The 60,948-nt window shown below is 44.2% G+C and overlaps 2 protein-coding genes across 3 annotated transcripts in view; both read right to left on the bottom strand.

Annotated features, from left to right (window-relative positions):
• Window positions 1–19,148, bottom strand: part of NANS (N-acetylneuraminate synthase) — a 29,219-nt gene extending 10,071 nt beyond the window's left edge. The window contains exons 1-2 of the mRNA XM_060154774.1: window positions 18,925–19,148; window positions 7,528–7,743 (exon numbers count right to left, since the gene is read on the bottom strand). Of these exons, the coding sequence (XP_060010757.1) occupies window positions 7,528–7,743; window positions 18,925–19,056 (348 nt within the window). The 5' untranslated portion in view covers window positions 19,057–19,148. The remainder of the gene's footprint in view (window positions 1–7,527; window positions 7,744–18,924) is intronic.
• A 12,460-nt stretch (window positions 19,149–31,608) lies between these two features.
• Window positions 31,609–58,640, bottom strand: ANP32B (acidic nuclear phosphoprotein 32 family member B). Of its 2 annotated transcripts, XM_060154775.1 has the most exons (7): window positions 58,347–58,640; window positions 46,488–46,637; window positions 43,174–43,296; window positions 37,602–37,791; window positions 34,370–34,494; window positions 33,271–33,346; window positions 31,609–32,060 (listed from the first exon to the last, which is right to left on the bottom strand). In XM_060154775.1, the coding sequence occupies exons 1-7, from the start codon at window positions 58,398–58,400 to the stop codon at window positions 31,993–31,995; spliced, it is 786 nt and encodes a 261-aa protein (XP_060010758.1). In that variant the 5' UTR covers window positions 58,401–58,640; the 3' UTR covers window positions 31,609–31,992. The 2 variants fall into 2 exon arrangements, 1 of the variants encoding a protein (XP_060010758.1); XR_009541541.1 differs by lacking the exons at window positions 31,609–32,060; window positions 33,271–33,346; window positions 34,370–34,494; ... (1 more) ...; window positions 43,174–43,296; window positions 58,347–58,640 and adding an exon at window positions 56,837–57,756 and having other exon boundaries at window positions 46,497–46,637.
• Window positions 58,641–60,948: the final 2,308 nt, after the last annotated feature.

Below are 60,948 nucleotides of genomic sequence, written 5' to 3' on the forward strand. Positions count from 1 at the left end.
TGTCCGCAGAGCACGCGTTTATACACCAAAGAGAAGTGCTTCCTGGGAAACCAAGAGGGTACCTGCGGAGAGTCAGCCCCAGCTACCAACACCCAGCCAGGTTCCTCTCCTTCTCCCACCTGCTCCTGATTCCCACCTCGAAGCCACCGGGGAGTGAAAGACCTAAAGAAGTGACTTCCTGAGCAGATGCAAGGAGATGCACCCCCTTCAGAGTCCACAACCGGGAGCTCCGGTGCCTGGAAACGTGTACTGGACAGGAAAGTTCTCATCCCAAATCCAAGTCACCTTAGTGACACTATCTCTGATTCTATGCTGGCTCAGGACAACAGAGCAGGGAGAGCCTTTGGATAGCAGCTTGTTCACACACAAAAGGAAATGGAGGCCCACAGCAGGGAAGGGACTCTTCCAAGCTCACACTCAGAGCAGAGCAGGGCAAGGACCCGGATGTCCCGATCCTCAGTCCAGGCTGTTTCCTGAACCATAACTAACATCGCTAAGCGCTGGCTGTGTGCTGCGCTTTACATGGGTGATCACATTTAATCCTCATAACAACCCTACGAGATGGGTTCAGCTGAAGAAACAGAAGCACAAAGAAGGTAAATAACCTCCACCTGGACTCAGCAGGCATGACGGGCAAAACCATATTCAAACTCAAAATGTGACCCCAGAGTCTGTACACTTAACCACGGGCCCATCCAGCCAGAGTCTGCGCTAGAGAGCACTCTTAGTACTGAGGACTCTACTGAGTTTCTGTTTATGCAGGTTCTACCTATTCATATTTACTGAATTAAAATATGTTAAGGGACTTTCCTGGTGGCACAGTGGTTAAGAACCCGCCTGCCAATGCAGGGGACACAGGTTCGAGCCCTGGTCCGGGAAGATCCCACATGCTGCGAAGCAACTGAGCCCGTGCGCCACAACTACTGAGCCTGCGCTCTAGACCCGCGAGCCACAACTACTGAAGCCTGTGCACCTAAAGCCCGTGCTCTGCAACAAGAGAAGCCATGCAATGAGAAGCCCACGTGCAGCAACAAAGACCCAATGCAACAAAAAAAAAAAAAAATTTTTTTAAACCAAGGATTGTTTTTTTAGATTTTAAACTTTTTATTTTGAGATAATTAATAGCTTCACATGTAGCTGTAAGAAATAATACAGAAAGAACCTATGTACACTTTACAGTTCCCCCCAGTGGTAACATCTTGCAAAACTACAGTGTAATATCACAACTGGGAGGGTAAGGTTGATAGAGGCCACCGATCTCATTCAGATTTCACCATTTTCAAATGTACCCATCTGAGTGTGCTCGTATCTAATTCTCTGCAATTTTACCACGTGTCCAGACTCACGCGGACCACCACCACAGCCCTATACGGAGTTATGCCACCACTACAAGGCTCCCGTCATGTTACCCCTCTATAGCCACATCAACCTCCAAGCCCTCCCCTCCCTAACTCCTGACGACCACTAATCTGCTCTCCAGCTCTATAATTCTGTTATTCCGAGAATGTTAAATAAGCAGAGCCGTACGGTATGCAACCTTCTGAGAGAAGCTTTTTCACTCAGCACAATATCCCTGAGATCCATCCAAGCTGTGGCAGCCATCAGTTTTCACTCCTTTTTATTGCTGAGTAGTATTCCGTGGTGTGGATACGCTACAGTTTATTTAATGATTCATCCCCTAAAGAAAGTTTGGGTTCTAGTTTGGGGCTACTACAAATAAAGTTGCTATGGACACTCATATACAGATTTTTGGGTGAACATAGGTTTTCATTTCTTTGGGGATAAATTACCAAATGACAACTGGTGGGTCACATGATGAGCACATGTCTAGTTTTATAAGAAACTACCAGTATACGTCAAGTGGGTGAATCGTACAGTATATGAATTATATCTTGATAAAGTTGTTTTTAAAAAAGGAAAGAATTTTCTAGAATGTACCATTCTACATTCCCACCAGCAATGCACGAGAGGTCCATTATCTCTGCATCCTTGCCACAATTTGGTGTTATCATCACTTTTTTTTTTAAGATTTAATTTTATTTATTTTTGGCTACGTTGGGTCTTCGTTGCTGCGCGTGGGCTTTCTCTAGTTGTGGCGAGCGGGGGCTACTCTTGGTTGTGGTGCTCTGGCTTTTCCTTGCTGTGGCTTCTCTTGCTGTAGAGCACTGGCTCTAGGCGCACGTGGGCTTCAGTAGTTGTGGCGTGCGGGCCTAGTTGTTCCACGGCATGTGGGATCTTCCCGGACCAGAGATCGAACCCGCGTCCCCTGCATTAGCAGGCAGACTCCTGTCTATTGCGCCACCAGGGAAGTCCCATCACTTTTTATTTTAGCCTTTAGCCATACTGATAGTTGTGCAGTGATATCACATTGTGGTTTAAAACTGAGAAATGTTTAAATTACAAGAATAGACAAGCATAAAAGAGAAAACTAAAAAATTGGACATCATCAAAATTAAAGATGTTCGTGCTTCAAAGGACACCATCAAGAAGTGAAAAGATACCCCACAGAATGGGAAAATTTTTTGCAAATCATGTTTCTGATTAGGGACTTGTATCAGGAATATGTAAAGATAAATAACCCAATTTTAAAACTGGCAAAGGATCTGAATAGATATTCCTCCAAAGAAGACACACAAATGGCCAATATGCATACGAAAAGATGCTCAACATCATTAGCCATCAGATAAATGCAAGTCAAAACCACAATAAGATATCACTTCACACTCACTAGGATGTCTAGAATCAGAAAGACATGTAATAACAAATGTTGGTGAGGATGTAGAGAAATTGGAACCCTCATACATTGCTGGTGGGAATGTAAAATGGTGCAGCCACTTTGAAAAACAGTCTGACAGTTTCTCGAAAAAAATTAAACATGAGCTACCGTATATACACCCAAGAGAAATGAAAATACGTTCATATAAAACATGTACATGGATGTTTGTGACAGCATTGCTCATACTATTCATACTAGCCAAAAAGTGGAAACAATCCAAATGTCCATCAACTGAGATGTGGATAAATAAAAAGTAGTCTAGCCATAAAATTGAATGGTATTCAGCAACAAAAAGGAATGAAATACTGACACATGCTATCACATAGATGAACCTTGAAAAAATGTTGCCATGTGAAAGAAGCCAGACACAAAGGACCACATATTATCTGATTCTATTTACATGCAATGTCCAAAAGAGGCAAAACTATAGAGATAGACAGGAGATTAGAGGTTGCCTAGGGTTGGGAGAATTGAGGGAATTGAGCAATGACTGCTAATGGGTATAGTTCTTCCTCTTGGGGTGATAAAAATGTTCTAAATTGATTGTGGTGATGGTCGCACAACTCTGAATATACTAAAAACCACTGAACTGTGCAATTTAATTGATTGAACTGTATAGTATGTCAATAAAGCTGTTAATTAAACACTGGGAAACCAAAAAATTCATTTGACTTGCTCTATTGATATATTCACTTTATTGCGGTGGTCTGGAATTGAACTCACAATATCTTCGAGGTATGCCTGAATGCTTATTCCAAAGACAGTACTAGGGATCCAAAATACATCTGTACACTTCCTTGGAAATTCTCTCCAGAGCCTGTTTATGGGCCCTGCAAAAACTAATCTGCCTCAAAATGAACCTCCAGGGACTTCCCTGGTAGTCCAGTGGTTAAGACTCTGTGCTTCCACTTCAGGGGGCACGGGTTTGATCCCTGGTTGGGGAACTAAGATCCCGCATGCCGAGAGGTGTGGCCAAAAATTAAAAACAAAAAAACGAATCTGCCTCATTACTGACTTGTTACCAAGTTGGTCAGATCAAAAGTTTCACCCAGGAATTTTAAGTCTATTCACATTTGACCCAAGAACAATCAGTTTCTTGAACCCAAACCAGCCCTCTCCAAGGACTAAGATTTAGCTGTCCCTGAGTGAATGAGCCCTACAGGCAGTTACCAAAGAGCAATCCCCAAAGGTTCTGAACCCACAGTACGTGAAACAAGCACGGAATGAAAACTGTCATTTCTTGGGCATGACCTTCCTATCAAGCTATTTCCTAAGCATGGACTATGGGTCAACACTGTGCCAGGACCTGGGTTCATGAGGGTGTCCATGCTCCTCAGGTCAAGCCTACCTCGTGGGTATTTTTACTTTTATTTATTTATTTTAAAAATAAATTTATTTATTTATTTTTGGCTGCATTGGGTCTTCGTTGGTGCACGCGGGCTTTCTCTAGTTGTGGTGAACTGGGGCTACGCTTCGTTGCGGTGCGTGGGCTTCTCAGTGTGGTGGCTTCTCTTGTTGCGGAGCACGGGCTCTAGGCACGTGGGCTTCAGTAGTTGTGGCATGCAGGCTCGGTAGTTGTGGCTCACAAGCTCTAGAGCACAGGCTCAGTAGTTGTGGCGCATGGGCTTAGTTGCTCCGCGGCATGTGGGATCTTCCCGGACCAAGGCTCAAACCCGTGTCCCCTGCATGGGCAGGCGGATTCTTAACCGCTGCGCCCAGGGAAGTCGACTTCTGGGTATTTTTAATCCACCCCCTTGCCCTTACCTATGAGGAAACAGGCCCAAGAGATGCAAGAAGAGTATGGTCAGGAGGGCAGGCTCTGGAGTCGCCTAGGTTGGAATCAGCCTCTGCTGATCAACAGCTACTGACAGCTAACCCGCTCCGTGCTCTAGCATCCTCATCTGTAAAGTGGGAATAATAACTGTCCTATCTCAAGGGGTTGTTAAGAGGAGTAAATGAGCTGATACATTTAAAATACCTAGCACAGAACCGGGCAGATCATAAACACTCAAGAAACGTTGACGATTCTTACTTTTAATCACTCAGCTAGTTAATAGCAAGACCAGAAAAAACACCCAAGTCTTTCAGATCCCAAAGCCCACAATCTTTTTTGTCTAACATTTTTGATTTACAGATCCTTTAAGGATCTGACAAAAACCATCAACCCTCTCTTTTGTTTGGCTCACTTATTTACTTATTCACTCAACAAACATCTCCCGAGCACCTACTACGTACCAGGCACTGGGGATGCTTTGGTGTTAACAGCCTGGTGGAAAGGAGCAATAGTTAGCGGTAATTACAGAAGTAAAGAAAATCGGGAGACAGGACTTCCCTGGTGGTGCAGTGGTTCGGAGTCTGCCAGTCAATGCAGGGGACATAGGTTCGAGCCCTGGTCCGGGAAGATCCCACATGCCGCGGAGCAACTAAGCCCGTGCGCCCCAACTACTGAGCCTGTACTCTGGAGTCTGCGAGCCACAACTACTGAAGCCCGTGCACCTAGAGCCCGTGCTCTGCAACAAGAGAAGCCACCACAATGAGAACGAAGAGTAGCCCCTGCTCACCGCAACTAGAGAAAGCCCGCACGCAGCAACGAAGACCCAATGCAGCCAAAAATAAATAAATAAATCAATTAATTAATTAAAAAAAAAAGAAAACCAAGAGAACACAACAGAAGGACGGGCCTGAACCAAGCAGGGGCACAGGAAGAATTTCCTGAGGAGGTACTATTTAAGATGGGATCAGAAAAATGCCCAGTAACCACTTTAGATAGGTTTTCCTAAAAATATGTCCCCTTTTCCCCAGGGCATCTCTTGGGCCCAAAGACTCTCCAGCCACCAACATCAAGAGTGGTGAAGAGCAGGGGGGAAGCCCAAAGGCTCTCCTGAGCTTTGGGAAGCCACACACACCCGGACGGACGACCAGGTGGCAGCTGAGGGACTGCAGAAAGCACACTGCACTAGGCGTCAGATCTGCCCTCAAGACCCATTTCCCAGCTGTGTGACACTGTACAAACTTCCTGGCCCCTCTGAGTCTCCATTTCTTCATCTGCAAAATGGGGCATAGTAGGGATAAGATATATTACTGTAAGCGGGCTACGAACTGAAGCCTGGACTTGTCAAGTTTCACAGACACCTAGGTTCTCTGCTTCCCCCCCTTTTTTAAACTACCAATGGTTTAGGCTAGAGTTATGTTTCTTTTGACTCAATTTACAGACATATCTTAGGGTTGGAATAGTGACACAAAGGTCAGAGGCCTAGAGAAGGAACTGGGCTCCCTTCAAATATTCTAGTTGACTAAAAGAATCCTAAGTGTTTCAAGAGCATTTAAAATGTTGTTTCATCTAATGATCCATTACTGCAAAGCTATCCTAAGGAAACAATTCAAACCACAGAAAAGAAGATGGTCATCTCAGCATTATTTATAAGCACAGAAAACTGAAAGTAAAAACATAACCTCATGTTCAAACATAAAGAAATGGTTACATACATTATAAATCCTCAAAAGAAATACTACACCATCATTAATAACTTTCAGCACAAGATATGGAGAGCTACATGTCAATTATATCTCAATAAAGCTGAGAAAAAAAAAAACAAGATATGGGTAAAAGCTGTAGATAATGTTAACTGGGAAAAGCATGCACGGAACTCAACATTCACAAATATAACAACTAGGAAATAAAATATGCACATAAAACAACTTCAGGAGGAAATATATAAAGAGAGCTGCCAGGGACTTCCCTGGTGGCACAGTGGTTAAGAAACTGCCTGCCAATGCAGGGGACACGGGTTCCAGCCCTGGTCCGGGAAGATCCCACATGCCACGGAGCAACTAAGCCCAACTAAGTGCGCCACAACTACTGAGCCTGCGCTCTAGAGCCCGCGAGCCACAACTACTGAGCCTGTGTGCCACAACTACTGAAGCCTGCGTGCCTAGAGCCAGTGCTCCGCAAGAAGAGAAGTCACCGCAATGTGAAGCCTGCGCGCCGCAACAAGAGTAGCCCCCGCTTGCCGCAACTAGAGAAAGCCCGCCTGCAGCAACAAAGACCCAACGCAGCCAAAAATAAATAAATTAATTAACTGATTAAAAAAAAAAAAAGAGCTGCCATATAGAGATTATGGGTCAGTTTTTCTCCCTTTTTCCTGTTTTCTAAACTTTCTGTGACATTGTATAACATTGTATAATTTTTATAATTATAAAAATTTTTTATATTTGAAAAAAGAGCACATAAAGGAGTCTTGAGGCAGGTTACAGAGCAGATGGGACCCAAGACCTGGCACCAGCTGGACTCGTCCAGTATGTCAGCATGGCCATCCTGTGTGCTGCTGCCTTCTGAACCATGCAATGCCACCTCACCCAGATAAGCCACGGCCACTCAGCAAGGGGAGGACTCCTGTCAGAACTGAGGTTTCCTGAGTCCAGGCCACTTTCCACTGGGAGAAAACTGGCCCAGTGTGGCATCTTCTACAGGCTTGAGGGACTCTGGGGTTCCCGGGTGGCTGGCCCCTACTCCCAGAAACAGCCTGCTCTGAAAACTATGGTTCCCTGCATCACTGGGCCTCTGATCCCCCTGGCCTCCTGTTTAGTTGGGCATTTATCTTGTTAATGCTATGGGGAACTCTAGGTCCAGAAAGCACAAAAAAGTCTAAAGTGAGCAAGGGCTGGAGCTGGCTCTAAGCCAAAGCCACAGGGCTACCTGATGTCCCCTAGGTCTGCTAAAATGACAAATAGCAGCGTGGCAGAGGGCTCACCTCATCCATGCCGGAGGCAGTGAAGAAGATGCCAACCTCCTCGGCATATTTCTGCAGCTCCTTGTACTGGGCGTGGCTGAATTCCAGGTGGCGTTTGTGCTCCCCGTACGTCTTCCCCCAGGAATGCTTCGAAGTATACGGCCTCTCCAAGGCTTTCCGATTAAACTTATACTCCAGCTCACTCTTCTGGAACTTGGCACAGTCAGCGCCACACTCCTGCAAACACACATTAGGGCTCCTTTAATGACCCTGCACAGATTCTGAGAGACAAGAGAAGTGTTGGGGCAACTGCTATGAAATTATTATCTTTAAAAATAACATCGGGGGGCTTCCCTGGTGGCGCAGTGGTTGAGAGTCCGCCTGCTGATGCAGAGGACACGGGTTCGTGCCCCAGTCCGGGAGGATCCCACATGCCGCGGAGCGGCTGGGCCCATGAGCCATGGCCGCTGAGCCTGCGCGTCCGGAGCCTGTGCTCCGCAACGGGAGAGGCCACAACAGTGAGAGGCCCGCGTACCGCAAAAAAAAAAAAAAAAAAAAAAAAAACATGAATTGACAGACGCATTAAGAACTCCCAAAGAAGAGAAACAGGAAAAGCAAGTAAGTCTCACAGGAATAAAAGGGTGGGGATGGGGGTTCTGCTGTATTTTTCCCTCTTAAAATGTAAAAAAAAAGGGGGGGCTGCTTTGTTTTGTATTATAATATTAAAAATAATTAATCAAACAGTCAAAGAAGATTTTAAGTTGTGTAACTCGGCAGAGGATATGAAAACTGGGCCAGAATTTAGGGGAAAAAGTCAGAATCTGACTTAACTCTGACTCTCTTGGATAAGTCACTTCCTATCTCTGGACTCAGTTTCTCCATCTATACAAATGGCCATTTGGACTAGCTCTAGGACCTGTAACTTGCTGAGGAGCCCCTGATGGGGGTGGGAAACAAAGGAACAACTGTGTTTTTAGCTGTTCTGCACATCTGCTTTTCTGCATGGCATCTCGTTTGAACAAGAGGTTCTGGGGCAAAAGCAAGCAAACTTAGAAATGCCCCAGCTTTAATTAACAGAAGCTATAATATAAAAGCTGGATTGTCTGACTATAAAAGCTGTAATTTTATTACCAGTCAGCCTCCAATCTTTCAAAATTGTTTTTTAAAACCACTCAACAGATAGATTAAGCAAAGCTCTCTAAAGTCTCAGCTCGCTGACATTTCTGTAGACACAGAGGTCTTCATGCTGCTGGAAACCTCAGCTCCAGAAATGCCTGTGCTGAGAGTGCTGCTTCCACTCCTGGAAAAATCAAAAGATGGCACAGTCAGGACTTGATGCTGGATAGAAGTTCAGAGAACATTAGACCTGGAAGTGACCTTGGGCAACAGAGTCCTCATTGTCTAGATGAAGATCCCAAGGCCTAGAGTGACCTGACCAAAGCTGCACAGTGAGTCTCTGGCAGAGCTGGCCAGAGGGCTTTCCTGAACGCTGCAGAACATGATCTTCACAGGGCACTGCTTCCTTCCCTTTGCTTCTCACCTCCGTCTGAAGAAGCAGACTCACCCTCAAGAAGTTAAAAAGCTTGTCTCCACCTAGGCAAGTAGTAAAGTGAAGTAAAACAGCAGAAAGTACTAATGATAAGAGATAAGATAAAGTTCTACCACATTCCACCTGACAGCAGTTGTATGGGGAGGACAGCAGGTTCCTCCCCTTCTTTTCTCAGCTTCTTTCCTAAATATGACAAATTTCTCTATCTGTTTAATGCTATGGTCAACTCTTGGTTCAGAAAACACAACCACTGTCACTATTTTACCATAATGCTGATGGTTTCTTTGCTCAAGCTTTTATTGCTTCTCTACTGGCAAAAAGCAAGCTACAGAATGAGCCAAGGTGTGATGTGCCCTTTGCATCAAAATTTGAGAGTTAAAAGTATATTCAATCAGCAAATTTCTAATTGTAACAGTTATATTTTTATACATATTATATAATTATAATAACATTTTGTTGTAATAAAATAAAAATAATGGGTGAACAAAGAAAAGAACAAAGGGTGTCACTCATCATCCAATTATACAAAAGCTTAAGTTGCAACCCACTGTAGTCACCCACAGAGAGTGAGTCCTAAGAGGAACTCAGGATAGAAAAAACAGGATGAGGGATTCTGTGCTTTGGATAAAAAGCCCCCAGAGGAGCTTCTGGGTTGGCTAACACGTGGAGGTGATGGGAGAGTGGTGCGCCTGGAGAAGTCATGGGAAGTCTGCTCCCATTCCCCGTGCCTTGCCCTATGCATCCCTTTCATCTGGCTGTCCCTGAGTTATATCATTTTATGATCCACTACGGATCTACCGTGTGGCTGACAGGGTCTTGGTGCTCCAGCCGGGTGTCAGGTCTGAGCCTCTGAGGTGGGAGAGCCAAGTTCAGGACATTGGTCCACCAGAGACCTCCTGGCCCCATGTAATATCAAACGGTGAAAGCTCTCTCAGAGATCTCCATCTCAATGCTAAGACTCAGCTCCACTCAACAACCAGCAAGCTCCAGTGCTGGATGCCCCATGCCAAACAACTAGCAAGACAGTAACACAACCCCATCCATTAGCAGAGAGGCTGCCTAAAGTCATACTAAGTTCACAGATACCCCAAAACACACCACCAGATGCGGTCCTGCCCACCAGAAAGACAAGATCCAGCCTCATCCACCAGAACACAGGCACCAGTCCCCTCCACCAGGAAGCCTACACAACCTACTGAACCAACCTTACCCACTGGCGGCAAACATCAAAAACAACAGGAACTACGAACCTGCAGCCTGTGAAAAGGAGACCCCAAACACAGTAAGTTAAGCAAAACACAGTAAGTTAAGCAAAACACAGTAAGTTAAGACAGAGAATTACACAGCAGATGAAGGAGCAAGGTAAAAACCCACTAGACCAAATAAATGAAGAGGAAATAGGCAGTCTACCTGAAAAAGAATTCAGAATAATGAGAGTAAAGATCAAAAATCTTGGAAATAGAATGGAGAAAATACAAGAAACGTTTAACAAGGACCTAGAAGAACTAAAGAGCAAACAATGATGAACAACACAATAAATGAAATTAAAAATTCTCCAGAAGGAATCAATAGCAGAATAACTGAGGCAGAAGAACAGATAAGTGACCTGGAAGATAAAATAGTGGAAATAACTACCACAGAGCTGAATAAAGAAAAAAGAATGAAAAGAATTGAGGACAGTTTCAGAGACCTCTGGGAGAATATTAAACACACCAACATTCGAATTATAGGGGTCCCAGAAGAAGAAGAGAATAAAAAAAGGGACTGAGAAAATATTTGAAGAGATTATAGTTGAAAACTTCCCTAATATGGGAGAGGAAATAGTCAATCAAGTCCAGGAAGCACAGAGAGTCCCATACAGGATAAATCCAAGGAGAAACACACCAAGGCACATATTAATCAAACTATCAAAAATTAAATACAGGGCTTCCCTGGTGGCGCAGTGGTTGAGAGTCCGCCTGCCGATGCAGGGGACAGGGTTTGTGCCCCGGTCCGGGAGGATCCCACGTGCCGTGGAGCGGCTGGGCCCGTGAGCCATGGCCACTGAGCCTGCGCGTCCGGAGCCTGTGCTCTGCAACAGGAGAGGCCACAACGGTGAGAGGCCCGCGTGCCACCAAAAAAAAAAAAAAAAAATTAAATACAAAGGAAAAATATTAAAAGCAGCAAGGGAAAAGCAACAAATAACATACAAGGGAATCTCCATAAGGTTAACAGCTGATCTTTCAGCAGAAACTCTGCAAACCAGCAGGGAGTGGCAGGACATATTTAAAGTGACAAAAGAGAAAAACATACAACCAAGATTACTCAACCCAGCAAGAATCTCATTCAGATTCAACAGAGAAATTAAAACCTTTACAGACAAGCAAAAGCTAAGAGAATTCAGCACCACCAAACCAGCTTTACAACAAATCCTAAAGGAAGTTTTCTAGGCAGGAAACACAAGAGAAGAAAAGGACCTACAATAATAAACCCAAAACAGTTAAGAAAATGGTAATAGGAACACACATATTGATAACTACCTTGAATGTAAATGGATTAAATGCTCTAACCAAAAGACATAGACTGGCTGAATGGATACAAAAACAACACCTGTATATTTGCTGTCTACAAGGGACCCACTTCAGACCTAGGGACACATACAGACTGAAAGTGAGGGGATGGCAAAAGATATTCCATGCAAATGGAAACCAAAAGAAAGCAGGAGTAGCAATTCTCAGATCAGACAAAATGGACTTTAAAATAAAGACTATTACAAGAGACAAAGAAGGACACTACATAATCATCAAGGGATCAATCCAAGAAGAAGATATAACAATTGTAAATATTTATGCACCCAACATAGGAGCACCTCAATACATAAGGCAAATGCTAACAGCCATAAAAGGGGAAATCGACAGTAACACAATCATACTAGGGGACTTTAACACCCCACTTTCACCAATGGACAGATCATCCAAAATGAAAATAAATAAGGAAACACAAGCCTTAAATGATACATTAAACAAGATGGACTTAATTGATATTTATAGGACATTCCATCCGAACACAACAGAATACACTTTCTTCTCAAGTGCTCATGGAACATTCTCCAGGATAGATCATATCTTGGGTCACAAATCAAGCCTTGGTAAATTTAAGAAAATTGAAATCATATCAAGTATCTTTTCCAACCACAACACTATGAGGCTAGATATCAATTACAGGAAAAAATCTGTAAAAAATACAAACACATGGAGGCTAAACAATACACTACTTAATAACGAAGTGATCACTGAAGAAATCAAAGAGGAAATCAAAAAATACCTAGAAACAAATGACAATTAAAACACGATGACCTAAAAGCTATGGGATGCAGCAAAAGCAATTCTAAGGGGGACGTTTATAGCAATACAATCCTACCTCAAGAAACAAGAAACATCTCAAATAAACAACCTAACCTTATATCTAAAGCAATTAGAGAAAGAAGAACAAAAAAAAACCCGAAGTTAGCAGAAGGAAAGAAATCATAAAGATCAGATCAGAAATAAATGAAAAAGAAATGAAGGAAATAATAGCTAAGATCAATAAAACTAAAAGCTGGTTCTTTGAGAAGATAAACAAAATTGATAAACCACTAGCCAGACTCATCAAGAAAAAAAGGGAGAAGACTCAAATCAATAGAACTAGAAATGAAAAAGGAGACGTAACAACTGACACTACAGAAATACAAAGGATCAGGAGAGATTACTACAAGCAACTCTATGCCAATAAAATGGACAAACTGGAAGAAATGAACACATTCTTAGAAAAGCACAACCTCCTGAGACTGAACCAGGAAGAAATAGAAAATATAAACAGACCAGTCACAAGCACAGAAATTGAGACTGTGATTAAAAATCTTCCAGGGCTTCCCTGGTGGCGCAGTGGTTGAGAGTCCGCCTGCCGATGCAGGGGACATGGGTTCGTGCCCCGGTTCGGGAAGACCCCACATACTGCGGAGCGGCTGCGCCCGTGAGCCATGGCCGCTGAGCCTGCGCGTCTGGAGCCTGTGCTCCGGAACGGGAGAGGCCACAACAGTGAGAGGCCCGCGTACCGAAAAAAAAAAAAAATCTTCCAAAAAAAAGGCCAGGACCAGATGGCTTCACAGGCAAATTCTATCAAACATTTAGAGAAGAGCTAACACCTATCCTCTCAAACTCTTCCAAAATATAGCAGAGGGAGGAACACTCCCAAACTCATTCTACGAGGCCACCATCACCCTGATACCAAACCAGACAAAGATGTCACAAAGAAAGAAAATAACAGGCCAATATCACTGATGAACATAGATGCAAAAATCCTCAACAAAGTACTAGCAAACAGAATCCAACAGCACATCAAAAGGATCATACACCATGATTAAGTGGGGTTTACCCCAGGGATGCAAGGATTCTTCAATATATACAAATCAATCAATGTGATAAACCATATTAACAAATTGAAGGAGAAAAACCGTATGATCTTCTCAATAGATGCAGAAAAAGCTTTTGACAAAATTCAACACCCATTTATGATAAAAACTCTCCCGAAAGTAGGCATAGAGGGAACTTATCTCAACATAATAAAGGCCGTATATGACAACCCCACAGCCAACATCATTCTCAATGGTGAAACATTGAAACCATTTCCACTAAGATCAGGTACAAGACAAGGTTGCCCACTCTCACCACTCTTATTCAACATAGTTTTGGAAGTTTCAGCCACAGAACTCAGAGAAGAAAAAGAAATAAAAGGAATCAATATTGGAAAAGAAGAAGTAAAACTGTCACTGTTTGCAGATGACATGATACTATACATAGAGGATCCCAAAGATGCTACCAGAAAACTACTAGAGCTAATCAATGAATTTGGTAAGGTAGCAGGATACAAATTAATGCACAGAAATCTCTTGCATTCCTATACACTAATGACGAAAAATCTGAAAGAGAAATTAAGGAAACACTTCAATTTACCACTGCAACAAAAAGAATTAAATACCTAGGTATAAACCTACCTAAGGAGACAAAAGACCTGTATGCAGTAAAGTATAAGACACTGATGAAAGAAATTAAAGATGATACAAACAGATGGAGAGATACACCATGTTCTTGGATTGGAAGAGTCAACATTGTGAAAATGACTATACTACCCAAAGCAATCTACAGATTCAATGCAATCCCTATCAAATTACCAATGGCATTTTTCACAGAACTAGAACAAAAAATTTCACAATTTGTATGGAAACACAAAAGACCCCGAATAGCCAAAGCAATCTTGAGAAAGAAAAACAGAGCTGGAGGAATCAGGCTCCCTGACTTCAGACTATACTACAAAGCTACAGTAATCAAGACAATATGGTACTGGCACAAAAACAGAAATATAGATCAATGGAACAGGATAGAAAGCCCAGAGATAAACCCACACACATATGGTCACCTTATCTTTGATAAAGCAGGCAAGAATATACAATGAAGAAAAGACAGCCTCTTCAATAAGTGGTGCTGGGAAAACTGGACAGCTACATGTAAAAGAATGAAATTAGAACACTCCCTAATTCCATACACAAAAATAAATTCAAAATGGATTAAAGACCTAAATGTAAGGCCAGACACTATAAAACTCTTAGAGGAAAACATAGGCAGAACACTCTATTACATACATCACAGCAAGATCCTTTTTGACCCACCTCCTAGAGAAATGAAAATAAAAACAAAAATAAACAAATGGGACCTAATGAAACTTAAAAGCTTTTGCACAGCAAAGGAAACCATAAACAAGATGAAAAGACAACCCTCAGAATGGGAGAAAATAGCTGCAAACGAAGCAACTGACAAAGGATTAATCTCCAAAATTTACAAGCAGCTCATGCAGCTCAATATCAAAAAAACAAACAACCCAGTCCAAAAATGGGCAGAAGACCTAAATAGACATTTCTCCAAAGAAGATATACAGATTGCCAACAAACACATGAAAGGATGCTCAACATCACTAATCATTAGAGAAATGCAAATCGAAACTACAATGAGGCATCACCTCACACCAGTCAGAATGGCCATCATCAAAATATCTACAAACAACAAATGCTGGAAAGGGTGTGGAGAAAAGGGAACCCTCTTGCACTGTTGGTGGGAATGTAAATTAATACAGCCACTATGGAGAACAGTATGGAGGTTCCTTAGAAAACTAAAAATAGAACTACCATACGACCCAGCAATCCCACTACTGGGCATATACCCTGAGAAAAGCATAATTCAAAAAGCATCATGTACCACAGTGTTCATTGCAGCTCTATTTACAATAGCCAGGACATTGGAGCAACCTATGTGTCCATCAACAGATGAATGCATAAAGAAGATGTGGCACATATATACAATGGAATATTACTCAGCCATAAAAAGAAACGAAATTGAGTTATTTGTAGTAAGGTGGATGGACCTAGAGACTGTCAAACAGAGTGAAGTAAATCAGAAAGAGAAAAACAAATACCATATGCTAACACATATATACGGAATATAAAAAAAAATTGGTTCTAAAGAACCTAAGGGCAGGACGGGAATAAAGACACAGATGTAGAGAATGGACTTGAGGACATGGGGAGGGGGAAGGGTAAGCTGGGATGAAGTGAGAGCGTGCTGTGGACCTATATACACTACCAAATGTAAATAGATAGCTAGTGGGAAGCAGCCACATAGCACAGGGAGATCAGCTCGGTGCTTTGTGTCCACCTAGAGGGGTGGGATAGGGAAGGTGGGAGGGAGACGCAAGAAGGAGGAGATATGGGGATATATGTTTGTTTATAGCTGATTCACTTTGTTATACAGCAGAAACTAACACACGACTGTAAAGCAATTATACTCCAATAAAGATGTTAAAAAAAAAAAAAGCCCCCAGATAGCTAACATGCATGTCTCAGGAAAAATTTTAATGATCCCAGATTCTTGCATTTGCCCATACATAGAAAAGCACTAAAATCATTAACTTGAGATATTTGTTCTTTGTGATTAGCAGTACTTTTTTTTACCAAGATTCATGCTTGATTACATGTGTTTCCTAGCCAAAAAATCCATATATATACTGGCTTCTCCCCTACCTCTTTGGAGCAGTTTCTCAGATCTACTGAGAGACTGTATCCTGGGCTATAGTCCTCACTATAAAACTTAGCTCACAACTCTTCTGTTGCACATTTTTATTTTGGTCAACAATTGAATGAACTGCCAATTAAAGAAGGTCACTTGCCACCTGGTTCTACAAGAATTAACTCACTACCCACTGCAGCTGCTGACCTTCAACATATCCTGAAAGTAATTAAGGGTAGAGATCAGGAATGAGGCTCTCTGTGCTCCAGGAAAACTGGCAGAACAGGCCTTTAGACAGTTAAGTATTTGTAGGAGAAATTTTTTATGAACCTGGATTCTTGAATCTTCCCATACTTAGAAAAGCACTAAAACCATTAACTAAGATATCTGTTCCTCATGACTAGCAGCAACCTTCCACAGAGATGTGTGGTTGATTACAGGTTCCCTTCATCAAAATCACATATATACTTACCTCCCTCCTCACTGCTTCAGAACAGTTTCTCAGAGGCTGTCTCCCTGGTTATGACACTGAATAAACTCAACTCACAGCTCTTATACTGTGTGATTTTTTCCAAGCTGACAGAACTCAACTTTTAATATTGTAAACAGATTTGGTACATGAACAAGCCAGCTTGTACATAATATACTCTGGATAACTAAACTTGGAAATGTGACTCCATCTGGCAAAAAAAAAAATCCTAAAATGTAAGGATTTCAAAAGATTCCATTGCTTTAAGTTTAAAAATAAAGATACATACATATTATAAAACAAGTGAAACTGAAGCTTAGAGAGGAAAAGTCCAAGATTATCCAGCTGCCCAAGATTATTCAGCTAGTAAATGGTATCATGACTCCAGTCCAGCGCTCTTTCCACTATAACACAACCTCAAACTCTTCATTCTCCTCCCCCGGGGAAAACTATCCTTCACAATTAAAACAGGAAGAAGAAAAAAAACCACTATAACTTTGTTTCTATGGCTTCACTATTTCTAGGTATTTTTACAACTTCAGCATTCAGAGTTGACACCTCCAAAATAAGGTTGTTTCCTAAATTAAGAGCCGAAGTCTCCCCCTAGAAAACAATGTTACAGTGCAAAGGCTGGAGCCCTGTGTCTAAGAGCAAAGCTCTGAAATACATGAATTACTAGCTGTGGGCCCTCAGACAAGCCACTGATCTTCTCTGAGCCTTTAAAATGAAACCAACTGCATCTATTCCACTGTGTTGTTGTAGGAATTAAATGAGATGGTGCATTTAAAGCACTTGGCCCAGAAAGCATTCAAAAATGTTAGCAATTGTTACTCTTTAAAGGTATTTTAATTTTTAGATTTCATAAGTGATAACATAGAGTATTTGTTTTTCTCTGACTTATTTCACTAAGCATAATATCCTCCAGGTCCACCCACATTGTTGTAAATGGCAGAATTTCATTCTTTTTTATGCTTGAATAATATTCCATTGTGTATATCAACCACATCTTCTTTATCCATTCGTCTGTTGACGGACACTTAGGTTGCAAATAGACTCACAGATCTAGAGAACAAACTAATGGTTACCAGTGGGGAGAAGTAAGGGGGAGAGGTAAGATAGGAGTGGGGGATTAAGAAGCACCATCTACTATGTATAAAATAAATAAGCAACAAGGATGTATTGCACAGCACAGGGAAATATAGCCATTATTTTGCAGTAACTTTAAATGGAGTATAATCTATAAAAATATTGAATCATTATGTTGTACACCTGAAACCAATGTTATTGCAAATCAATTATACTTCAATGAAAAAGTAAATAAAATTTAAATATAAAAGTATTTTTATGATTCAGTAGGCTTCCATAAAAGCTAGTCCTGAAGGAGTAATAACAGTTAGTCCTGAAGGAGTAACAGAAAACCTAATCATGAATGACTGAGTGAACAGCACTGACTGAAGGGAAGTGAAAGGAAAAAAGATGGAGTGAGCTATCGCTAAACCAGGGAATCACAGCGCAGAATTATTGTGGGGCCCGGGGTCACAATGAAGAACGTGACAGGCCTCCCCTTCAGAGGGCTCACAGTCTAACAGAGAGAGAAGTTTAAACCGACAGTGACAATACAATTCGATGGGAACAATTACAGGAGCCCAGCTTTGCAGGTAGGGATTGGAGAAAGTATCCAAAGAGGGATCATAAATGTTCATTAACATCATATCACTAATAACCAACATGTATTGAGTCCTATTTGCCAAGTACTCTACTAAGAGCTTTACACGAGTTATCTCATTTGATCCTCACAACTCTATGAGGTAGGTAAGTACAAGGAATGGCAGGTGAGAGAGACAACAGCAAATTTCAGGAACTTCCTGGAAGTAATTCACTGTCGCTGGAAGATGTCAGAGATAAAAAAAAAAAAAAGGCAAGAAGGGGCCAGGTCATTAAGGTCTTGAAGGCTTTATTAAAGGGTTTCGACTCTACCTGCTGGCAGTGGGAAGCCACTGAAGGTGCCAGGCGGCTGATCAAATCTGTGTTTCAGAAAGATCATTCTGCCACCAGAAGGGAGCGAGAGAGCTGGGAGTAAGGCGGGGGGGGGGGGGGCGCAGATGCAGTAATGCAAACAAATCAGGATGGTGGCGGAGGGCCGAAGAGGATTCGAAACGTGTGGAAATGGATCCGGCGAGCTGGACGGCAGGCCGGACGTAGGGCACCGAGAGGCAGAGGAATGATGGCCCCAGCTCTGCGCAGCCCTGCCCCACCCTTGCCCAGGCCGGTCTTCCCCAGGCCCCGCCCCCCGCTCGGCGCCCGAGTACTCTAGACAGTCCCCTCACCTTGGCCACGCGGATCATGCGCTTGGCCACGTCCAGGTCGCCCTGGTGGTTCTGGCCGATCTCGGCAATGATGAAGCATGGGTGCTGCCCGCCCACCCAGCGCCCGGGACACAGCTCCAGCTCCAGCGGCATGGCAGCGGCTCGCGCTTCCGCGCCACACCACCCGTCACGGTGCGCCGCCGTCGCCTTGGTCGTTTCGGTCAGCAGCCCAGCAGAGCCCACACACCGGCCCCGCCACGTCAGCCCGCGACCACCGCGCAGCCAATCCTCGAGCGCCGCCTCGCTCCAGACAGCCAATCAGGTCAGGGGGCGGAGCCACCCTCTAGGGGAGAGGTACGGCGGGAAGAGGAAGCCGCGCGCACTTCTCGGGAGCTGAGCTTGTGGCTCACAGAGTCTGGTGGTCGTGGGGTCCCTGCGTTTACACGTGAGCAGACATTCCCCGAAGGAGGCTGACGGCTGGGTGCCTTCGGCGTGGAGAGAGTGCGCGCCCTACAGTGTAATGGAAAAAACAGATTCTGGAGTTAGAATTACAGAGCTGGTTCGAGCCCAGCCCATGCCACTAACCAGCTCTTGATCCTGAATACCTTAGTCTTTCTGAGTTTTATTTTCCTTTTTCTCTGAAATGGGAAAATTATAAAGACCCCACCTCTTAAGGTTCGTGTGATGATGTATAGAACACCCTAATCACAGTACTTGGCCTGTAGTAAGCTTTCAATAAGTGGTTGCCAGGCTTCCCTGGTGGCGCAGTGGTTGGGAGTTGGATGCGAGTTCGTGCCCCGGTCCGGGAGGATCCCACGTGCCGCGGATCGGCTGGGCCCGTGAGCCATGGCCGTTGGGCCTGCGCGTTCGGAGCCCGTGCTCCGCAGCAGGAGAGGCCGCAGCAGTGAGAGGCCCACATACTGAAAAAAAAAAAAAAAAAAAGTGGTTGCCAGTCCTATTACACGAGAGGCAACAAGTTCAAAAAGATCACTGAGGGCTTCCCTGGAATGGCTAGGCCCATGAGCCATGGACGCTGAGCCTGCGTGTCTGGAGAGAGGCCCGCGTACTGCAAAAATAAAAGTTCACTGACTTGTCCAAAGCCGTCCAGAAAGCTGTGGTGGAGCTGGGATTAGGACCCTGGACTGCCTCCTAGCCTAGGGCTCTTGCAATACACTATACTGGGTTACAGACAAAGCTGAGAAATAACCAGTTTGAAGGAAGAAATAACACTTGATTCCCAGCTTGACTTTCAGAACTAATGAGCAAAGTAACAATAACAGAAAGGAGAGGAGGAGGCACTTCTGGGTGGAAGGGAGAAGGGTAGGTTTGGGACACGTTGGTGTAAATATGCAGGTAAAACTGCCCACCAGGCAGGAGGAGAGGCAGGTCTGAAGCTCTGAGTGGAGGTCTGGGCTGGAGAGAGAGATATGGGAGCCATTTTGAGGAAAGCTGATGATGGGTTTGACTCCTGAAGGAGAGAGTGTGCAGAGGGATGAGCAGTGGAGAGGTGAGCCTTGTGCAGCCGTCCTGGAAGGACAGAGAACCAGGGTGTGTGTCCTGAGGAGGAGAGACCCACAGATTCAAAGGCCCAGAGCAGTGCAGGAGAATGAGGAGCCAGAACTTGGTGGGAACATGGGGGCAGGGGGACCACTGGAGACAGCAAATTTGGTGGTAAAATGGATTTGGTGGCCAAAGGAAGATGAAGAAACACCGGAGGCAAAAATAGACTTTTCCTTGGAAAAGTTCAGTTGTTAAAAACAGACGGAAAATGGACCATGGGCTAGAGGGGGGTCCCAAAGTTGAGCGGTTCTGAAGAAGTGCAAGTTTGGAGGCCAGGAGGAAGCAACCAAAGGGCAAGGAGATTGCAGCAGTGTTCATTCGTCTGCGATATGTCTAGACTAGATGCCATGTGCTTTATGTCTCTCAAGTTTAAATGGCCTTTCACACCTGGGTAAGGCTGAGCAACAGGACCTGATTACAGAGAAAATTAAACCCAGCACTAAAGTAACTCAGTCACTTGGGGCTAAAGAAAACCATCATGGTTTTGCATAGTTCATAAATAAGTGGAAATTAAGTTTAAAGGAAAAAAAAGAAATCACATTTAAAAATATGATCATCCCACAAAAGCAAATTAGGCTGTTGTTATCTGTGGTTAAATAAGGACTTTCAATAAATTAAAGTAGGTACTTATTTAGTACCTACCACGAATAAGGAGGAAAGTATACAATTTTTCTTCTACTCTTGTTCTTGTTTTTTTTTTTTTGCGGTACGTGGGCCTCTCACTGCTGTGTTCTCTTCCGTTGCGGAGTACAGGCTCTGGACACGCAGGCTCAGCGGCCATGGCTCACGGGCCCAGCCGCTCCGCGACATGTGGGATCTTCCTGGACTGGGGCACGAACCTGTGTCCCCTGCATCAGCAGGCGGACTCTCAACCACTGCGCCACCAGGGAAGCCCTCGTTCTTGTTTTTAAAGCCAGTTTCCAGTGCTTTCTGTTGCTTTTTCTGCTTGGATAATGAATCAGTGTTCAATCTGTCGAAATGGACGAGAACATATGGGAAGGTCTTTAAAAACAAATTAAAACCAATGAGGGATCTTTTCTTTTCTTTTTTTTGGCAGGAGAGGGCAAGGAAGAACTTAATTTTGGGGAAACTAGGGTACCCAGAGTGCTGGGTCATGAGGGTCAAGGTCAAGGATTGGACCCAGTTCCTAGAGCTCAGACCCTGGGGCCTGGGACCCCAGTGGCTAGTTTGACTGTGCTCATCAGCCCCTCCTGCAGCTGATTCCCGCAAAGCCTCCTCCAGCCTAGGACTCCTGCCTAATTTTTTTGCCACTCTGTGCTCTAGTTACACTGAACTATTTTTGAGTTCCCCTAAAGGATCATGTTCTCTCTCCTCCAGGCCTTGGCACAGGCAGTTTCCTAAGCCTGCACACTCCCTCCTCCCCTACATCCACCACGCTGAGCCCTGCCTTCTACAGGTCCTCCTGCAAGTCCTTCAGGGTAGAAGTCACCTCCTCTCAGGACCTTCTCTGATCTCCCCACCGACCTTCTCTGGGCTCCCATAGGACCCTCTTTTGGCCCACTTACTACCCTTCATGGTGACTCCCTCTTTTCTTGTCTGTTATTCTCTCTAGACTGTGAGCTCCTCTGGGTTGGAACCATCTGGAGCACCTACTCAGCACTAAACCCAGGGCAAAGCCCTAGGGACACCATGGTGAACAAACAAGAAGTCCAGGCCTCTGCCCTTATGTGGCTTAGAGCCTTATATTATAACTGTGTCCTCCAGGACAAAGACCTCCTTGAGAGCAGGGCCTGAACTGTTTCCTACTATATCCGTAGCACCAAGCACAGAATTTAACACTTCGTAGGTGCCAATAAACATTTTCTGAATGGCCAAGTGCAGAAAAGGAAAGATGACAGCAAGGACTGAGGCATAACTGACTTCATATATTTACTCCTCAGGCCACATTCAGCCTCTTAGGTGAACATGACTGTTCCCTGAAGTCGGCTTTCTGGAAAGTTCCTCTGAGGAAGAAGTGAAGTATTAATGCACCCAAGTTCCCCGACCCCAGCCGCCGAGGACCTGCCCTGGTGTCAAGTGCCCCAGGTTCTCAGTTGTTCCATTTATAGGCACGCGTGATGGTCACACCCTGACCTACACCCACGTCCTGCTTCCTCAAACTTGGTCCTCATTCCTGGAATATAAGCATCATTTTTATACTGTCCCTGAGCGAACAAGCCCACCATCACACCTGGGGCAGTCTGGGAGGTGAAAGTCACCTCATACTGTCTCTGTGGAAGGATTTTTGACCTGGGATACACAACTTACCTGCCTCCATTTTCCAAATGCTACCTCACTCACCCATCCAGCAAATAATTCCTGCATGCTAGGCACCCCGCCAAGCACGAGGAATAGAAAGGGGAATGAAGCCCTCTTTCTGTAAACTGTATTTTACAGTAAATGTAGTTTACGACAAAAGTAAACTATGTTCACGCACTGCTGTAAAATCATGGACTATAATAACGAGGGCAACGAAGGAAACAAATTGAGTGCTGTGTGTGACTAACAAGGGGACCTTCTTTACACGGGTGGTCAGGAAGTGTCTTTCTGAAGAGTCGACACTGAAGCTGAGACCCCTATCCCAAATTCCTTCCAAATGATAGTAATCTATTCCCACACTGGGCCCCCACAGGAGGTTGAAACAGTATAGTGTTCTGAAAAAATCACAGGGTTTGGAATAAGTCAGGCCTGGGTTCCACTCCCAGCTGTGTTCCTTCCTGCTAAGGAACTTCTCAACTTCCAGCCAATGGAAACAACCACCGCCAGAGGCCGTAGTGAGGACCATAGGAGATGAGAGGTGTGAGACCTCTAACAGCCTGGACCTGCGGCCCACGGTTCTTACCCCAGATACTTAGGGAGAAAGAAGTCTCATCCTGAGCTCTGGCCCCCTGGCCTGCTTCCACTGCCTGTGGCTTGGAGGACCTTCCCTATCCTCATACCTCATCTTGACAGTCTCTGCCTGTCACCAGCCTCATCTCCTCTTCATCCCCCACTACAACCCCCTGTCTGGCAGGTCCTGCCCATCCCCACTCCCCAGTTAAGACAGTGGGTCTAGGGAATTCCCTGGCGGTCCAGTGGTTAGGACTTGGTGCTCTCACTGTGGTGGCCTGGGTTCAATCCCTGGTCGGGGAACTAAGATCCCTCAAGCTGTGCGGTGTGGCCAAAATAAAGACAGTGAGTCTACGTTGTCTCACCTCCTCATATCACTCTTTTTTTAAATTTATTTTTATTTTTTATTTTTTTTCCTCCTATCACTCTTAACTTCCAAGAGTCTCCAAAGCTTTAACAACTTTCACTCTTCTCCCTTACGCTGTCCTTGGGAATATTGTCCATTCACAGAGCTTCAAGATGTATGTTTTCATGGGTGACTCCCAGATATTCATCACCAACCCCAGTCTGACTGCTCTCCTGGTTGCCTGCTCAGCTCACAACCATCTCTAGAAACAGCCCCAGTACACCAGAACGCCCCATAGCAACCTGGTCTCAAACATGTAATACTGCCAACCCGAGGCCAACCAGATTGATGCAGACGTGTATTAAAAGATAATATTCCAACCGATAAGCACATGAAAAGATGCTCAACATCATTAACCATCAGGAAAATGCAAATCAAAGCTACAATGAGATTCCACCTCACACTCAGTAGGATATCTAGAATTAGAAAGACAGATAATAACAAGGATGTGGAGAGACTGGAAACCTCATACACTGCTGATGGGATATAAAATGGTGCAGCCGCTTTGGGAAACGATCTGGCAGCTCTTCAAAAGGTTAAACACGGCATTACCATATGACTCAGCAATTCCACTCCTAGATATATCCCCAAGAGAAATAAAAACACATGTCCACAAAAACTTGTACACAAATGTTCATAGCAATATTATTCATAAAAGCCAAAAAGTAGAAACAACCCAAATGTCCATCAACTAATCAACAGATAAAGTATAATATAGCCACTCAGTGGACTATTACTTGGCAACAAAAAGGAATGAAGCACTGATGCATGCTACAACATGGAAGAACCCAGCATTGGAACCTTGTCACATGAGTATTCAATAGGTGAAACTTTCAAGGGTATTCATCTGAGATTAATTGTGAAGAAGAGAGTCTGGGGGTTAGGGGAGCCATGATGGACATTGTCAAATATTTGCAAGACTCCATTTAAAAAGCTAAATTGGATTTTTCCCCTCTGCAGCTCCATGGGGCAAAATTAGAGCCAAGAGTGTTATAGGAAATTAGATAAGTAAGAGCTTTTTAAGTAGACTGCTTATCGAGTTAACAACACCCATGATAATAAAAAATAAAGCTGCCTTACTATTGTGGAGATAAAGAACTTTCTGTTTTTCTAAGACGGTAAATACATTGCCTTATAAAGTGTGAGGTCCCCATCACCAAGGTATCCAACGAAAGTCAGGTAGGCATGTTGCTGAGGGGTTTCCAACATCAGTAGAGGAATTTGACTAGATGAGATCTGGTTTCTTCCTGCCTGGGGATCCTGGATTTCATTGCATTTTAGAAGTTTCCATGGGTGTCTGGAGATACAACTTTGTTAGCTCCAGATTGGTGGGTTCTGATTTTTGGGACTCTAGACTCCCTTCTGTAAACTTGTATCATCCACTGCCATTTTAGCCTTCTGCTCCTCAAAATAAAATAATTTTTCCCAGTTCCAAGTTCAAAGGGGGTGGGGATAATTAATGTGAATTTGTGTAGTTTGAAAGAGCAGTAAAGTTTGGGATAACTGACTTACACAAGATCACAAAACTGGTAGGAAGAGGCAAATCAGGATTTGACTCTCCTCTCCAAATCTGTATTCCTGGGTTCGACTTTTAATCACATTTATGTCCAAACACCCAACTGTGGGGCCTTTTAAGCTCCTGACTGCCATTCTCTGCCCAGAGGTTTTCACAATTCACGTGTTTGGCGTTCTGAGTTGAATTGTGTCCCCGCAAAATGCATATGTTGAAGTCCTAATGCCCAGTCCCTCAGAATGTGACCTTACTTGGAAACAGTGTTGTTGCAGATGAATTAGTTGAGTTCATTAGGGTGGGCCCTAATCCAAGATGATTAGGTGTCCTTATAGAAAAGGGAAATTTGTGCACAGATGCATACACAAGAACCCCACATGAAAGACACAGGGAGAAGATGGCCATCTATAAGCCAGGGAGAGAGGCCTGGAACACAACCTTCCCTTGCAGCCCTCAGGAGGAACCAACCGTGCCAACACCTTGACCTTGGACTTCTAGCCTCCAGAACTGTAAAACGATAAACTTCTGTTGTTTATGTTACCCAGTCTATGGTACTTTGTTATGGCAGCCCCAGGAAGTTAATACACGTGAGGAAATGTCATTGAGGAAATATGCACTGAGGGCTGGTGGGTGAGGCACAGCAAAGGGACTCAGGCCCATGGCCCTGAGCACTCACTCTCTAGCAGGGGAGACAAGACAGGGAGCAGAGTAGCCAGTGCCAGGGCCATGAGAACAAGTTATCAAAGTCACTGAATAAGAAACCCAGGGAGGGAAGTTTCCTGTCTGCTGGCCTGCTGGGGAGGCTAATGCCTTTGCACTGGTTCTTGAAGACTGGGATGGTTGGCTTATGCAGGTGGAGGAAGAGTACAGACAGAGGAGGCAGCATGAGCAAGGTGAAACACACAGGAATGTTCGGATGGCCAGGTAGGGCATATGGAGATTAGGTGCAGGAAGTAAGGCTGATAGGGTGATTTGGGATGTTGTGTGTGTGTGCACTTGGGGAGTGTGTGGCACTGGGAAGTCACTGAAAGTTCCTGAGCTGCATCAGGAGAACCAGGCTGTGGGGAGATCCCTTGAGCAACATAGGGAGGACAGGTCCTGGGTGAAACACTGAGGGGCCTCAAGTGGCCTATGATGTGGGAACTTGGATTTCCTCAGCCTCATTTCTTCCATTTCCCTCTTCCTCCTGCCGAAGCACCCGCACTGTGGAGTGCTCTGGGTATCAGAAGTTCCCATCCACAGAGGGATCCTCCAAGTCCAGTGGAATAGTCTACTGTTACTAGCTCATCCCTGGCCTTTACCCTGGGATTAGCACAAGGCAGGGAGAGAAGTCGACCTTGCTCTGCACTCTGGGGCCTTGCAACAGTCATCCTGAGCCCCAATTCCCTCATTTGAAAGATGGGGTCAGAATCCTCACACTGCCTCCCTTGAACAAGATAATGGATGTGAGCTATGCGAACTGTAGCATGGTATGGACGCATTGGGGGCCATCATTCTTTTGTCAGAAGTGGGGCTCAGGACGGGTCAGACTGGAGCTGGTCAGGCCTGAGCTTGGCAGAGTGGATGTAGGTAGGATTTGGACAGGTAGCTGTGGGAAGCACCAGGTGGCTACAGAAACAGGAAAGCAATGGGCTGACGTGCCAGCAGGAGTGAAACCTAATGGCAGATCAGGGACAAGGTAGGGCCCTGACCCAGCACTGGTATGGACAAAGCCAAGGGCCTGACAGGAATTCCTATCACCAGGGGCTGGCTGGGATCCTGCGGACTACTCACTTCCCCAGAGTCCATGTCACCCACTCCCAGACTCCCCCAGTGCCAGGTCACCCACTCTGCTCAGATGCCCACCTCTCACCCACCTGCTGCTGCTGCTGCAGCTACCAGGTGCACAGCTGTGCAGAACCCCCGCCGCACGCGTGCTAGCCTAGTTGGCCACTGAGAGAAGCCCATGGTGTAGGCTGTTCCCAGCAGTTCTCCACATCACCCCTCACAGTGTCCAGCACTCTCACATTCATTAGCTTACCACGGCGTGCTCAGGGCACCCCCAATTTTTAAGTGGAAAACTGAGTCCCAAGAAGCAAATGGTCTTTTGCCAGTTCACTAAGATGGTATATGGCAGGGCTGCCTCTCACAATGTGAAATTATTATGATTAAGAGTGGTAGTTGTATTTATAGAGTGCCCACTGTTTGCCTGCACCCCTAAAGCATTTCATGGTTCTAATTCTAAAAAGTAGCTCTGTTCGCACTCTGTCTTCACTCTGTCCTGAGCCTCAGGGTCTTGTGAGCCAACATCTACTTTGCTCCGGAGAAGAAAGAAATAGGTCCACTAACTTTCTCATTAGAACAGAGCCAGGAGCCAGACAGCCCTACGGAGGAGCATTTGGCAAAGAGCAGAAACTGAATTCGGGCAGAGCTGGGTTGGAATAGGCTGGCTATTCACCGGCTACGTGACTTTAGAAGCACTTCACCTCTAAATCCTTCAGTTTTCATATCCGTGAAATGAGGATTACAGTTTAGCTCCCTCCCTCTGATTCAGAGCATTAGTGCCCCGCTAGGGGCAGATATACATCCTGCTCATGCTAAGGCAAGTCTGTAATTCTGTCTTCCAGTCTGATTAGTCTGACTAGTAAAACAGATTTACTAGTATTCCTGTTGCAGTTTTTGGATGACACCTCATTCACCGTCAGTCTTGGGGGTGCAGCCCTCATCCAGCCTTGTCCAGGTAACTGTAACAGCCTCCTCAATGATCTCTTGCTACAGGTCTACCCCTTTCTACTCCACCAGCCTAAGGCACAGCTCTGACATTTCCCACTAGCCCAAACCCTTACCTAACTCCTCAGGAGGGTGGGGTAAGTGGAAGTAACGGCATGTAATTAACTACTAGCATGTCTACTGCTGGTTAGCACTTGGAATATATACCCCCATTCCGATTTGTATAGCTGGATCAGAGCTGCAAGCTTGCTTAAGCTTGGGCCCCATATTTTCAGCCAAGGAACCGAAGGTTCACAGAAGGGAGGTGACTCAGGAGGGTCAAATACCAGCTAGTGGCCAGGCTGGGGCTAGAACAGGTCTCTGGGTTCTCTCTGAGGCCTCCCTCACCACACCTCCACTCCTCTTCCCCAGGGCTGGGGTGGGGTGACGTTGTAACGAACACACATGCTGACCTGGGTCAAGACCCCTTAATCAGAGTAACTCTAGGGTCATTTTCTTTTCTCTATATGCCCTTCTGACACCTCTGGGACAAGTTATAAAATACTTGGTCAGAGATTACAAAGCTGACCTAATTGGCTCTAGGAAGAACTTCAACACTTGCTTCAATCTTGGTGGCTTTCCTGCAGAGCAACTGTTTGGCAGCTGAAGCTTAAGTCAGCTGGTAACTTGACTCCCTTTCAAACTGTCAACACAGTGGTATCACCAGTCTCATTAAAATTGATGTCAGCACAACTTGACAGGGCTGGAGAAAAGGGAAGGTCATAGCCTAGGGATAGAACCACCTCTGTGGTTCTGTCTCACCCTTCTCTGATGGGAGGGTGGTGTAGCCCAAACAGGAATGCCAGAAATGGAAACCATTGACTCTGCTGTAACTCTGCTCACATGTGTCCTAGTTAGGAGTCCTGGTAGTGGTGATGAGTGGGGGCAGCGTCTTACACAAGGTGCTCTGCATTTCCATCAGAAGTGTCAGTCACTCTTCAGGGCCTGGATGCCTAAAGCAGGAATAAACTAAAGCTAAGAGCAAAGTTGAAAGCAGGGCCAGGTTCTTTCACTACTTCACCAGGAAACCTTGGGCCAGTCCTTGACGCTTTCCTGTGCCTCAGTTTCCCCATATCTACAATGAGCAATAGTTCTAAGCCCTTTTATTTTTAAGAGACGAATGCTTCAAATGCATGCCAACATATCACACAGGAACAGGGCCATTGCTCTGGATGTAGGGCAGGCGTGTGTGGAAGAGACCCCTCTCCCCACCCTGCAGGAAGGAGCAAGTAGGAACCAGTTATCCAGCCCATCACAGCTCCCATCCAGCTCAGACATTTATAACTTAAACATTCACTGCAAAAGCTGGGAGCAAACCCACTCAATGAACATCTCCTTCAGATGGGAATTAACTCCAGAAATATGGTCTGCTCTGTGACCTCATCACCAAAAATCCTGTTCCTCAAGAAGTTTAAAATAGTCTTTAGTCAAGAGCAGCTAAGCCAGGGAATTCCCTAGTGGCACAGTGGTTAAGAATCCGCCTGCCAATGCAGGGGACATGGGTTCAAGTCCTGGTCCGGGAAGATCCCACATGCCACGGAGCAACTAAGCCATGTGTGCCGCAACTACCAAGCCTGCACCCTAGAGCCCATAAGCCACAACTACTGAGCCCGCGTGGTGCAACTACTGAAGCCAACGCGCCTAAAGCTCATGCTCCGCAACGAGAAGCCACTGCAATGAGAAGCCCACGCACCGCAACAAAGAGTAGCCCCTGCTCGCCATAACTAGAGAAAGCGCACGCGCAGCAACGAAGACCCAACACGGCCATAAATAAGTAAGTAAATAAATAAATATTAAGAGCAGCTAAGCCTCAAGGCCCTCCCAGAGGTCTGAATGTCACAGGCTCTGGAAAACCTAATTTTAAAACAAGAAAAAGGGCTTCCTTGATGGCGCAGTGGTTGAGAGTCCGCCTGCCGATGCAGGGGACACGGGTTCGTGCCCCGGTCCAGGAAGATCCCACGTGCTGCGGAGCGGCTGGGCCCGTGAGCCGTGGCTGCTGAGCCTGCGCTCCGCAACGGGAGAGGCCACAACAGTGAGAGGCCCGCGTACCGCCAAAAAAAAAAAAAAAAAAAAGAAAAAGAAAAAGCATGATAGAAATGAAAAGCTGGTTTGATAGTTCCCTAGAATCCTCACTGGCCACAGGTAGTAGATCAAACTGACATTTTTGCAAAGTGAATGCAAAAGAAAGGTCTGCCGTTCAAGCCCCCTTGGGATAAGGTCCCAAATCACTGCTCCAGTCTCACCTGCCATTCCTCTTCTTCCTCTTCATTCTCTAGTCAAACTTGCCTATTTGAAGCCAAGCGTACACAACTCCCTACCTCTGACCTCTGTCCATCATGTTCCTCCCTACTTTCTCCATTTCTATTTCTAAACTCTACTCACATCCGCATGTGTGCCTCAAATACTTTCCTTTCTAGGAAACTTCCCTAATCCTCCCAGTTAAAAGCTACCTTTCCTACCTCTAAATTACTCTTAACACTTACTGGACCACTGGTACTAGGTCTTGGTAAACATCATTCCTATGTGTCTTCTCTTCCCTACTAGTTCCTATGAGCACCCAAGGGCTGGTTTGTCTTTTTTGCTGTTTGCAAGAAGCAAACTCCGCTTTAAAGCCTAGAGGGGACTTTAATGTAAAGTACATGATTTGGGGGCTCCACTGACACTAAAATGACAAATTCAGATTAGTTTCCAATCTTTAACATTGCTTTTACATGTGTAAAAACACACTCACTCCAGTAGCTTATAGCTAAGAGTTACCAAAACAATCCTCAACTCTTCCACTACAAAAATTGACAATGTAGTCGCACATGTATTAAATTGTTGAGACACTGCATAAAGACCGCAGAATCTTACCCCTCCCCCAAGTCCTTTTAAGATCCGTAAGAACAAATTTCCATCTTCCGCAAAAAAAGCTGAGCTGAGGCAGTGTGTACCCACGCCCCTCCCCCACCCCAGCCAAGCTTTTCACATGTCATTCCTCCTTAGCTCGCCTGTCTTGATAACAAACTATACCCTGTTCACCTGGTCAGTCGAACCCTACATGTTTCAGCCTTCGTGCAAAGCCCATTTTTTTCTTCAGACCTTCCTGTCAGAAGCCATTTGGTCACACCCCCTCAACTTTACAGACTGGGAGGTAGTCCAGAGGGCAACACAAGGTCACACAGGAAATCAGTGGCAGAGCCAGAACTAGAATTCAGATCTCCTGGGACTCAGAGTAAGGCCTTCTCCTTTATACTACCTCCTTTACTTAATTCATCTATTATTTGAATCTAGCATTATTTTTACTGGCTTCCAGGGGCTCCAGAGCATTGAATTTCACACATTATTTTTCAAAAGTCTACCTCATTACTCTCAGTCATCAAGAATGAGGATTAGAGTTAAATGCTCAAAGATCCTACATACTTGTGTATTTCCCCTCAACAACCACTAATATAAAAACACCAAAGAAACCAGTTCTTTAGTGTGTTTCAACACAGGCTTACAATCAAAGTCTTAAATTACAAATGTAAGCATACAACTAGGCTTTACCAAAGAGGAATGTGTTTATTTCACTTAAATTCTTAAAAATACTTTTTTGGCAGTTGTCACATAAAATGTCCTAATGTAAAAAAATTTTCATTAAAAAGAAAAGAAAAGCATGAAAAAACAGACCCAAAATGTTAAGATTTTATTTACAAAGCTTCTTTGTTGTACAGAAAGTAAAAATGCTGTTACAATCTCAGTGTAACTGGCAGCCACGGACCGTTGACTCACCAATCATAGCTATCCACACTACAGCAAGAGTCTTACACGAAAACCTAACAATGCTTACAATTTTGTTGGGGTGAAGTCCCCAAGCTTGGTGGTGGATTTCCAAGAGGGACTAAATGGAGGAAGGCGGAATGTCACAGGAACTATTCTTTGGCTCTTTGGGTGGGTGGGTGTCCTGGGGTTTGTATCACAGCTACTTTTTTTTTTTTTTTTAAACAGCTACCAAATCCGTGTGAGCAGTCCAACCAATACTGAACAGTTCTTTTTTTGCAGGTTATTTGGGGTCTTAATCATCTTCTCCTTCATCATCTGTTTCTCTCTTCCTCTTTTCACCTTTCCCGCTTTCTTCCTCTTCTGTACAATAATAAAAATTCATTTTGAGACAACTGGAAAGGCATTTACTTTGCCTAATTATTGCTAACAGAGGTAACAACAATGCATTTTTTAAGGGTTGGGAGATAAAAAATGATGTAAGCTTGATCAAATCAACAGGTTGTTAATTAAGAAGTTTTAATTCTAAGAAGCATAAACAGTAGCCACGGAACCAAGAAGGGTAAAATGCACAGCAGCACCTCAAATCACAGCAAAGTTAACTCAGTTTTCTCAAGTTAAGTTGCTGTCTAACCAAATGTTTATTTTTCTTACACTTGTTGGTCACCAAAATCAGACATTAGCAGTTATTAAAATAAATAGCAAGGACTCTGGAGCTCCTTAAGCCTATTTCCTCATTTGTAAAATGGGGACAATGGCACTGACTCCATAGGGTTATTCTGAGGATTAAATGAAATAGCACAAGTATTTAGCCTAGAACATGGCAAGACTCAAACTGTTGCAAGTTTACATTAACTAAAAAGAGATTTCTCAGACTCCTTAAGTATTTGAGACACAGAGACCTACACGTCGTTCTGTCTTTTCAACTAGTAAAAACTCACTGCTACTTTAATGAAATTAGCTAAATCTGCACTAAATTGTGTTCCAAAAAGCTCCCTGAAGGCAGAGACCAGGTCCTAATCATTGCTGTATCCAAAGTAATTTTAGTCCTGTGACTTGCACAGAGAGAAGATGCTGCTGAGAAAGTATGAACCAACAGAAAGCACAGCAACCAACCCAGTACTCTGAAACTTACACAAGCGTTAGAATCTACTTTCTAATAAATAGATGTTTCACTGGTTTTGGTTGTGGTGGGGAAAGGAGTAACACCAATAAAAACTAGAAAGGTGCTATTTATCTACCCTGCAAAGATTACAATCCAATTAAGATTTTTTTTTAATGAAAAAATTCCAAACACAGAAATCTCATGCCTAACAGCAACACAAACGATGGGGTCTAAAAACACATGTGGGGACTGAGGCCGGGGCCGCCCATCCTCATACAGGCACTACTAACTGCTGTAGAGCAGGTGGGTGAACCAGTACACACACACTAATGGGGCTTTACAAGTGCTTCTGAAGACCACCAGGGCCAAAGGCATTTTATTTTCTTCTCAGTGATTTCAAATTCTAAATTAACAGACATTTCCCTTGATCTTTAACTGAGAGGGACCAAAGTGCATGCAGTAACCCACCTTCATCCTCATCCTCATCTTCATCCTCATCGTCTTCATCTTCATCAACTTCTCCATCATGTCCAAATTCTTCTTCCTAAAGAATGGTAAATAGCATATCATTATTAGATTAATTCTGCCAAGTTAAGAAGTACGAAGAGAAACAAGAACTGTCAATTAAATTTAACAGCTCATTCAAAGAGAAAACTGTAATGTTACTTTTATCTACTTTAATATAGTGAGAACTGCTGGATTTTCTTAAATTAATGAGCTTAATTAAAAATTTTCTTTAAAAATTGCTTTTCAGAAGTAAGCATTAATTAAAGACATCTTTAATTAGTATACAACTTACGATGGGTAACTCCAGAAATAATTTTAAAAACTTCAAAGCATGTTTGGACAAAGACTTCCATATTCCCTTTCCTATAAAAAGCTTCTTTCAGAAACTTAATTTCATTAGACACCTCTGAGATTATACAAATGCTCAGCCTTACGTTTGTACTACAAAAGAACACTTTTTTTTTTTTTTGATGATGTCTAATTTTCTTGGCCTGTATTCACAAGTCCCCTTTAGGGTCAAAGTCACTCCTTTCTCCTATCCTTCTATGGTATTCAGCTCCTCAGAGATAACTGTTATTACTGCCTGTCCCATAAATTAGACTACCTGCCTCTTTCAGAGCAGGACCACATTTTTCTTCAACTTTTCATCCTCAACTCTTTAACACAGCAGGTACATAATGCATTTACTGCATTAAGCTGGATATACAAGAAGTTCAGACGTGGTAAACATACCCTTCACTTCAGTACAACAAAGGGGAGGACATCCCATCAGTTCTCAATGTTTCCAGTTTCCTCACCGTACTGAATGAATACTCAACTTGCTGCTGCCTCCCAAAGTTAAAGGGTCAAAACTTACTCTGCAGAGCCAAGCACTGCCTAGTTAGCATTCAGCAAGTATTCTATTTAGTATTTACTAAAAGGGGGACAAGAGCTAAATTAATCAGATTGCCATTAGTCTATTTACAAGCATACTAATTTCTTCAGAAGACTTTTCTTTTTTAAACAATCCACTTTTATTTCAATTACAAATGGGAAGCAGGGCAACAAGAGGTGCACTGACCTCCCCACTGACTTCATCTTCATCCTCCTCCCCTTCTACATCTTCGTCTTCATCTTCATCCTCTTCATCATCAAACTCTTCTTCCTCACCATCCTCATCCTCCTCCTTGTCCTCATCTTCTCCTTCTGAAAACCGTCCAAAAGGAATACATCAAATACCCTGTGTGTCTCACAAGGTACACCTACTCAGGTGGTGGGGAGCTTTGGGTTGGTCCACAGGACAAATGCTGGGCCACACCAATGTCAGGGAAAACCACGAACCACAGTCACCTCCTTTCTTGCAAGTTGCTGAGGCTCAGTCCCTTTGACCTGAGCCCCATAAAATCCAGAGGCCAGGAGTCCTGGCGGACCAAGTGTACACTACAACACTTACCGATGAAATGATACAATGCCTAGGATTTGCTTCAAAATAAGGAAGGGGAGAAGTGGGTGGGAGTGTGTGTGTCTGTAAAATAATATCAGGCGTGAACAGACCACAGCTGAAACTCAGTAATGGAAACATGAAAGTTAAAGTTAGTTTTACTGTTATTTCTACCTTTGTCTATGTCTGAAATTCTCCATAGTAAAAAGTCACACACACACACAAAAAACAAAAAAGACCCACCAACTTCCTCTGGGGTAAGGGTACCAGCACAAACCAGCTGTGCAAATCAGGAACCTGGGAAACACCCATAATAACCCCATAACGGGGATGGGGGTGGGGGCAGTGGTGGTAGCCAGGCAGGCTGAAAGGCACCTGTGTCCTGTGTTTCTACTCCATTTGGTGCAGGCCTCTCATCAACTAGTTCTTACCTCTCCAGGTCCTGGAGCTCGCTGTGCTCTCTCCTGCCTCCGGACCCCACATGCTCTTCCCTTTCTTTTCTGTGTGGCTAACACTGGCTCAACCTTTGAGTCTCAGTTAAACATCACTTCCTCAGGCCAACTTGCCAGACCCCCAGTCTCAGCTCCTATGCTCTCACACACCTGGTGCTTCTCCATTACCACACACTTTGCTCACTTGTGATTAGTTATTTAGTTATGATTACTTAACATTTCTCTTCTTAGTAGACAGTAAGCTCCAAGGGACAGGAACCATGTTTGTTTTTTCTTAAAACTATTTTTAGTCTAGTTTATAGATAGTTTTAAAAGCCTGGCACATAGGAAATTCTCAAATACTTGTTGCCTGACTGATGTTGCTCTCAAGAACTGCCTTCCACTCTCCAAGGAATTTTCTTTACAGGCTCCTCCACATGGGTGGCTGCTCAACCCATTTAAGGTGGACTTAAATATGGACAACCAGACTGGTTTTTAAGAAAAACTGAGAACAAGCAATGAAGGGACTAAGTGATGTAAACATTTGGAACAAGATGAAACATCCTATTCAGCGTCCACTTTACCATCTAACATCCCATCTCTTTTTGCCTTGTCTCAAACCTGCTGCAAAACAAAACTGTAAAATGCTTCCAGAGTACTACCCCACTAACTGCAACCAAGGTGCCTGATGATGTTCTCCACTTTTCTTAACCATTCCTGTCTTATAAACTTTCATCTTTAAAGATATTTAAAATAATACTTTAAATACAGTAATGCTGCAAATTCTAGCAACATCAGGAATTCTCGGAGAATAAGTTTTCTTCATGCTGATTGATGTGATCACTCATAGCTCTGCTTCCTCTAAGCCACTCAGGTGAGAAACCTTTTATCCTAAGAGTGACTCAGAGTAAACAAGTCACTGTGCAAGGAAAGCACAAGCTAATCAGGAGGGATAGTTTGGGTAGAAAATATACAAAGATTCTTTAAGATAACAGGATGGGGCTTCCCTGGTGGCGCAGTGGTTGGGAGTCTGCCTGCTGATGCAGGGGATACGGGTTCATGCCCGGGTCTGGGAGGATCCCACATGCTGCGAAGCGCCTGGGCCCGTGAGCCATGGGCGCTGAGCCTGCGTGTCCGGAGCCTGTGCTCCGCAACGGGAGAGGCCACAACAGTGAGAGGCCCGCGTACCGCCAAAAAAAAAAAAAAAAAAAAAAAAAGATAACAGGATGTAAAAAACCTTGATCAAATGTCAAAAATAGGGGCTTCCCTGGTGGCGCAGTGGTTAAGAATTTGCCTGCCAACACAGGGCACAAGGGTTCAAGGCCTGGTCCGGGAAGATCCCACATGCCGCGGAGCAGCTGAGCCTGCGTGCCTAGAGCCCGTGCTCCGCAACGAGGGAGGCCACCGCAATGCGAGGCCCGCGCTCCACGGCGAAGAGTGGCCCCCACTCGCCTCAACTAGAGAGAGCCCACGCGCAGCAACGAAGACCCAATGCAGCCAAAAATAAATAAATTTATATATTAAAAAAAGTCAAAAATAAAAAGTATATTCTAATTCCATGTTATAGCTGGAAATTATTTCCTTTATTAATGAAAAATGGAATCCAACACATAGTGCTTTCAAATCATTACCTTTTAAAACTCTATAGTCATATATCAAAGCAGGAAAGATATTTATATTTGAATGTAAAAAACATGTACCAAGTGCTAGGCCCTGTGAATAAAGAGATAAGAAGATAATCATAGGGACTGCCCTGGTGGTCCAGTGGTTAAGAACCCGCCTTCCAATGTGGGGGACGAGGGTTCGATCCCTGATCGGGGAACTAAGATCCCACGCGACGCGGGACAACTAAGCCACAGCTAGAGAGCTGGCATGCCACAATGAAAGATCCTGCGTGCCACAACTAAGACCTGATGCGGCTAAATAAATTAATTTAAAAAAAAAAGAAGGTAATCATAGCATAGTTGGAAGGGACAAGACTAGCAGAGTGACAAGTGCTACGAAAGAGCTAAGCGAGGGGATGCTCTGGCACATACAAGGACCTAGGTCTCCAGCATCATAAAATGCTTCCTGGAAGTGCTGACAAAGCTGAGTTGGTAAGGATAAGCTGGCATTAGCCAAGAAAGGGAAACAGCTAGGAGAAAGGCAGGAGACCTGAGGCAATGGTCCTTTTAGTAAACCATAAACCACAAGTACTTCAAAAAATGGACTGAAGCAGTCTATGATCTCTAGGCTCCAAATTCAAGACTAATTAGCTAACAAACCATTTTCTATTTTGATCATTTGAAGATTTCAATGCCCTAAGAGTTTCAAATTTAACAGAACGCCTACATGCATGGATATAAATTATTTTTCTCAATAGCAAGAGCATTCAGTGGCCTAATCAGGACCTTTGGAAAGCAGAGATTAAGTTCACTGCACGTTGCTTTGTGCCCACTCACCTTCATCGTCCTCTTCTTCATCCACACCATCCACCTCGGCATCTGAGTCAGGGGCTTCACGATCCTCTCGGTCATAGCCATCCAGGTAGGTCAGCTGGGGAAGGAGCTTGAAGACACTCTCTCGGTAGTCATTCAGGTTCGTAACCTCACAGTTAAACAGATCCAGGCTTTTCAGACATTCCAACTTTTTCTGAGGAAAAGGATCAAGAAACATACCTACTAAACCAAAGGAACATAAGCAACAAAACCCATCTCCTAAAGAGGTAAAATTCTAGGCTCTGAATTCAATTAGCTGCTACCTACTCAGCCTTGTACATAGGAAAACATTTCAAGTCCTTTGCAACCTTTATATTAGGTCACTAGATTTTTAATTAGTCCTTCCCTTCTACCTCTATCCTCTCAGAGAACTGTTTTCTTTTGGCAGTATGAACAGTCTTAAGAAATATGAATTTGAAATATTTATTAAAACTGGACCTTTTTACAATATGAGACAAAACAGAGACTTCAACAAATTTGGTTCAAAACTAGGTTTTAATGTTTGAGTAATCAAATGACCAATAAGAACTTGCTGGGTTATCAAGCAGTCAGTCTTCAGTGCTCTGGGGTGGTAGAATAGGAAGGGAAAAAAAATTTTCAATGAAATCAATCAACATCAAGATCCTTGACGTTTCTACTTGGGGACACAGATGGGAAACACTCGAGAACAGAACCTAGTAAAGCACAAAGTGTGGTGATGCAGATATTTTTTGGGAAGACAGGAGTCAGTGCAAGCTGGGGGAAAAGAAGGGGGACTCAGAGTTGAAACTTCACAAGTAGAGAAACTTTACACTCTTTTCTTCTTTTTTAATTTTGGGGGAAAAGATTGCCACTATTACCAGAACTTTCTGAAGTAAAATTCTTCTGATTTTACCATACCTTGAAGTTTTGTTGTAATACCTTTGTTTGAAACCTCCGTTTCATCTATCTAAAACAGTTAAGATCTAAAAACTTGGCCCAAGAAGTTTTCTGAGCAGCCAAAGCGAATAGGAAAATGTCCACGTATTCTACTCAGATCTTCATTTGTTATTACATCAGTGTACTAGTATTTCAATACCAGGTCTATTAAGTTTTGATTAAGGGTGAATTAAGAGATTGGGAGGGCAGAGTTAGTATTACAGGCAAGTAAGGAGACAGCAACAGAAAGTGACAATAGACCCTCATGGGGAGCAGAAGAGGGGGCAAACCGATAAACAGTAAACACAAAATGTGAAGTACTGTGAGGCCTGGTGCCTTTTAAAATAGGGGCTTGGGGGGCATACGGATATACGGCTTCATAAATTTAACTTTTAATGGTTCTGAGTCAAGAGAAAAGTTTGCCATTCTCTAAAAAATTACTGAGAGGATCTCTGTATGAAGCAAGTTGTAAAAAAATAAACGTTGATGTTTAAAGACTTCGATGCTTTATTGGGAAATCTATTTCAACATTCACAAGGACCTGGGAAGAAACAAAGATGGAACAAAACCTTGTCTGCAGGACTTGAGGTATCTGTGTAGTTCTTGGGAGTTACAAAATCATTTGAAAATCTGTGCTCTAAAGCAGGCCTTGGCAAATGACAGCTGGCTGGCCCACTCCGGCCTGCCTCCCGTAGTTGTAAACCAAGTTTTACTGGAACACAGCCACACTCACTTGTTTATGTATTATGTATGGCTTCTTTTATGCTACAATGGCAAAGTGGAGTAGTTGTGACAGAGACTGCATGGCCTACAAAGCCTAGAAGATCTATTATCTGGTCCTTTAGAGGAAGGGGTTGATGATCCCTGCACTCACAAATCTTCGTCTTCCTGATCAAAGAGGTTCCCACACTGGTTTTATTCTCACTGAACAGCCCTTGGGAACATGGAGCCAAGCATGGAACACAGAACAGTGTTACAGCAACAGACAAATGTACTCCTCAAAACACCAAGGTACAGTGATCCAAGAGTTTTGTGGATCCAATAATGTGCTTATGTAAGTCAGTACACTGAGGTCTTAAGAAAGCTGTCCCCAGCCCTTCTGATCATAGGGAGAACTGCTTTTCTGTCATGTAGCTTTCAGATTAGGTTCCCTACTGGACAGCCCCTGACCCCCAGAAGCCCAGGTATGACTTCTTGACAAAGAGGAAAAAAAATGCTGAAATACCACCCCAGACAACTGTAGAACTCTTTTCTCTTCACAGAAAGGTTGACTCTATACCAGCTAAGATAGAACCATGAATATATTTAGGCAGCTTTCCCAGAGGCTCAGTATAAATTCTTCACTCAAAGGAATGAGCCATTTACTGTTCAACATTATTTCCTAGGAATGGATGTGCAAAAATACATACAACTCCAGATCTTTAATGCTCAAAAGTGCCCCAAGCCCGTTTTCTAATTCTATCAACTAGCCTAGTACACAGGGCCTCCAAGGCTTTCCTGTTTCTGCAACTCTGAATCTGTGACATTTTTTGCTACTTCTTCAGAAAGGACCCATTATGAATAATTCGGACATGCCAAACAGTATGCTAGAAAACAAAGTGAAAGCAAATAACAAAATCCCCAATAACTGTAGGACTCTAGAATTGTTTAAAGCAGTAAAATTGTGCTTTAAGGCCCAAAATACACTACACACAGATTATTCAGGATCCCAATGTAATGTGTAAATACTGCTTAAAAAACAAAAAACAAAAAAAAACCCCCACAACTCTACCATTTCAGAAATTTGGCCTAAAACTAATAGGCTAGCCATAATAAACATTAAACATTTTATTAACAATAATTTTGCTTGCCTTCTTAGAATTTAGAAGGGCTTTGGGGGATGGTTTGGATGGCCCAGGTCTCTTAAAAAAGGTGTCCAAGGAAGTTTGAATTGATGCCTTCTTTGTCTCTCGATTAATGTCCCTGTAGTAAGCAGAGGCATTCACAATCATTGCATTGACTGTAAGAACTGGGCTCAACGTAGACGGAGTTCAAAATGTATGTGGTTGATGAGGATGAGGATGGTGTTTTCCCCACTGAAGAATACTTTCAGAAGTCAAAATGGACCCAACATTTCCCCCCTTCACCTTCTCCTACAGTTTTATTTATCCTGAAGTTATAACGTCAGGAGACCCACCTAGCGCCCCCAGGAATCTGAATAGAAAGTTCAGGAGAATGGCAGCTCAGCCTTTCCCAGACAGCCCTGGGTGTGTGGCACTGTGGCTCTGTCAACTCCCTAGCCAAGTGTGTGACTCTGGACAAGGGATTCAGCCTCTCCTAAGCCTCAGCTTCCTCATGTGTAAAATGAGGGCCATGCTATTTCTATCCATTTTATAGAAATGTTGAGGATTACTAATGGGATAACATACATAAAGCAACCACTACAGTGTATGGTACATAGCAGATCCTCCAAAAATGGTAAATATTATAATGATAATTTTTCTCATACTTCATTGCCCCAGGGGATTGAGACTTTCATAGCCACCAAAGGGCCCTAATAAATCACTGACCAGGTCAGGAACAACTCCCACACAATGTCTGCTTCTGCTCTGCCTCTGAATGCTAGGACACTGACAAAAGCTTCTGATGAAACATCAAAGAAGACTAAGGCTGCTAGGAGAATTAGGCAATGGCCAGTGATTTAGCATGGAAAGGTACTGCCTGGTGCTCTGTTCTAGAGAGAAGGGGTTCCTGTGCTTACAATGACCCTAAATTGATAGCCTGTCATTAACACAAACAATAAAGGCTTAGAGTGCCCCATGGGACTGGGAGACCATCAGCACTTAATTTAGTGCTCCTTTTGGAACTCCCAGCTTAGGTCAATTTGGGTATGGGATAAATTTATAGGTTAAAAAGAGAAGAACAGGTCCCAAGGGCAGTGGAAAGAAGGATGGACTTGGATTTGAATCCCTACTCGCCATTTATTCTGCAGCTGCTGAGTAATTAAACTTGGTTTCCTCATTTCTAAAAGGAGGACATTCCCTCTTCTTTGCATTACATGAGGATACATGGGCAAATGTTAACATCCTTGAATAAAGCAAACTGCAATAAATGTTTGCTTAAACATTGGAAATGGGGATTGATTTGGAGGAAAACAGAACTAGTGAAAAAGTAGGGAGCCCAAGTATCTGAGTGAACTGGTAACAGAAAAAAGGGGACAAAATTCATGGAGCAAAGGTGAACAACAGGCTCGCAACATTTAATGAGAAATGAGCTAAATGTGGTCTACTTAATGAAACATAAAAACAAAGGGACTCGGTAAACAGTGACTAAATCTATATTGGAACAGACCCTCAATTACTATTAGGAGGGAAAAGACCTTATAGTTTTAGCAGGAAATCCTCTTTATTAAGAGTCATAATTTAACTCTATCTTCTCTTGAAATATCAACAGCACATTCTGTACAAATGATATGAAGTGCAAATATTTTAATATATTGTGATATCAGAAAAGATAGAGATAGCAGAAGGATGCCTTATCCTCTTGGGTTCTGCTGTGCTGGATCCTGAAAGACAGCTCCTATCTGCTGTATAGCCCCTCTCCCAATTAATGTTTGCAAGTTAAGTCAGATGGAAATACTGACTTTATGTACAACAGAAAAAAAAAAAAAAAACCCAGAAAGCTGCCACAAACTTCTTTGGGTGATATGAAACAAGTTTGAGTTCATTAGCCTTATTAAAATAGAATTCTACTTCTATGAATAGAATGTCATATTTAGGGGAAAAAAGTCGTTTAACAATCTTGAATTGTTGAATGGAATAGGAATTTCCAGGTGGCAGCCAAAGAGAACAGGCTGTGGGGCTACCCCTACCCTGCATTAATCCCTGCCTCCAGAAGCTCTTTTCTGGTCACTACAAGTTCCACTAGACTGGACCCCCATTAACACAGCTTCCCAACTTACAAAGCAAAGTAAGTGCATTACCTTATTTTATTCTCAGAACTCCTAAGTGAGGTAAGTTAGGCAGGGATTATTATCCTTCCTGCTTCATAAATGAGGAAACTGAGGCCCAGAGAGAAGAAGCAATTTGCCCAAGGTCACACAGCAAGTCTATAACCCAACTGGCATTTAACTTTCCATAGCTTATCCCAGTATGTAAGACTGAGGAGAATCTGGGGGTTCCCATGCAAAACTTTAGGCAACAGTGATCCAGCTACAACACAAGATCATGAATTAGAAGACCTAAAACTCAGTGGAGCTGCCCTTGGCCTGTTCCATCTACAGATCAGATATGTCACCCAATATAAACAGCCTTTTCTGTAAAAGTATAATATAGAACAGTCTGGCCAGTCTGGGGAAACAATTTTAAGATAAATGTTTAAGGCTATAGTTAATATATGACATTTAAAAAGGACAAAAAAGAAAAGAATTCCCCGTTGAAGGAAGCTACCACAATAATAAGGGAGGGAGAGCAAAGTCACAGGAACACGTATAACTAAAGAGGCCCTGATTCTTTAAAACTGGACTCTTTCTATAAGAAGTACTATAAAAAACCACCATTTTCTCAGTCAATTATTATTTCCAATTATTTCCCTCACAATAAAGAAATATGAAAATGAAAATGACCAATAAGTCCTGGTTTTCAAATTCTTGATTACTTACCAAAGGTTCCAGGGTGCTGATATCTTTCAGTTTATTTCCACTTAAGTTTAGATGTGTAAGATTTGGAAGTTTTTCTGCTAACATATCCAGACCTCCAAAGATTCTATTGTCACTGAGCTCAAGCTGTTAAGAGAAAATGCACACAGCACACAAATACACACAGAGAAACACATATCATTGAAGTGTTATAAATAATGAATACAGTTCTCAAACACCAAGATCAAATGATCTCTATTTTTTATTAGGGCAGGTGTGTTCATTTTGTTTGATTAAACCCAAATAAGTAGTTTGCAGATCCCAGGAACACTTCTGGGAAGGAGAGACATGTAAGGATTAGAAGAGTTGTATTTTCTTAACCAGCTGCTAATTATAAGTTTGCTGGCCCCTAACATCAGCAAATACATTTTCTAACCTAAAAAGTGGGTCAAAGCAAATGAGAATTCTTTGAGAAGTTGTAATACTCTATACCTGCCAGGAAGGGTAAATGGTCTGTGCATTCTAAGCAGCTATTCTGTGTGCCAAGCAAAGCTCACAATGCCCACTTGAAACCTAATCTGGTTCTGTTCAGTGTTGGCTCGCCATGGAGTTCTACATCTGGAAGCCACCAGGGGATGTTGCTCTGAAGGCTACAGTAATGGTACAAGCCCTTAAAGAAGCTCCATGACTTTGGAAAAAGGGACTGGGGCAACGGCTTCGAAAGGGCTGACGAAACCAACTCCCCAGAGGACACTTCTTACACAAACCTGGCACTAGCCTTTTTAAGAACCCACTCTAATTTCTTAGCTGCAGGTCAAGTAGCACAGCAAGTGGTATGCCAATGAAGGAACGAGCCTTCACCAAGGAATATTGGACTCTTAGAGTGAAAGAAATTGGAGCCTGGAAAAATAAGATGGTTGAGAGCATCTAATTCAAACTCTTCATTTTGCAGATGAAGAAAACTAAAGCCAGACAGCTAGTTTCAATTCTCTTTTAACTGCCAACAACAATGGTAACTGTATCTAACCCTTACACAGTACTTCAGGCACTGTTCAAAGCACTAGAAATCCATGAACTCATTTGATCTCACAATCACCCTATGGGGTAGGTAGAATTATTACCCCCATTTACAGATGACAAAAATGAACTATGAAGAGACGATATAAGTGCCCATAGATCACACAGCTGTTACATCGGTGAACCTATGATTTGAAGCCAGGCAGGCTAGCTTCAATGTGCTCCCCGCTATGCTATGTACCTAGAACAGCATGACAACTTATGCAATTTAGTCTGGCATGCAATGAAATGAAGGACATGATGCAGAATAGAGGAACTTTTAAAAATTTAAATATTCGTTGAAAGAATGAGTTTAAAAAACAGTAAGTCTGCTGCTTTGGTGTTATTAAGCATTTCAGAAGAGAAAAATGCAACATTTCAATACATTTTTTTCCTTCTGATGGGACAGTCCAGTAAAATATCTAAAATTTCTCTTGGTTGGTTAGAATATCGACACATGTAGTATTCATGTCCTTTCAACATGAGTATCTTAGGGAGTAGAGATAACAAGGCAATCTGCCAAAGCATTTAGTGGCATATTTATTTTGAAATGAAATCAATGTGTAAATTTAGGAAACCTGCGACATTTATACACCAAAATTTCTTTCAGAACCTGTTTCTTGTTAAAAAAAAAAAAAACAATCTGTGCTCTAGGGTAGGAAGAAAATCAGCTGTGAGAACACGCAATGTGCCTTTAAGTTTGGTTTACAGATATCTCTATTCCTCCCTCTCTGACCCTACAAGGTAAGTGATTAATAGGACTTCAGAAGGATTTGATACACTGATACACTGACTTTCTGAATAAGTGTGATAGTACACAGACCATGGTAATTCAGGAAAACGTACCAGGATGCTAGAAAAGCAGAACAGAACACAAAACACACAGTAGGGACCTGCTAGCATCAAGTTTATGTAGATACAGGCTAAAAAGCCATCAGTTTTTTATAGGCTTATCAGAGCTTCCAATGTCACAATAAACTATGCAAACATAAAAGGATTACACTTGAACCTCTAAAGGAAATGACTGTCAGAAAAAAGAAAAAAAATTTACAAATTTAAACATAACAGAATTCTTTCTGACAGGAGGGTTGCCCTGAAACTTATGAGGACTTCCTGAGCATTTATTACCTAAAAAAGGCAAATAAATAAAAAGCACTTCTGGATTTTAATTCACGTACTTAACCAAAAAACAAGTCCCTCTCAGAATTCAAGCAAGCAAGTTACAGGAACAGCCTACTTGTCCTTTGCCTCAATTTGATTTGTTTTCTATGTGTATCTTTTTTAGATGAAGGTTCAACTTAAACTCCCTAATAAAGAGATTAGGTAAACAGTGGAGAATTCTGCAACACTGCCATGACCACAAACATTTTCGTATGTAATGGAAAAGATACTGGATTAGCAAACAGGAAGACATGGGTTCTAGCTTTGGTTCCAGTACTAACCACTTCTGTGGGTGGCTTTAGGCAAATTACTGTACCTTTCTGTATTTTCTGGGTCTACTGCTGTGCCTGTAAAACAAGGCTAGAAGATCTAAGTTTCTTCCAGTTCTGACATTCTGGGGCTTTGTGACAGGGCAACGTGCAAGGACATGAAAAAAACATTTTTCTTGAGGTTTTTTTGTTTGTTGTTTTTTTTTGGGGGGGTTGTTAGGGGGGATAGCGATTGGTTTATAATTAGACCAATAAAGCCCTAACAATGGGCCGTCAACTAGGATAGGGAAGTACAGCAGTTTTGTTAAAATGAACTCTTGCAGTCAATCACAACACATTTTAAACTTCCTAGTCATTAAGAATTACATAATGGGTTTGAAATAACATAGACTACAAATTTGAAAGGTCTATACTTCAATTCTCCCTTAACATAAAACACGGAGAATGGGAGGCACCTGTGGTTCTTAAACCAGAGCATACTAAGAACAATGAGTTAACATCATAGCAACAGATTCATAACAAGTAATAAATTATTCACAAAGTAATTATTCTTCATAACTACTATTTATTCAGCACCCAACATGTATTATTTCCAAACATCACAGCAATTCTGCAAGGTCAGGTGGTATTACAAGTTTACAGATGAGGAAACTGAGTCTTAGAGAAATTAAGTAACCTGAGGAAGATTTACCCATCAGGGAAATGTTAGAGCTGGAATTCAATCCCAGATCTGCCCAGTTCCAAAGGCCATATGCTTTCTGCTACACTAAACGCTTCCTTACAGATAGAATCATATATTTTTCCCTTCCGCAGGATGGTTCTCTCTTCTACTGTTAAAGAAAAAGCACTTACCTTTTTCAATTTAGGTAGTTTGGGGAGATTTGAAACTGAAATCAAGCCTACATTTATTAAACTGAGGAACTCTAAGTTCACAAATTCAGCTGTTAGGCCCTCAATTTTCCCATCATTTGATTTGCAATTGTCCAGGACAAGTTCTCGAACCTGTGGGTGACAAAGTGGGGAAGAAAAGCTTTAAAAAACATGCAGAAAACAATGCAAAAACTCCAATCATAAATACCCACCAAACCACCCACATATAGTGGCAGCCTCAACTTAGACCTAGGTCACAGTTATAAATAAATGAAAAATGATTAAGCCTTTAGTAACAATATTCTAATAGATATCAAGGGTGGAATGTCACACCATGATACAAATAAAGATTTAAACCCTTTATTTTCCAGAGACAGAAACTACAGTTCTTACAAGGTAAGTGAAGAAATGATACCCCCCTTATTCCTTTTCCCAAGTCTCTTCCGCAAGGGGCAGCTTTAACTACAAATGTGGAGTGAAGATACCCCACCACAACCCCTTGCAACCTCTTTAGGCTGAGTCCACAACCCCTACAACCCCTTTAGGCTGAGTCTTCCTCAAGGCCCAGGAGACTGACACAAGGAAAAGAGGAAAGCTTCACTTTTCCCATCAAGGTCACTAAGAGATTGTGGCTACAGGTTTCTGGACTATACATTTCTACTTTTGGTCTTATTAATCTTTACTAAGATTATTCTAACACTAGGAAAAGATCAAGATGCAAGAGGCCTTAATTCAAAACAAAGATCATTTTGTGTTACATGTAAGAAAGTATTTTTAGGGGAGAGAACTGTTAGATATTAGGTTCCTTTTTCAGGCAACAAAATCTCCTTATTTGGAGGTCCTGAAATTCAGAATTCAAATCCATCCAAAGGTATCACATCTGAAGACTGTGAATACTGATTATTTAATAAAGTCTACTGTGTGAATATCTACCGTGATAATCCCTACTGCCATTCTTGCTCTGTGGTTGACTCTGAAACTTGCAAGTTTTAAACACATTTTGATAAATTTACACTGATGCAAATTAGTTTTAACTGCCAAAGGCATTCTTGCAGTGAATCTAACACGTTTAATAGCATTAATCAAGCATGTATGAAGAGATGCTGATAGTTCTAAAATGAAAATAGGGGCTAGTAGTATCTTTATTCTCTCATACAAAATCCAAGGATACTACTCTAGCAATTGCTAACATTTATGGAGAATTTACTCATTTTTCTTTGTACCACCATACCCTTCCCTCAGTTACAGAGAAGGAAACTGATTTAGAGTCTGTGACACCCACAACACCACAACTTCTTGCTCGCTTCTTCACTACTTCTCACTACTCTACTTCCTCTTCAGAAGCCTTGCTTTCAGGATGCATACAGGCCCATTATATCTTTTGTTTCTTTCTTCCCTTCCTCCCACTTTTCTCTAGCTACCTCGGACATTCTTTCCTCTTCTGATGAAAATTAGCATATCTGAAAACTTAAGGTAGACTGAGGAGAGCTGGGCTCCAGAGACAGATGCTTAGGGTTGAATTCTGGCTTTGCCACTCACAACCTGTGTGACCTTAGGCAAGTCACTTAACCTATCTGTGCCTCAGTTTCCTCATCTGTGAAGTAGAACTGTTATAGAAAGTAGTGCTTGGGGCATAGTGAATACTGGGAAAGGCTGCAGGAGAATGACAAAGACCTTTGCTATTTACTTTATTCCTATCTGTACTAAGTTTTCTACAAGCATGTATTTCTTTTGTATTAAAAAAAAAAAAGTAGGACTTCCCTTGGTTGCACAGTGGTTGGGAATCCGCCTGCCGACGCAGGGGACACGGGTTCGATCCCTGGTCCGGGAAGATCCCACATGCCACGGAGCAATTAAGCCCATGCACCACAACTACTGAGTCTGTGCTCTAAAGCCTGTGAGCCACAACTACTGAGCCTGCGTGCCACAACTACTGAAGCCCATGCGCCTAGAGCCCGTGCCCCGCAACCAAAGAAGCCACCACAATGGTAAGCCCGCACACTGCAACGAAGAGTAGCCCCCATTGCCGCAACTAGAGAAAGCCCAGGCGCTGCAACAAAGACCCAACACAGCCAAAAATAAATAAATAAAAAATAAATACATTTATTAAAAAGAGTAAAACCAGAAAATCTTTTTTTTTTAAAAAAAAGGTCAACTGTAATCCCCCACCAACCTAAGTAGTATACTGCACTACAAATAAATGTTTCTATTTGATTTGGGGGGTTTTCTATGACTATATCTGACAGAGAATCCAAAAACGTTATACAGAATGACACCAATATGCCAAAAGCCAAGTAAGGAGGAATTTAGATAGCCATTTTGCCTCCCAGCCCACGGGTGTACCTCTTGGACATTTCTCTCAACTGGTAAAATTCTGCTTTAACTAGAGTCATCAAAGAGTTAGAACAAGTCTGCTGAACCAAATAGCCGAATAGGAATCAAGGAGAAATTGGGAGGGAAAAAAAGATGTTAAAGTGGTCCAAATCTGCAAATCTAACTGCTGAGTATGAAAGATGATGGAGAGGAATTGAGGTTCTGGTTTAAAGAAATGGGAACTACGTAGCTGGATGGAAATAGGAAGGAACAGCTTTGGGGATGGGGTCGGGGTAGGGGGGGAGCAGGTATATAATGAATACCACAAATAATACCAAGTTTAAAGTTCTCATGAGAAGTCCAGGTGAAAGCATCCCCAGGCAGCTGGACATGAGGGTCTGGAGTTCATGGGAGTTCTAGTTTTAAGTTCTGATTTGGAAGTCATCAGGGTAGAGACAGCAGTGAAAAGATGGAATTCCTAGGAAGAGAACCAAGGATGGAACCTGGGGGATCCTGCAAAGGTGACTTGAGAAGAATCAGTAGTACCCAAAGGTGAAGCATTAGTTTCAAACACCCAGAAAGGTTTATGAAATAAGGCATAAGAAGTTACTGAGGGGGGGGGGAAAGGATTGAAAAAAATTAGATAACAATACAACTGTCCATCAACAAAGGACTCACTTCCAGGATACAGTGTATGATGAAAAAGGCACAAAATGTATAAAATGTTTTCATTTATGTCACATATCACACATTCACTTTCTTATATTCTTCTCAGGGAGAGAAAGTGACTGGCTGGGGGACTTTTCCATAACCTTATTTAACATTTCTATGATGAGATTAATCTATTAAAAAAAATAAAGGTTAAAAAAAAGGTCACTCCTAGGGACTTCGCTGGTGGTCCAGTGACTAAGGCTCCACGCTCCCAATGCAGGGAGCCCAGGTTCCATCCCTGGTCAGGGAACTAGATCCCCCATGACACAACTAAGACCTAGCGGGGTCAAATAAAGAAATAAATATTAAAAATAAAATAATTTTTTAAAAAGGTCACTGCTAGCCTTGAAATTTCATCAAGCTTCATGATGGCAGGGTCATGTCTATTTTAGTTACCACCATACCTCAGTATGAGAAGGAGCCTTCACAACTGTCAAATGCAGAAAAAGTGGCATTGGGGTTTGTGTCCGGATTGTAGGGGAATGAGCAGATGATGAAACAGGGGAAACCTGGGTATGAAGAGAACCTACTTTCTGATCGTAAGCATAATCACATTAATGCTGCTTAAAGCATATTGCTGTTTGTCACTTAATACTTTGGGTTTTTTTTCCAGTCTTTGTATATTTTAAACACAGCAAGATGAAACAATATTACTTAGCATATTTTAACAATTATAAATATTTTTTAATGGCTAAAGAAATTAAAGTGTATGGATGCACCATAAATTACAATCCTCCCTATTGAACATGTTTCCAAGTTTATTATATATAATGCCATGCTATCTTTTTATGTGAAATTTCTTTTGTAATAAGGATTGTTTCCTCACAATCTATTGCTAGGTGAAAAAAAATATAAACGTTAGAGTCTCTGAGTTTTGAGTTCTTTATTTAAAATGGCAACCAATCCCTCTTAACACTTTTTTGGTCACCTTTCTTGACATATGGAAATTCTAGGTAATTGCATATAGTTATCTTTTTCTTGAGGATACTGTTTTTACCCTAAGTGAGGAAAAAACCAAACACCTCAAAAGAAATGACAAAAAAGCAGACAAGCCATAAAAATATAAATCATCAGTAAACAAAAAAATCATTCAACAACAACAAATTATAAAAGATACATATTTAAAAATGAGATGTTATTCTACTCTTATTGAGGATGGGGCAGCTCTTTCATGGAGAAGAGATGGCTAGGATGGGTACAGGTGCAGGTAAGTTTGTAAGTGGGAGAGTGAGAAGTCAGGGAACGCACACCTGAGACCTTTAATTTTCTCCTTGAGTAGGAGGCAACAGAATGTATTGGGGTGAGTACAGGGAAGGGCTGGGCTGTATGGCTCAGCAGTGAAATCATGTCCCTAGACTTTTCCAGGAAGACTAAGCACGTAGTAAAGAAATGGGCTAACCCCAGAACAAAGTTCCAGAGGCACAGTAAGAAGATGAGCCACAAACAAGCACAGAGCAGAGTGAGAAATTACTGCAGAAAGCAGAGACCAAAGGAGGGTCCACTTAGGGCTGTGCCCAAGGATGACAGGTCTGGAAAGCCTGCCATAAGCAGCATTCTAGCCAGTCTAAAGTTCTAAACAGGACCCTGGTGGAAAGGTGTCTGCTCTCAGGCATTGTGTCAGCAGCACTTGAGATAACTAAGCCTCCCCTCTCCCCCAATTCCTTCTTGAGGGTGAAGGGATCCAGACTGCCTTACAAAGGAAGGTACATGGGGTGGGGGACATACAATGCCATGGCATCCCAATCTAGACCCAGAATAAATGGGAGGCTCTAATCAAGAAAAAGCAGCCCTAGTTTTTCCTCCTTATGTCCCAAATCCTCCCAGGAGGGAAGGTTGGGCAGGCACTTGTACATTTGTGGGCACAACTCAGGGAGCTATTTGATCCAAGGCAGACTTACCAGGCTTTCTGATTGAAGAGAGATGACTTAACTTTGGGGGCCAAATTCACTCTTCTTCATTCCTCATCTTCCAACTAAACTAGTTTTTTCTCAAACGTTAATTTAAGGTAAACACTTAAGAGCTAAAGACAAAAATCCAAACTGTTTCCTATTCAACTTTTGTTTTTGATAGTTATCAGCAAAGCTGATACTCTAGTTTTTCAATGCAAATTTTGAAATATATTGCAACCAAGTTACAGGGATTGGGGCTAGGAGCCCCATAGGAGATCAAGGAATTTTCCTTTCATCCTCTCCAACTTGCTCTCATTTCCTACTTCCCTAGCTACTCTTTTTAAATTTATTTATTTTTGGCTGCTCTGGGTCTTCATTGCTGCACGCGGGCTTTCTCTAGTTGCGGCAAGCGGGGGCTACTCTTCATTGCGGTGGCTTCTCTTGTTGCGGAGCAGGGCTCTAGGCACATGGGCTTCAGCAGTTGTGGCACGTGGGCTCTAGAGCTTAGGCTCAATAGTTGTGGCACATGGGCTTAGCTGCTCTGTGGCATGTGGGGTCTTCCTGAACCAGGGCTCGAACCCGTGTCTCCTGCATTGGCAGGCAATTCTTAACCACTGCACCACCAGGGAAGCCCCCCTAGCTACTCTTTAAAAAAAAAGAAAATAAATTTTCCATAACTGGTTGAGTGACCTTCCCCAATCATCAATTATAATTGTTATAAGAGGGGAAAAGAAGATACAGAGGATTAAAAATCATTGAGTTATCAATTTTTTGTTAGAAAATACATGATTATTATAGTAAGCGAAATATGTGGAAATATGTCCAAAAATGTAGAAAGTAACTCTTTCTGAGTTAACCAGTCTTCAAACCTTCCACCCTACTATTATTTTAAAATAATGTTTGCAAAATGACAGTAGAATAGAACATTAGCAGTTCTCAAATGTGTTTGGATGGCAGAACTGTTGGTATGAAGGAAGGAAACACTCATACCCTACTGGTGGGGAGAACCATTCTAGAAAGCAATTTGACAGAGATTCACATTACAAAATGTTCATTTCAATACTACTTAAAACAGTAAAAAACCTTCTAACCACCTAATGGGGATGGTTAAATTATGGCCTATGCAGGGCTTCCCTGGTGGCACAGTGGTTGAGAGTCCGCCTGCTAATGCAGGGGACACGGGTTTGTGCCTCGGTCCGGGACATGCCGTGGAGCGGCTGGGCCCGTGAGCCATGGCCGCTGAGCCTGCGCGTCCGGCGCCTGTGCTCTGCAATGGGAGAGGCCACAACAGTGAGAGGCCCGAGTACCGCAAAAAAAAAAAAAAAAAAATTATGACCTATGCAGACGTTAACAATGAGGCTGTAAAATAATAAACTGTGCCAGAGAAAGATAAAGATGTTTACTATATTTTAACATTATATGCATTAATAGCATGATCTGAGTTTAGAAAAAAACATTCTCGTGGACTATACACCAGAATGTCTAGATGGTAGGATGGGTGTGTATGAGATTTCTGAGTTTTTAAATTTTTCATCTATATCTACTATTTTTTTTAGCTTATCTGTATCAAATTTTTCTTCAATGAAGACTGTATTCCTTATACAAGGAAAAGAACCCAATTAGCTGCTATGCAACCAATTAGAATATTCCACGGAGCTCAAAATCACATCACAACAGACAAAACAATAAATGCCAAAAGTTGGGGTAAAGGTTCTTCTCACGTTGTCTTTTTTTTCCTTTTTTTTTTTTTTTTAAGGCTGTACCATGCAGCATGTGGGATCTTAGTTCCCCAGTCAGGGATCAAACCCGTGCCCCATGCATTGGGGCAGTGAAGCGTTAACCACTGGAACGCCAGGGAAGTCCCCTCACGTTATTTATTTTTAAAAGTAATTTTTTTTAGTAAATTGGGACTAAGGAAAAACTACTTTTATTTGTGGGATATGAAATGTCTCAGTCTAGCATACAGCCCACCAGTGTTCCACAGGGGCATTGATTGTAAACCACAGGAACTGCATGACTTTCTGAACTGCAAACCTCTGAACACAAGACTGGAACAGAGCTAACATCAAGGCTAGATACCCCTAGATTCATAGTTAATGAGGTGCTCGTATCAGTGGCATGTTTGGCATAATAGAAAGATCAGGGCCTCACATAAAGAACACATATTTTCTCAAATTCTGGAATATATCTAAATTACAAATTTAGATATAGATAATATCTATATCTCGCTACTGCATGTCTCTTCTCACATCTGACAACACCACCAATTTCTGTGGTATACATGGTATGTTCTAGTACTATACAATTTCCTCTCAGTGAAATAACTGACAACACCAATAATGTTTTGTATAAAGTATTTCCTATCCTTGCCTATATTTAAAAACAGTGATCACTGTTCTTTTTGAAGATTATTTTAAAATGCCATCTTAAGCCATTTTTTCCACTATGAGAACAAACCTCTGATATAAAGAGGTGCTTTAGACTAAGAAAAAACTTAATTATTATAGTTCTTTATAAGTCACCCCCTTAGGGAAATGAGCATACCGGATTATAACAGGTGAAATGGAACCTATTATCTTGGTCTGTCTCATGTACTTTGGCTAAAGAACACAAGAAGTAAAGTGTTACCAGGGTCTTCTTCAAACCCCCAAATAAAATAAAAACAAAAAAGCCACACTCACAATAAAAGTCCATCTGGGGATTTCCCTGGTGGTTCAGTGGTTAAGAATCCACCTGCCAATGTAGAGGACACGGGTTCGAGCCCTGGTCCAGGAAGATCCCACATGGCGCGGAGCAACTAAGCCCGTGCACCACAACTACTGAGCCCGTGTGCCACAACTACTGAAGGCCGTGTGCCTAGAGCCCGTGCTCCACAACAAGAGAAGCCACCGCAATGAGAAGCCCGCGCACCGCAACGAAGAGTAGCCCTCGCTCGCTGCAACTAGAGAAAGCCCGCGTGCAGCAACGAAAACCCAACACAGCCAAAAATAAATAAATTTATTAAAAAAAATTCCATTGAAGAAAAAAAAGCCCATCTGGTCTTTAAACAAAAACACTGATGATCAAGCCTCCACTTACCCTCCTCAAACAGTCTTAAAGCTCACTTGATGACATCAAGGTCAACCAAGGAATACACTGTGCTGTGCATTTAAGAGCCTCCTGTCATTATACCAATACATTCAATAAAGACAGGGTTCTTCTTCTTTCCCCAAATAACAAGAGTCTGCAGGATTCCAGAGGTCAAGGCTACTCTTTAACAGTTGGCTCCACAACATATGGAGCCATGTGACTAGCTGACTTAGAATCATCTTGGAACTTCTCACTTACCTTAAAGATGATGCTTTTGTGCAAAACATTTTTAAACTCTTATTTTAAAATTTCCTACAGCTTCCCCTCACCCCCCAAAGCCTTCAGTTTAAGGTCAAAGCTTTCCCCTCTTAAGAACCTAACTCCTACTCAGTCTCTCTGTAAGAGTTCCTAGGGGAGCCATTCTTTTTTTTTTTTTTTTTGCGGTACGCAGGCCTCTCACTGTTGTGGCCTCTCCCGTTGAGGAGCACAGGCTCCGGACGCGCAGGCTCAGCGGCCATGGCTCACGGGCCCAGCCACTCTGCGGCATGTCGGATCCTCCTGGACCGGGGCACGAACCCACGTCCCCCGCATCGGCAGGTGGACCCTCAACCACTGCGCCACCAGGGAAGCCCAAGGTGAGCCATTCTTTACCCCACAATCCTGGCTGGCTCCCACGACACTCTCCCAAGGCCCCCTTACTTGCACAGTGCAACGGCACCACCAGGTTCTGAGGCTTCAGGACGGAAGGGGCTGCTCTCTGCGTTGTTCACACTGCTTTTCCAGGCCCTGCCATACTGTTGGTACTCAAATATTTATTTAATAAAACCAGTGGATTACGGACTTCTCTGGTGGCAGTGTGGTTAGAAATTCGCCTGCCAATGCAGGGGACACAGGTGCGAGCCCAGGTCTGGGAAGATCCCACATGCCGCGGAGCAACTAAGCCCATGCGCCACAACTACTGAGCCAGCGAGCCACAACTGCTGAAGCCTGCATGCCTAGAGCCTGTGCTCCACAACGGGAAAGGCCACCACAGCTAGAGGCCTGCACACCGAAACAAAGAGTAGACCCCCCACCCCCGCAAGTAGAGAAAACCCGCGTGCAGCAAGGAAGACCCAACACAGCCAAAAATAAATTAATTTTTAAAAAAGTCAAGGGCTTCCCTGGTGGCGCAGTGGTTGAAAATCTGCCAGCCAAAGCAGGGGACATGGTTTCGAGCCCTGGTCTGGGAAAATCCCATATGCCACGGAGCAACTAGGCCCATGAGCCACAACTACTGAGCCTGCGTGTCTGGAGCCTGTGCTCCACAACAAGAGAGGCCGCGATAGTGAGAGGCCCGCGCACCGTGATGAAGAGTGGCCCCCGCTTGCCGCAACTAGAGAAAGCCCTCGCACAGAAACGAAGACCCAACACAGCCAAAAATAAATAAATAAATTTTTAAAAAAAAGTCAAGATATATATTTTTAAAAAGGTCATATATTAAAAAACAAAAACCAGTGGATTACAGTAGGAGAGTGCAGCCCAATACAGTAGCCACTAGTCACCTGTGGCTTTTGAGTTCCTGATATGTGAATACTGCAACTGACAAACTGACCTTTCAGTATAAGTTAAATAGCCTCACGACTCTAGCCTGTTTTGGGCAAAAGGGCAAGGCTTAAGCTGATTTCTTGAAAAATTAACGGTTGCACATATATATGTTCTTAAAAAGCAATATATTAGTGATTTCATATAAGAACAAATTCCACATACAACTAGCCCAGCTGTACTTCCCAGAAGGAGCAACAGTGCTCTTAGCTGAGTATTTTAAGAGTACTTTATGCACCCTCAAAGAACTCAAATTCCAGATTTTAAGGCACTTTGAAGACCCAATGTGTACTTTTCTTTTGGAAAATTTGGCTAAATCTAATTCCTCCACATTCTCCTCATTTGGAACTACGCAGTAATAATTCAGACGTCTTAAATTAACAACTCCTCAAAATGAGATCACAACTCTACAAGGTTTACAGTATGAAGAAGCTTAACGGTTCAATATACTAGCACGTGGCCGACACAAAATGTCTGACTGATGGACCGAAGGGACCACTGAGGTCAAACCTCAACCTTAAAAACCCAGAGCACCGAGTCGAGACGCCCACCCCCCGAGGTCCTCAGGGACAAACGGGGAGGCTACGAGGTGCAGCGACCCGGCACCTCATTTGTGAAGACCTCAGGAATTCAAAACCTCATGCACACAAGGGAAAGCCGGTTGACGAATTCCCACAAGTTGGCAACTTGTTACCCATAGCTCCCTGACTACACGAAACGCGCCCATCGCCAGCATCGGCTGCCCCAGGGCCAAAAGACGCCACTCACCCGAAGAAGGGGTCTGGCAGAGGCACGGCCTCCCCGCGCTGGGGCCAGGAAACATGGCCCCGCGCCCGGCCACGGGAAGGCGCTCTAGTTCGCGGGGAGGGCCAGGGGAGAAAAGAAAGCCGATTCTTAAACGTCCACCCGCCGCTCACGCAGCCGCGGCGGGCGAGTGCCGGCCTGGGTCGGCGGCCCTGGAGCACGTGCGAGGACTGAGGCCGCCCGGCCCGCGAGCCCAGCCGAGGCCCGTCCGTGCCCCCGACGTTCGACCAGGGCGGAGGCGGTCGCCTGGCGTTGCCCTTTTAAGAAGGGGGGAGGGAGACGGCAGCGCGCCCAAGAGATGAGTCGGCGGCGGCCGCAGCGCGCGGCTCCAGCCAGAGCGAGCCAAGCCCTGGCGAGGCGGGCACCATACAAGCCGCAGGCTCGGCCCGGGGAGCGGCGGCCCACAGCCACCGCCAGTGCGGACGGGCAGGGCCCGGCTGGCCGAGCCAGCAGGCCGGCTCACGCGGCGGAGGGAGACGAGAGCTCGCCAACATGGCGCTGTGTCGGCCTGTGGCGCGCCCCGGCTGACGCGAGGAGCCGCCGCCGCCCGCCCACACCGAGGGGCCAGCCTCTCAGGCAGGGGCCCCAGGGCTCCGCTGCGGCGGCACGGGGGAAGGAAGAAGCCGCCTACGCCACACCGGCGGCCCCGGGCTGAGCAAGGCCCGCCCTGGGAGGCCGGGACTGGGGAAGGCCCGGGGGGCAAAAAGGGAGCGAGAGAAATGCCGGAGAAAGTTTTATTTTTAGGCTTGAAAAATGGCGGGAACCGCATCCTTTTTTCAAACTTGGCCTGGGGAGGGGCGGCGGTTGCGCCACCGACGCCGCCCGAGCTCGCCCCTCCCCCGCTCCGCGCGCGCCAAGCCATGCCCGCTCAAGCCCCCCAGCGCCCAAGGGGACCTCCCGTCCCCCTCAGAGGCCAAGAACCCCCTATTCGCCCCTCGGCCCCTGCCCTAGCCGGGCCGGCGCCAACCGCGAGGCCTGGCCGGAGGAGCCCCCCCACCCCGCCCAAGCCCCTTCCCCGGCCGGCCCGGGGCGCGCGGAGCACGGCCTGGCCCGCAATGGGCCCAGCCCCGGCTGGCCGCGCGGCTCCTCGGCAGGCCGGGCCTCCGCCCGGCCGCGCGTCCCGGGAGGCTGCAAACATGGCTCCCAGCGTTACACAACCCCCTCCTCCCTCCCTTGCCGCCGGCCACACGCACACGCGCTCCTCCGGGAAAGGACCCCGGCGGGTGAGGAGCTCAAAGTTTGCTTTCCCCACCCCACCGCCTTCCCCGGACGGCCACGGGGGCCCGTGGGCGCCAAAGAGTTAATCCCCGCGCGCTCGCTCCCCCCTCCGCGCTCGCCCGCCTTCCCAGTCCGAGCCCGCGAGCTGCGCTCTTCCCCGCGCCGGGCCGGCGAACCCGCGGTCGGGGCCCCGCAGGTGGCCACCATTACATGCAAGTCATCGGGGGAGAGGGCGCCCGAAGGGGGCTCTGCTTACAGCTGCCGGGGTCCGGTTCCTCAGCTCCAGGTGGATCCTCCTCTTCATGTCCATGTTTCTCTCTTCCCCCCTCTCCAAACTTAACTTTCCGCGGCGGTGGCGGAGGGGGGAGAGGCGTCCCAGCCTGCGCAGCGAGGGCCGTGAGAAGGGGTCTGCTAGTAGCAGAGGCCGGCGGCGCGGTCCCGGGCGGTGGGCGGCGTGCGGGCAGGCGAGCGGAGCCCCCGGAGCCAAGTTACTCACGGGAGCGGAGAGAAACCATGGAGGGAAAAGGGGGCTGGAGCGCAGCGCTGTTCTCACTACCGCCGCCCCCGGCCGCGGCCCCGCACTGCGCTTAAACCGGCGACGCGTCGCGGGTGGCTGCTCGGCTCGACTCGGCCCCGCGCGGCGCCGCTCGGCTCGGCGGCCGCGGTGCACCAAGGACGGGGCGGGGAGAGGCGCGGCGGGAGAGGCGGAGGCTGGGGGGAAAAAGCGCAGCCGGGTGGACGGGAGTGACTTACTCCCGCCCTCAGATCGCACGTGGGGGTGGCTGATGTAAGACCCGCCTCGGGAGCTTCCCCGCCCGCAGCTAAGCTGAGACCCCGGGGTCCCTCCTCGACGCGCCCGGAGACGGGTCTCCAGACCGCGCTTGGACGTTTGCCGGGAGGGCTGAGGGGGGACTTTACAGCGTGGCTGAGGGGGTACCTAAGGCCAAGTCCTTCCGCGGAGGCTCGGCCTGGCCCTCCCGACACCCGCGAAGGCGGGAGACTTGTAGAGAGCGCGGGACGAGGGCTTTCGGGTTCACCTCCCGCTCCTCCGCACCGTGTGGGGCCAACAGCCCGAGCCCCGCGTCCCCTTGAACGTGTGGGGCTGGAAGTGCTGCGAGGATCCTCGTCGGGGTCAGAATCGCGGCGGGCCCGCGTTCTACCGCGTGGCACCGGGCGGAGTCGGCCTTCGTGGCCGGCGGGGACACGGCAGCCCCGGCCGCTTGCCCAAGCCACAGGGGAGCCGAGCATCCCCAAGTCCGGGAGAATCTCCCTGGGTTTTCTAACATTTAAATATAGGCTAGCGAAGGCAGCAATTAGCACCTCTAATGGGGCCTCGGAGTTTACAGTTTCTTCGAAGACTTTTATCTCGTTTATTTTTAAGGGCACCCCTGTGAGGTGTGTGGATTCTAGATGGTCTCCATTTCGGGGATTGGCAGGTAGCCTTTGTAATGGGCTGGCTCAGAGAGCTCCCTGAGAGACAGGGTTAGAGCACTAAGTCGGCTTTGCAGACCTCAGAGAAATAATGTTACATTCAGCTTAAAATAAGTAAATACGTCACGTGTCAAATCAGATACCATCTTAATTCTAGTATGGACAAGAGGCTCCAAGATTGAGAACAATTTATGAAGAGAGAAAAACTTACAATTCTATGCATTAACCTAAGGTTTTCTTCAAGTTAAGAAAGACTGCACTCTTCCATTTCACCTAAGTTCATTTAGTGGCGAACAAAACTACCTATATCAATTTTTAAAATATCAGATGCATTAAAATGTCAAAACAAAAAAGTTTTAGAAGGATTATGGAAAAAGGCAAAAAAGAACCTTTCTAGTATGTTGTTTCCTGAGTCTTGTATTTAAAAGGTTAGTCTCAGCAGTCATCTCTGTGACGGGAAAATGATGAGGGAAGTGCTCTTCGGGATGTTACACTAGGTCTGTAACTGTAAGGTTATGAGAACCGCAGGGCCATGAGATGAAGGCTTTTACAAAAAAACTAGCAAATTAGTTCCATGAGCTAACAAGCACTGATTGAGCATCCACTTTTAGGGCTTAATACGTTCTTTCTAATTTAATGCTCAGACGACCCTGTGAAGTAGATTGTATTTTAGTCGTTTTACAGATGAGGAACTGAAGCTGTGTGGCCAACAAGAGGTGGAGCTAGGGTTTAAACCCAGATGGGTCTGACTCCAAGGCCTGTGTCTCTTCTGCTACACTATCGGTCTGTGTGGAATGAAATCGTAGCATGGGGGTCTGCTTTGAAACAGTAGGTTGGGAACAATTGTAGAGAGGCTTTAATACCAAACAGAGGCTGCAGGCGCCATCTTGTAGGTAAAGGGGAGATGCTGAAGGAGACTGGGCCGTGGTAGCTCTGTGCTAGAGAAAGTGGGAACCTGGTGGCTTGTGGGGGAGGTGATATCAATCCTTAGGGAGAAAGAGGGCAGAATCTTGGGATCCTGTCCTCTCTTTATGACCAACTCAACGGTATGAGAACTCACAAGATAAATGTGTGTTTTATAAGATTAAGCTACAAAGTAATTAATAAACATAGCCACAATGTGCAGCAAATAAAAAGAAAGCAAAAGAGCCAGAAGAGAGACTACAGACCCGGCACTGTCCCTTCTGACACAGCCGGTGCTGGCATGCACCTCTGTGAACAAAGAGCATGTGTTCCAGTGACATGCTTCTTTGTCAGGGGCTTCACTGCCAAAGGCATAAATAACACAGGCAGAACAGGGTGTGTCTCACTGCCCTGCCAACATCTTCCACTGGACTGTCAGTCCACAGGCCTGAAGGGGCTGTTGTCACAACTGTCCTGGTTGTGAATATTGCTGTACTTAACATCATTCTGTGTATGCATCTGGG

This window comes from Lagenorhynchus albirostris, chromosome 7, assembly GCF_949774975.1.
Source record: "Lagenorhynchus albirostris chromosome 7, mLagAlb1.1, whole genome shotgun sequence".
Lineage (NCBI taxonomy): Eukaryota > Metazoa > Chordata > Mammalia > Artiodactyla > Delphinidae > Lagenorhynchus > Lagenorhynchus albirostris.

Bases quoted from the DNA above. Each gene is read 5' to 3' on its own strand.
- ANP32B (XM_060154775.1), bottom strand. From the start codon at position 58,400: ATGGACATGAAGAGGAGGATCCACCTGGAGCTGAGGAACCGGACCCCG. The intron at 46,638-58,346 runs GTAAGCAGAGCC...TGTCACCCACAG, and splicing joins GGAACCGGACCCCGGCAGCT to GTTCGAGAACTTGTCCTGGA. The intron at 43,297-46,487 runs GTAAGTGCTTTT...TTCTCTTAACAG, and splicing joins AACTACCTAAATTGAAAAAG to CTTGAGCTCAGTGACAATAG.